The sequence below is a fragment of the Pelophylax lessonae genome, assembly GCF_965119305.1.
Source record: "Pelophylax lessonae genome assembly, chromosome: 1".
Lineage (NCBI taxonomy): Eukaryota > Metazoa > Chordata > Amphibia > Anura > Ranidae > Pelophylax > Pelophylax lessonae.
The window spans coordinates 15,352,293-15,413,240 of record NC_138768.1 but is presented as its reverse complement, the minus strand read 5'-3'; the positions used below and the strand labels follow the sequence as shown (position 1 = coordinate 15,413,240).

At 43.1% G+C, this 60,948-nt stretch overlaps 1 protein-coding gene across 1 annotated transcript; it reads right to left on the bottom strand.

Annotated features, from left to right (window-relative positions):
• Positions 1-734: 734 nt before the first annotated feature.
• Positions 735-55,298, bottom strand: LOC309568105 (vomeronasal type-2 receptor 26-like; the record flags this gene model as incomplete). Its single annotated transcript, XM_082273701.1, has 3 exons — positions 55,188-55,298; positions 1,979-2,102; positions 735-1,636 (listed from the first exon to the last, which is right to left on the bottom strand). Exons 1-3 carry the CDS (start codon positions 55,221-55,223, stop codon positions 735-737), a joined length of 1,062 nt encoding a protein of 353 aa, XP_082129827.1. The 5' UTR covers positions 55,224-55,298.
• Positions 55,299-60,948: the final 5,650 nt, after the last annotated feature.

The following is a 60,948-nucleotide window of genomic DNA, read 5'->3' as shown; positions in this document are numbered from 1 at the left end:
ATTACCACTTAAAAGTTTATTAAAATCAAAGAAGGGTAGCGTACAATATACTCACAAACGTAGCATATGAACAAGCATATAAGAAAAGGGCACCGCTCTCTTCCAGGACACTTCTCCACTGCTGGATAGCGTGATGGCGTCCTCAAAACCTGATGTGGCTTACGCGTTTCGAGGTAGGACCCTCTTCCTCAGAGCCAAAATCGCCACTCTGGCTCTGAGGAAGAGGGTCCTCCCTCGAAACGCGTAAGCCACATCAGGTTTTGAGGACGCCATCACGCTATCCAGCAGTAGAGAAGTGTCCTGGAAGTGAGCGGTGCCCATTTCCTATATGCTTGTTCATATGCTACGCTTGTGAGTATATTGTACGCTACCCTTCTTTGATTTTAATAAACTTTTAAGTGGTAATGCACAAGGTCGGTGCGCCCTTCACTTGTTGTTTTCCTGTTTCCTTACTACAGTGTGTTTGAGGATGTGGTGTACCTGGCTGTGCAGAGTGGAGGATCCCTATTCATCTGTGGCTCCTATGGGGGATGCACTACATACATTTTAGTAAATTATTTTACCATTATCGAATGATCTATATAATGATGCAAGGTCACTGCTTTAAAATGCTTTAATGATAATTAGTACAACTAATTGATTATTATTTATACTTTCTATATATCAATTAATAAAATTCATTAATGTTTAGTGTTTTCCTGACAGTTATTTAGGATTTCTCTATTGAGTATTAATTATTTCCTGCAGCATGTTTTTTTCCTGGAGTTCAGCTCAGGCTTGAAAATTATAATATAACATTTTGGGAAAAATATACATCCTAATATTGCAGCACTGGAGGTCAGTAAAGCAAATATCTCCACAACCACCATGTATTTCCCTCTGGTGCTCAGATAGGCCGGGATCATGGCAATCCAGACACTGCAGAACACCAGCATGCTGAAGGTGATGTACTTGGCTTCATTAAAACTGTCCGGTAATGTCCTCACCATGAAAGCCAGAACAAAACTCACAGCTGCCAGAAACCCCATATAACCCAACATAGAGTAGAACCCGATAACTGACCCTTCATTACACTGAATGACGATCTTCCCAGGATAGGAGAGCATGTCATACTCTTGGTAGGGAGGAGACACTGACAGCCAAATAACACAGATCAGAACTTGGATGGAGGAACAGGTCAGGACCAAAAAATTAGACACGTTGACATTGACCCATTTTTTCCATACACTGCCAGGTTTGGTGGCTTTAAATGCAATATAGACAATAGTGGTCTTGGCAAGAACAGAAGAGACAGCGATGGAGAAGAAAATCCCAAATGATATTTGTCTCAGCATGCAGGTTATATCCACAGGACGTCCGAGGAACAAGAAGACACAGAGGAAGCTCAGCAAGATGGAGGTCAGGAGGATGAAGCTCACAGTCCGGTTATTGGCTTTCACAATTGGAGTGTCCCGGTAATAAATAAAGATTCCTAATATAAATAAAGTCATCGCTGAGAATGTTAAGGATATCAATGAAAATATCAGAGCCATCGCATCATTTTCATAGGACAAAAATTCATATGTTCTGGATACACATTTCGCTTTTTTGTCATCAGGCCATTTGTCATCAGGACATTGAAAACAGCTGTCACTATCTGCAATGAGAAAGGAGGAAATACCAAATTATTTACCTAATATAAAGAAAAGTGGAGGAAACATAAATTCAAAGTGTATTTAAAAAAAATATTCAGTACATCTTATATCCCGAACTTCAGCTCTAAGCTAAATCTCCATCACTGGATGCAGCCAAGGTTGTATGAAGACATCATGCTTTCCAAGACACCAACATGTTCAATGATGGAACACTTGTACTTGATTTGCCACTTTTGTCATTTTTTAGTTAAGACACTCAACAGAAAGTTTAGTTGCTATTTTAATGTACCCATTCTTGCCTACTGCATACGTGACAACTACAGTTGTATTTTGGTCATTCCTACCTGTTACATTGGAAACTGCCCCCTCAGAACATGGGACGCACCCATAGCAGCAGACATGGATACTCCCCTTGGGAGCTTTTCTGTATCCAGGAGGACATCTGTCATTACATCGGGATATCGGCATCTGGTACATACAATCACAATCAGGTGTTCAGTCACATATTTAAGAGACCCTATCAGATATACCCAGGCTATCACTAAAATGCTCACCATTTGTACCCGCTTGGTGTTTAATGTTTTTAGATTCATATCTTATATACAGATTGAAAAGTCTGAGTTTTCTTACAGGACATAAAAACAGAGATAATCTCTGGCCTGTGGGTGTCATATGAGTCCAGCTAGCTGCCCGCTAGAGATAGGCTGAACAGCCCGCCCCCCCCCCCCCCCGGTTCGGTTCGTGCCAGAACTCTCGAACATCGCAAAAGTTCGGACCCGAACAGCGAACATCATTGAAATCTGTGGGACACGAACTTGAAAAATAAAAAGTTCCCATTTTGAAGGCTTATATGCAAGTTACTGACCATAAAAAGTGTATGGGGGCTGGCTACTGCCCTGGGGGACATGTATCAATGCAAAAGTTTTTTTTAAAAAGATCATTTTTCAAAGGACCAGTGATTTAATGATGCTTAGAGTGAAACAATAAAAATGAAAAATTCCTTTAAACTTAGTGCATGGGGTTTTCCCTTAGTCTGCGAGTAAAGTGGCACATTTGTACGATATATAGAACCTGCTTCAGCAAAACTGACATTTATAAAGAAAAAAAATGACATGTAAATTGATTTTCCCTGCAAGCTTTCTTTTTTTTTTTAAACAATGGCTTGGTGAGTCAGTCTGAATGATGAGGCTACAACTTTGTGCACATGGAAAAAGATTAGAGATTTTTTGGATAAATTCTGGTGTCTCTTTGGCAGATTTTGGATGGAAATAACAAAGTTTTGCACCAAATTATAGTACCCTCAGGACAAGAATAACATTTTGTTAGATAAAGCCTGGTGTCGGTTTCACAGACTTAGAAGTAACAGGTGCGTATAAATTGGGCTTTGGGTGTTGGTGCTGCCTTTACACCATAACCCTATAGAAGTACTCTTTATGAAAGCAAGAATTGGCCTTGCTGTAAAAAATGTAAATTTGATGCCCCTATAACTCAGTTGCATAAAAATGAGTGAAGCTTTCACCCCGTAACCTTCTAGAGCCAGGGTCGGCAACCTGTCGATCACAATCCACCTGTTGATCGCAGGAAGCCGACATATAGATCATGATTAGGGCTGTGTAGATGCTTCCCCAATGCTCTGCAGATGTTGCTCTCCCTTCACTAGCAGAGAGGAGTGAGAGGCAGCACTGTGCTGGATGAGGGGGCGGGACCAGGAGATGCTTTAGTTAACTTTGCAGGTTAACTAGCAGGTGATTGGCTGCTATTGTGTTTGGGGGGGGGGGCTAGGGGGCTGCAGATGACACTGCTATGGGGGGCCCTACAGAGGGGGGCAGAGGACACTACTTTTTTGGGGGTGGGAGGGCAGAGGACACTTCTATGGGGGGCAGAGGGCACTATAGAGGAGGGAGATGGCAGAGGACACTGCTATGGGGGGCACAAGACACTACCGTTGGGGGGTCAGAAGGAACTACTGTGTGTGTGGGAGGGTCAGAGGTCACTACTGTGCGTGTGGGAGGGTCAGAGGTCACTACTGAGTGTGGGGGGGGGTCAGAGGTCACTACAATTGTGTGTGTGTGGGGAGGGAAGAGCACACTACAGTGGAGGGCATAGTATATTATGGGGGTGATAATGTGAAAGGAGGCAGAGGACACTGCTGTGGGGAGGGGGGGGGGTGGCAGAGGATACTACTGTGGTGGGGGGAGTGATTTTAAGCAGGACAGAAGACACTGCTGTGACACACTATGTGTTTTTATTGGATACTTTATTTATTTATCTTTTTTAAAGGACTACAATGACACAACCCCCACCCCCAGTGGGATTTTTAAATTCCTACATATTGTCCAGGTAATTCTCAACCTCTTAAAGGTTTCCTACCCCTGTTCTAGAGGTACTCTTGATGAAAACAAGTTGGGGAAAAATAGTTTTTTGGGTCTTGGTGGTGCCTTCACCCCGTAACCTTCTAGAGGTACTCTTGATGAATGCAAGAATTGGCCTTACTGTAAAAAAAAATTAAATGTGATGCTCTGTCAAACTGTTTTGAAAAAATTTGTCTTTGGGTGTTGGTGGTGCTTTCACCCCATAACCTACTAGAAATACTCCTGATTAAAGCAAGAATTGGCCTTGCTTTAAAAAAATTAAATTTGATGCCCCTGTCACACAGCTGGGGAAAAATTGATCTTTGGATATTGGTGAAGCCTTCACCCCATAACCTTCAAGAGGTAGTCTTGATAAAAGCAAGAATTGTCCTTGCTGTAAAAAAATGACATTTGATGCACCTGTCTAACAAGTGTGGAAAAATTGGTCCTTGGGTGATAAAATTGTGCCCATGAAACCTATACCAAAAAATTACTTCTAGATAAAGTCAAACCCACAAAGTTAGGCAGCCTAGGCAGCCCCGCCAGAGATTTGAGATCCCAATAAAATGTAATCAGTAACATCGGCATCAGGGACTTGATAGCTGCTGCTAATCCAGGACTGATTCATTTTGACAAATGTCAGCCGGTCAACGAAATCTGTGGACAGACGCGCTCTTTTATCTGTCACAAAATTTCCGGCAGCACTGAATGCTCATTTGGAAAGCACGCTGGATGCAGGGTGCCCAGCAGATTAATTGCATGCTTGGCAAGTTCTGGCCAGTGGTCTATTCTCATGACCAAGAAACCCAGTGGATCGTCTACTGGAAAGCTCTCCATGTTTTTTTTCGCCCTAGATAATCTTTCAATATATGATGCAGACGCTGTTGATGGGATCTTGAAGCTGAAAGACGAAAAAAATGTGAAATGCTTCAATAAGGCAGCCCCCTTCTCACTGCACCTCCTTTGACCAACAGAAGCCTCAAAACTAGCTTTTCCATGAGACTGTAACCTACCAGAGTCTGGAAAGGCGATACAGAAACTCATCTTTAAGCTATCCTCAATATTTGTTATCGAATGATTTCCGAGACTTTCCCATTGTAATGGTGATCAAGGAGGGTTGCCAACCAATAATGATCCTTCTCCTTGATGCCGCAAATTCTCTGGTCCTTTTGCAGGCTTTGAAGAAAAAAGGAGCCCATGCACCGCAAGTTTGCAGAGGCATGAGAAGCAGAGTCTTTAGGGTCACTAAGGATTACAGTATCTGGAACTGCCTCCCAGTCATGTACTACTTCCAAGGTTTCTGGGAACTGAAAACCATCTCTTAAGGTTTGACATCTGTGTTCCTTTGCTTCAATGCCTCCAAAACTGCCAGAATCATCCTCCTCCTCCTCCCTCTCCTCTTGTGTGTTCTGTGCTGTCACAAGAATGGTGTCTGCATAAAGTGGGCCTTATCTCCCTCCTGCTGCTCTGCCTCGAGTGCCCTGTCCATAATGATATGCAGAGTATACTTCAGCAGAAACACAAAAGGGATTGTGTCACTGATGCATGCCTGTCACCATGCTTGTCACCTTCTCAAATGGTGACAGTACAGTGCATGCATATTTTATCAGCAGCCATTGGTGTGGGGGAAAAAAGTGGAGCTGCCCTGAGCCTGTCCTTGTGCCATACTCACACAGGTACTCATTGGCAGCTCTCTGCTGCATGTGCTGAATTTTAGCCAACCGAAATTTGGCTGTGTATGACCGCCTGAAATGGCTACAGACTCTTCTGGCCTGCCTTAGAAGATCTTGCAATCCTGGGTACCTGTTTAAGAAATGCTGTACCACCAAACTGAGGACATGTGCCAGGCATGGCACATGTGTGAACTTTCCCTGTCGAAGGGCGGACAGTAGGTTAGTGCCATTTTCACACACCGCAATTCCTGGCTCAAGCTGCCATGGCGTGAACCGCCTCTGGGATTGCCTCTGCAGAGCTGAAAGAATCTCTGCTCGGGTGTGGCTATTCTGCTCTAGACAGACCAGCTGAAGCACTGCATGGCATATTTTAGCCTGACTCGTTGAATAGTCCCTTGAATGCTTAGGGGGTACTAGTGGTTCATAGGACGATTCAGCAGAAGAGGGCATTGAGGAGGAGGGGGTGGGCTAAGAGATCTTGCATCATCACCACCAGCTGTTTAGAGACGTGACAGCAAAACAAGCTCCAGCACAGAGCCCTATCCTGCATCCTTCCTAATTGCAAGCAGAGTTACCCAGTGTGCTGTGAATTAAATATATCATCCCTGACCATGCTTTCTGGACCATGTGTCAGCAGTATTGTGGACCTTGCTGCTAAGTGCCTTGCCCAACGATGCCAAAACATTGCCTTCCAATTGATTGTACAAAGCTGGAATGGCCTTACATGCAAAGAAATAGTGACTGGAAACCTGCCATTGTGGTCCAGAACAATCTGCAAATTCACAGAAGGGGGCAGATTCTACCAAATGGAAAGGCATGAGTTGTAAAGCCAGCATATTGGACAAGCTGGAATTTGGCTGGGCATGTTGGTGGCAGGGAGTGTATTTTTTTTTTCAATGCAGCAACTGGGGCAGAGAAAATTGCTTGCTATACTCTACAGCTGGTGGTGTGCTACTGGCAAACGTGTTGCAAAGACCTGTGACACTCTTTGCTATACCATCATCCCTGTCAGTGGAAGCTGCTGAAAGGTCATGAGATATAGTAGGGGTAGGTTAAATGCCTCGTCAAGCATGTGGTACCCAAATGGCTGGTGGTTTTGCCACGCTTGATCTGCTTGCAGCAGAGATTGCAAATTGCAACAGTGCGATTGACTGCACATGTGCAAAAAAGTCCCACACAGCTGAGCTGTGGGAAGTCGGCCAGGAGATAACAGCTCCACATTCTGATGGAATAGGGTGGCTGCTCTAAACTCTTTCATGATATCTGCCTCTGGAGGACATCCTGCCTCATTCAGGTTGTGCCTCACCCTCACTTTCCTCCTCTGCTCTATCCGGCACCCAAGTCACATCAGTGACCTCATCATCATCATCTCCTCCATCCTCATCATCACTGGAGCCAAGTTGGGAATACGCTGTGGCTGGGAGAACATGACTGCCAATTTGTTGTTTATCAGTGTTCTTTCCTCTCTGTAGGATCATGTTACTCCCTTTCTGTACCTCAGAACCAACATCAGAATCAAGAAACTTCTGTGCATCGTCAAGAAGCAAGTGGCTGACGCTATGTTCAAATAATTCAGCTGACTCCTCCATGCATGATGTTGGGGCTATGGCAGGAGTAGCTGTGGACAAGGAGGCAGAATAAGCCACTCTAGCTGCAGTGGACTGCACACTACTGTCAGCTTGGGTCATAGATGATGAGGAGGATGAGGATGGTTTAGTAAGCAAGTCCACCACCTCTGTATGCTGTGGCTGGATAGCACAGGCAACAACACTAAACAGAGACAAATGTTCCCTGCCTGAGGACTGACCACGTCCACCTTTGTCTGTGGACACATACGCTGCTAGCCCCCTCATAGTGGCATGGGAACATCTGCCTCTGCTTGTTGGCCTCCCAGACATGATGAGGAGGGGGGGCTTATTTCCAAAATTGAATAGAAACCGGGAAACGTGTGATTGGATGCACTTTCTTGAATGAAAAGTGGCAATTGGTGCACTTATTTGAGGACTGCCACTGACAGAAATGTAAAAACTTAAAACAAATAAATGAAAAAGGTGGAACACCAGCATTGCAGTCAAAAAAACTGCAGCTGACAATTTAAAAGGGGGCAGGCAGGGGACAAAAAACAAAGCACGCAGCAACCAAAATAAAAAAGGGGGGCCCCCCCCTTTTTTTTTTCTCTCTCCTCCCTCTCTCTTCCCCATTACCTCTCTTCCCCCTCCTCCTTCCCAGTCCCTCCCATATTTTCCTTCTCTCTATTGCCTTCTCTTTCCCCCCAGTCTGTTGTCCCTCTCTCTATACCAGCTATACAATCCGCTAGTCACTGATTAGTGGGATCCCTCCCATCCATCGGCCGCTCTTACCCCCTACTCTCCATACAACCTGGCTAACTGCATTTTATACATGGTGCCGCTGTGGCACATGAGCCTTCCTTTGTACAATTTCCGTTGGCTCAGGTTTCTGCCCCATGCCTCCCCCTTATACCATTTGTGGCCCGATTGGTGTGATATGCTACTTAATCTGTATGGATCCCACCAAACCCAAGTTAATGTATAGCCTACTATGTGTTGTTTTTTGTGCTGATCTCCTTTGTGTATATTGTTCTGATTTCTGTATGGCTCATTGTATACCCTGTATGTTCTTTTTGACTTCTTCAATAAAATGTTTATGGATAAAAAAAAGGGGGGTATACAACACAAAGTTTTATATAACAGTGTGTTAAACACTGCACTACACTAACACACTACACTGACACTACACTACACTGACACTAACACACTACACTGACACTAAATTATACTCACACTACACTAACACACTACACTGACACTACACTATACTCACACTATACTCACACTACACTGACACTACACTGTACTCACACTATACTCACACTACACTGACACTACACTATACTCACACTATACTCACACTACACTAACACACTACACTGACACTACACTATACTCACACTACACTGACACTACACTAACACTCTACACTCACAATAAGTCACAATAAGTGAACACACTAACTGGCTAGTAGCAAACAGAGCCCTGCTCTATCTATCTTCACTCCAACGCAATGCAAAAGCTTCCTGTGAGAAGGAAGTTTTTATAGTGTGAAGTGGGACTATGAGCACTGAGCTGTGATTGGATAAAGTCATAATCACTCACACCCTATACTCTGATAGTGCTTTGTGCCCTAACTGGCAAAGAGCTTTCTTTTGATGATATTTATTCACCACTGGGTTTTTTTATTTTTTGCAAAACATTTTGAAAGAAAAAACTTTTTCCTCTTTCTGTTATAAAATTTCCAAATAAAAAAATGTATCTTCTTCACTGATGTGTGCTGATGTGGCTGCACTGATGAGGCGGTACTGATGGGCACTGATGAAGAGGCACTAATGAGGCAGCACTGATGGGCACGCATGAAGAGCCACTGATGAGGCTGCACTGATGAGAGGGCACTGATGAGGAGGAACTGATGGGCACTGATGAAGAGGCACTGATGAGGTGGCACTGATGGGCACTGATATGCTGCACTGATGGGCAATAATAGGCTGCATTGATAGGCACTAATTAGGCTGCACTGATGGGCACTGATAGGCACTGATGAGGCTGCACTGATGAGGCGGCACTGATGAGCACTGATGAGGTGGCACTGATGAGCACTGTTGAAGAGGCACTGGTGAGGATGCAATGATGATGCAGCACTAATGGGCACTGACGAAGAGGCACTGATGTGGCTGCACTGATGAGGTGGCACTGATGAGCACTGATGAGGTGGCACTGATGAGCACTGTGGAAGAGGCACTTATGAGGCTGCAATGATAATGGTGGCACTGATGGGCACTGACGAAGAGGCACTGATGAGGCTGCACTGATGAGCACTGATGAGGTGGCACTGATGGGCACTGATGAAGAGGCACTGATGATGCGGCACTGATAGGCACTGAGGGAGAGGCACTGATGAGGCAGCACTGATGCTGCAGTACTGATCGGCACTGATGAGGCTGCACTGATGCGATGGCACTGATAGGCACTGATAAAGTGGCACTGATGGGCACTGATAAAGAGGCACTGAAGAGGTGGCACTGATGGGCACTGATAGGCGGCATAGATATGCTTAACTGATTGGCACTAATAGGCTACATTGATGGGCACTGATGAGACTGCACTAATGAGGCAGCACTGATGATCACTGATGAGGCGGCACTGATGAATAGGCACTGATGAGGCGGCACTGATGGGCACTGATGAGGTGGCACTGATAAAGAGGCACTGATGAGGCAGCACTGATGGGCACTGATAGATGGCACTGATATGCTGCACTGATGGGTACTAATAGGCTGCATTGATAAGCACTAATTAGGTGGACACTGATGGGCACTAATGAGGCTGCACTGATGGGCATCGATGAAGAGGCACTGATGAGGCGGCACTGATATACTGCACTGACGGGCATTGATATGCTGCACTGATGATTTATCAGTATCAACATGCGTTGGTAATGTGAAAAAAATTCCATGACAAATTTGTTTGCCTAAATAATTTTTATATTGTTTATAAAATACATTAAAGGTGCCTATTTTTTTTATTTTTTTTATAAGCAGACAAATGTACAAAATTGTGAAAAATTATTTTACAACATTTTTTACACTGACCCATATTTTTTAAACTGTACTTGTTTCTCTGTGCACACAAAGCACAAATATTTAAATGTCTCACCGTGCCTCTCTTCCAGACGATGTCTTCTGGGTTAATGTTGAATATTTTATTTATGGTTTTTCCATCATGAAAGCTGGCCAATGGTTGGAAAGCGGATTCATAACGTTCTCCGGTTTTATGAATGATCCAATTGGCTAGAATCAGCCCGGATTGGACTTCCCCGCCATTGTTAAAGAAGATTTCTTCTCCGGTTTGGTCAGTGTAATGGACCTTTCTCACAAAGTGATGCAGCTTTCCGAAGGAGGATGGAAACAAATATAATCAGTTACAAGAGTTCTTAGGGCCAGTTCACACCACATGCAGTCCAATGCGTTTTTTTTTCTGCATCGAAAACGCATGGAAAATAGGTTACAGTATATGGTTTTCAATGGCATAGTTCACACCAGTGTGGTCAGTTCAGGTGCGTTCCAGTTCCATAAAAAAAAGTAGAACATGCTGCATTTTATCTGCACTGGACTGTACTGGAATGCAGTAAAACTCATAAAAAACGCACCTAAACGCACTAAAAAGGCAACAAAAATGCACTGGAACTCAAATGTTCTTATTTAAGGGTAAGTAAAAAGAGGGGGGAAAATGCACTGGACCACTTTAAAAATGCAGCAAAATTGCATCAAAAACGTACTGAAATGCTTGAAAAACGCATACAGAAAAGCAACCGGAACGCATCTGGACTGCGTTTCTATGGTGTGAACTGACCCTAAAGCGGTATTAAACCCAAAACCAAACATGTAATATATGGCAGCTTAACCACTCCTGGACCGGAAGATTTTCCCCCTCAATGAACGGTCAGCTGTGTTTACAACACCTGACTAGGGATGATCGAACTTTTCAAAAGTTCGGTTTGGCCAGAACATCCGAACTTCCCGAAAGTTCGGCCTGGATTTCAGAACCCCATTGAAATCAATGAGACCCGAACTTCGGTAATCAAAAAACACCATTTTGAAGCCCTAAAACCCAATAAATGCCCCTAAAAAGTGCCTAGGATTCTGGGTCATACCCCAGGGACTATTAATCACACAAAAAAAAGTTCTTAAAAATTGTCATTTTTGATAGAGAGCCAATTATTGGAAAAATTAAAAAAAAAAAAATTAAAAAAAAAAAATTTCTTTGGATTTAGTATCTGGGGGGTCTAAAAAGTGTACCTGTGAAGATTCAGCTCTGTAGCATGTCCAGAACCAGAAAAAAAGATCATTTTTCAGTAGAGCAGGGATGGTGGGACCCTCCTTTTACACCTATATGATCTTTTTTTGGGGGTTCTGGACATGCTACAGAGCTGAAACTTCACAGGTACACCTTTTAGACCCCCCAAACACAAAATCACACAAACAAAAGTTCTTTTCACACATTGCCGGTTTAGTAGCAAGCGTTTTTTTGGGCATTTTTTGGGTTCTTTGGAGGCAGGAAAAACATCTGAACTTGTGTATAGTGGTATATATACTACTATACACAAGTTCAGATGTTTTGCCTGCCTCCAAAGAACCTCAAAAAATGCCAAAAAAAACGCTAGCGTCAAAAAAAAAAAAAAACGCCCAGGTGTGTTGTTGCAGGCATTTTTTGGGGGTTTTTGGAGGCAGGCAAAACATCTAAACTTGTGTACACACACATACTTATATGTATTTTACACTTAGACATATATAGGTGTTATGGGAGCGTAACTATATTAGTGTAAATGATTTCATTAGCGCAAGCATATATTTCTGCTACTATCACACCTATATATGTCTAGGTGTGTATATACATATAAGTATGTGTGTATATATACTCATATACACAAGTTCAGATGTTTTGCCTGCCTCCAAAAACCCCCAAAAAATGCTTGCAACAACACACCTGGGCGTTTTTTTTTTTTTTTTTACGCTAGCGTTTTTTTGGGCATTTTTTTGGGTTCTTTGGAGGCAGGCAAAACATCTGAACTTGTGTATAGTGGTATATATACACACATACTTATATGTATATTACACTTAGACATATATAGGTGTGATAGGAGCAGAACTATATTGGTGTTAATTATTTCATTAGCGCAAGTAGTTTTTTCTGCTCATTTCACACCTATATATGTCTAGGTGTTTATATACATACATGGGTGTGTATATATACCCCCTATACACATGTTCAGATGTCATGTCTGACTCCAAACATGTCCTCAAAAAATCCCTATAGATGCCTGCAGCCAAAAAGAATGCTGACGGCGGCGAAGCCATATTACTGCAGCGAAAGTGACTTGAGAGAAACTAGCTTTTCTCTATTGCGGTCACCCTGATATGGAAGGGTTTGGTCACCCTGCCATAGCAGTCAGTGTCAGTTAACCCTACACTACACTATGGTCACCCTGACACTTCACACTTTCCCTACAGAAACTAAATTTTTGCATCTAACTAAAGTGTAAAGGAGCACTCTAACTACACTAGATATCCCTTTCCTCACACTAATAATTGCTAAATGACACTTTTGAAGTAAAATTAACAGAACTGCTTCCATTCTCTTCCATGTCCCTGTATAACAATGCTAGGAATTTGGCGGGGGCTATCTTATATACTGGGGGGCGTATTCACTAATGATTGGCCTAGGGACCCCCTAGTCACTCCAATCACATTCCTAGCATTCTCCTGCCCCCTCAATTGGCTTTTGCTAATGGTTCTGGTCCAATCACGGGCTTTTAAAGCCCATTTCCTGTCCCATTGCATTTTGGTCGGTTCTGGTTGCCGAATTCTGAACTTTTTGGGCAAAAAGTTCTAAATTCGGCCGAACCTCGAACAGCCAATGTTCGGGCCGAACCGATGGTCGACCCGAACCGTTCGATCATCCCTACACCTGACTGTTCTTCTCTCTCAGCGGAGAACGATTGCAGGTGCCCGGTGGCAATTGCGGCTTCCGGTCCCATGGATCGACATCCCCGCTGCCTAGTGGGGGAGGGGCTTATGGAATCAACACAGAGACCTGTGCTCATAAATAGGAGGAGCTCTGTACTGATTTCAGAGAGAACAACGGTCTGCTGTGTTTACAACAGCAGACCGCCATTCTCTCTTCATTGGGAGCGATCACGGCTGCCGGCCCGGTGCATCGACTTCCCCCTGATCACTCCGGTGAACCACCGTACAGTTACGGCAATTCACAGGAACCTGCCACCGTATAACTGTTGTACGGCGGATGGTCTGCAAGTGGTTAAAAATCATTAGATGCAGTTCCTTTTTTTTTTTTTGGATGAAGGAGTACAGGGGGGCACCTTCGGAGAGCAGCATTGAGGAAGGGGGGTGTTAGATGGACTAGCAGATTTAGATACAGTGCATTGCGAAAGTATTCGGCCCCCTTGAACTTGTCGACCTTTTGCCACATTTCAGGCTTCAAACATAAAGATATAAAACTGTAATTTTTTGTGAAGAATCAACAACAAGTGGGCGTGCAAAATTATTCAGCCCCCTTAAGTTAATACATTGTAGCACCACCTTTTGCTGCGATTACAGCTGTAAGTCACTTGGGGTATGTCTCTATCAGTTTTGCACATAGAGAGACTGAAATTTTTGCCCATTCCTCCTTGCAAAACAGCTCGAGCTCAGTGAGGTTGGATGGGGAGCGTTTGTGAACAGCAGTTTTCAGTTCTTTCCACAGATTCTCGATTGGATTCAGGTCTGGACTTTGACTTGGCCATTCTAACACCTGGATATGTTTATTTGTGACCCATTCCATTGTAGATTTTGCTTTATGTTTTGGATCATTGTCTTGTTGGAAGACAAATCTCCGTCCCAGTCTCAGGTCTTTTGCAGACTCCATCAGGTTTTCTTCCAGAATGGTCCTGTATTTGGCTCCATCCATCTTCCCATCAATTTTAACCATCTTCCCTGTCCCTGCTGAAGAAAAGCAGGCCCAAACCATGATGCTGCCACCTCCATGTATGACAGTGGGGATGGTGTGTTCAGGGTGATGAGCTGTGTTGCTTTTACGCCAAACATAAAGTTTTGCATTGTTGCCAAAAAGTTTGATTTTGGTTTCATCTGACCAGAGCACCTTCTTCCACATGTTTGGTGTCTCCCAGGTGGCTTGTGGCAAACTTTAAACAACACTTTTTATGGATATCTTTAAGAAATGGCTTTCTTCTTGTCACTCTTCCATAAAGGCCAGATTTGTGCAGTATACGACTGATTGTTGTCCTATGGACAGAGTCTCCCACCTCAGCTGTAGATCTCTTTAGTTCATCCAGAGTGATCATGGGCCTCTTGGCTGCATCTCTGATCAGTCTTCTCCTTGTATGAGCTGAAAGTTTAGAGGGATGGCCAGGTCTTCGTAGATTTGCAGTGGTCTGATACTCCTTCCATTTCAATATTATCCCTTGCACAGTGCTCCTTGGTATGTTTAAAGCTTGGGAAATCTTTTTGTATCCAAATCCGGCTTTAAACTTCTCCACAACAGTATCTCGGACCTGCCTGGTGTGTTCCTTGTTCTTCATGATGCTCTCTGCGCTTTAAACGGACCTCTGAGACTATCACAGTGCAGGTGCATTTATATGGAGACTTGATTACACACAGGTGGATTCTATTTATCATCATTAGTCATTTAGGTCAACATTGGATCATTCAGAGATCCTCACTGAACTTCTGGAGAGAGTTTGCTGCACTGAAAGTAAAGGAGCTGAATAATTTTGCACGCCCAATTTTTCAGTTTTTTATTTGTTAACAAAGTTTGAAATATCCAATAAATTTCGTTCCACTTCATGATTGTGTCCCACTTGTTGTTGATTCTTCACAAAAAATTACAGTTTTATATCTTTATGTTTGAAGCCTGAAATGTGGCAAAAGGTCAAAAAGTTCAAGGGGGGCGAATACTTTCGCAATGCACTGTAGACTAATAAATTGCAGCCAATCTCCAGCTCAGGCTGCAGTTACACAAGCAGTAACAGCAACACATTTTTTTTTTTCTTTTGGGATAAGGGTTTTACATAAATAAATAAAAGCTGATCATCGTAAGTACCCCCAGTGAGTGGTAAATGGTTTGTCTCATCCCTGTAATTCCTACTTTTGCAGGAGAGCTTGTTCTGTTGAAAAAACAACAGACTTACTGGCTGGATCTCCAGATAAAAATAAAGGAAAAAATAAAAAAGGAAAACGAATGCAGCCATCCCATCCAAGAATTAATAAGCTGTAATATAATTGCTTTTGTGTTTGATACTGCATTATGAGTATCTGCTAAAGTCCAGCAAATACTGCAGCTCTGTATTCATCAATATCATTTTAAATGTAGTTTGATCAGTGTTCCTTCATTTTTTTTTGTTCCTTAATTTTACTTCATTTCTTTTTCTTCTCCCCCCCCCCCTTTTTTTTTATTTTATTCCCCTATTGGCTGGGATATTTCCATCTAATATTATGTATTGATGAAAAATGTTAAAAGTTTAAAATGCATTATCTGTTTGTACTGTTATACATTTTCTGCTTCTTATCGATGATAATGTGTAATAGTTTGCGTTTACTCATTAGGACGCTGCACCTGCCAGGGGCTCCATATTCTCACTCATGTTTGGTATAATGATACTCTTTAAAGTCCTAACTACTAGGACCACAGCATGATTAGGTCTGAGGACCATATCATTAGGTTGTGTGCCCTCCTTTTTCTTTTAAAATTTTACTTGGTATCGACCTCTTGTATTTCCCTGTACAGCAGAGCTCTAATTGGGGAAGAAAGAAGGGGCCAATCATTCCTGCTGCAGTGTGCATGTGCTAACAAAGAGCATGCTGATAGGAGGAGAGAGAAGAGTCTTATCAGTCTGCTGTGTCTCCTTTCCCTGTCTAGGCAAAGGCTTGGGTAGGGACACGACCTGTAAAAGTTACTGAACTGCAGCTGAGCGACAGAGCTTTTTTGTTATTTGACCAGTGTAAGTTGTAAAACAAAAAGTGTTAATTTTAGTGAAGTTGCAATTTTATTTTCAATTTTGAAATCTGTAAAATGTGTTACTAAAAAATTAAGAAACAAAGTGAATACAAAAAGTTTACATTGCATTTGTTACATGTTGTTTGTATGTTATATACAGCAGTTTTGTATCTCAATGTGCCTTGTTTTATCTAGGCATGTATCTACTATTTTCACTGCATATTGCTGTACCATGTTTATTTTGCCTTCAATAAAACCGTTTAACCACTTAAGCCCCGGAGGATTTGGCTGCTAAACGACCAGGGGGTATTTTGCGATTCGGCACTGCGTGACTGTAACAGACAATTGCGCGGTCGTGCGATGCTGTACCTAAACGAATTTGACGTCCTTTTTTTCCCACAAACAGAGCTTTCTTTTGGTGGTATTTGATCACCTGTGCGATTTTTTGATCATGCGCTATAAACAAAAAAAGAGCGTCAATTTTGCAAAAATAACAATATTTTTCACATTTTTTTATATGAAATTCCCCCCAAAAAAAATGTAAAAATCAACATTTTTTAACATTTTCGGCCAATTTGTTTTATGCTACCTATGTTTGGTGAAAAAAATAGCAAAAAGCGTATTTTTATTGGTTTACGCAAAAGTTATCGCGTTTACTAACAAAGGGAAAGATTTTTGTCATTTTTGTTGTTTTTTTTTTTTAACGCGTAATGGCGGCGATCTGCGATTTTTTTTGCGGTACTGCGGACATATCGGACCCTTGACTGACATTTTTGACACTTTTGGGGTTACCAGTGACATTTCTACAGTAATCAGTGCTATACATATGCACTGTTACTGCAAAAATACACTGGTAGTGAAGGGGTTAACTTTATTTGAGAGGGAGGGGCTGTGTGTGTCCCTAGGGGCGTGATTCTTACTGTGATTGGCTGTGGCTTGAGCTGTATCGACACTGATCAACGGTTCTACATAGTAGAACCGTGTGATCAGTGTCTTTACACCGAGGTAGAATGACAGGTGGCTTGTTTACACAAGCCGCCTGACTTTCTCCCTCTCCCCCGACGATCGCCGAGTGACCGGCGGACATCGGGTCCACCGGTCACACGCGCGGGGGGGTCCGTGACTGCGCGGGAGTGGGAGCGCGCCTCCGCGGGCGCGCGCTCGCTCCCCAGAGCCTCACAGGCTAGCAACGTAGACCTACGTCGCTCTGCCTGTGAGGGGCTGACTGCCGCAGTAAATATACTGTGAGCAGTCGGCAAGCGGTTAAAAGAAAAAAAAAAAAAAGTTTACATATTAATTATAAAAAAAAAAAAAAGGAATATGAAAAACTTGGCAGACAAAAAAAAAATATATATATACATATATATATATATATATATATATATATATATATAAAATTGAAAAGAAATAGGTGTTTCCAAGATAACAGACTCTATATTGGCCCCATGAGACCCGTATGTGGGCATAGGATACACCAGAGGTGGGACTTTTAAGGTGAGGTTCATTGGCATAAGTAGATAAATGATAATACAGAACAGTAGATAAAATACAATAATTTTATTAATACATAATTGACATAGAGATTAGTCAACAAATGATGCTAAGCATCAGTGCAAGTATACAAAATAGTGCAATAAAACATGGATTTAAGAACCATATCCTATAGTAGCAGGGTCACACAGGTTGGACTATATCCTGCTAGTTCCAACCGGAGTAGCAGGTGCTGTACAGTGGAAATCAAGTGTGTGCAGGAGGAAGGAAGAAGAGGACTTTTGTAAATAGGGAGGAAGCTGTCCCTGGTTCTGTGTTTTAACATTTTTAAGTTGGGCATCCCATAATTCCCTACCCCATCTAAGTTATTATCCCCTAATAAAAACAACAAAAACAAGCCAAGGACTGTTTTCTGAGTTGGAATGAATGAAGGAAATGTGCAGTGGTGGGGAACCGGGACATCAGCGACTCCTACGGGGGTAGTGCTACAATATAATAGACAAAAAGGACAGGAATTAATGAGGGTTGATTCGGTTGAACAAAGGGATAATAGAAGGTTTAAAAGAACACCGTTTATACAGCATTTGTATGGAATAATAAGTCATTTGCTTGCTCTGGCAGCAGACTCAAAAACTCAGATTCTTCGGGACACTACCAGTATCCCTTTTAGCTGGCACTCATCCTCTGACTTTACTAGCTTAAAGGGGTGGCCATTAAAGAACAGGCCCCCTGACTGAGGTCTGTACTTACAGTAGCCAGGAACAGATCCTTCTAGGTTTGTCTCCCACCCAGTCAGCTCTGCAGGATATCTGGATTGCAGCTTCTGAGACTCTGGCCCTCAGGTCGACTACCCGAGGCTGCATGGCAGCATTTACAGAGGAGGGGCAGGACCCCCCTTCCTCCGGGACCCTGCTCTCCAGTTAAAGAGACTGTGCAAACAAGCTCTCGTGGTATAAATACAGTCACCCAGCATGCCTTGGGGCACCTTCCTCTGCCAATGGCCAGGGCTTTTTTAACACTCATGCTCCCCTTTGTCAGATTTCCTCCCACTGTCCATTAGGCCCCTTCCTATTGGACCCGTGTGAAACAGGCAGACAACATGAGCAGCATCTGATCACACTGCGCAGATCCTATCAATAGATCACTGCTCCCTGTTAGGTACAGAGTACTTAAATTTGCCCGATAGTCCTCTGTTAGGCAGGGAAATCCAAAAACTATGCACTCTCTAGCACCTACCTAGGAGGGTGCAACACTTAAAAATATTAATATCCTTTTAAAAGTCCAAAGCCCAATTGGCAAGAATATTAGAAAAGTCCATCAGGCATTAGAATCTTCGTGCAAGGATAAAAATGTTCACAAACACCCAGGGTGACAACTCCCACCACCGACAGATAGAATGGCCGCTCACCTCATGAAATTGACCCCTGAACTAACAGAATGGTCATATACACTTGTCCCACCATGGGGTGTGTATATACAGAGGTGTCGGATCCCAGTATGGAAGATGAAATTCAGGTTATATATGAAAAAGTAAGGGAGACTAATAGTATACAGTATGTAAAACCACTCACATTTTTTTTTACTTGGCTGTAAACAAATAGTAGTATAACAATCTCCCATTAGCCAGGATAGCAGCAGGTGACATCGTGTTGTGTAGCTCCTCCTCCCATACTCGTTACGTCCAATGGGGCGGGATGAAACTACGCAGTCACCCAATCACATATATAAGTCCAGTACCATGGGAACCACTAACGCCATCCCTGAACAGAGTACACTTCCGGCCTCGCATAATCAACATAGATTCCACATCCAATCACACATCAGAAAGGGTGGAGAAATCCCGCAGTATTAAATACACCCGATGTAGTCACAAGGATGTCATAAACATTCACAGGGGAAGTGTGGCAACCCGGAAGTGTTAACCAATTCATCGAATAAACACAACTGTTATATAAGTGTTCGGCCGCAGGCCGGTATTTGTGGGAGGAGCTAGTAGGCTTTATAGCGCCGCCCCTCCGCTATACCGGCCTGCTGCTGCTCGGATCGTAACTCGGCCTGGTCATGTGTTCTAGGTGGTCACCTGACGTCGGCCGGATATCGCGGCCTCGAGGACCGGACTTCCGGTCGGGACCTGAGACAGGGAACGCTGCTGCGGGCGCCGAGCTCCTCTATCCCTACGGGGCATCCCAGCTTGTCCTCCGTCAGTGCCTAGCCTACCGCTGCCATCCATCCCAGCTCCTCTGCCTCCGGCCGCCGTCTGCACTGCTGCTTCTGACAAGCTCTACTTCGTTGCTTCTCCCCGCTGTTCAGCAGGGGATCAGGTACCTGCAGGGTATGGGGGGGGAGGGGGGGAGGCATCTTCCTGCACACACTGCCTGCCTCTCTGTGGGCCACGGCTACCTCCATTACACAGGCTCTATGCACACACGGCCTGCCTCTCTGCTAGGCCTCGGCTACCTTTTTGATTGTTCATGTTTCTCCTGCACTCACTGCCTGCCTCTGTAAGCCTTGGCTAACTCATCTCTCGTTCTCCCATATTACTGTCTCTGCTTCTTGTTACACGGCTGCCTTGTACTGGGGGGGGTCGCTCTGCCTTAGTCGGAGAGGGGGTTGGTGCCCAGGGGTTGGGGGGGGGTCTCATTAGCTTGCTGGGCTTATGTTCTGTTCCTGGTTCCTTGTTATGTATCACTAGTGGGGGGTCACGGGTTGACCCCCCTTTGACCATTTTGCCTTTTTCAGGTTCTCACCATGTCCTTCAATGCCGGCATCAGGTACTACTTCAGGTTAGGTTCCTCGTATCCACATGGCTCCGCATCATTTTAGTCTTCACAGACGCTACCCTGGCGTCGCCCATAGACACGGTTCCGCCATTGGCCTCCACACACTTAGTCACCTTGTCTGGCATGCGCCCGGTGGTTAGGCCCCTTCCGGTACCCCTTAGGCTCGTTCCACACCTTCTGTGATTCACCTGCGGTTGCCGTTCGGTTCTGTGCTCCGTCACGGCTTTATCACCTCTGTGCACTTACCACTCTTCATGTCGTTGTCCTTTTCGTAGGCACTGTTGTTCGCTGTTGCACTCCAACTGTGTTGTTCTTGTCATGTATTGTCCCCCCCCCTCCCCCGTAGGGCAAGTAAACTGGCTGTTATGGTTCAGGTGCTGGCCCTAGTTCCCTCCTTTCATAGCCGGTCCCGCGAGGCCAACCTCCCAATCTCGTCGGAGATTTTATCACCCCTCGGGCCAAACCAAAGCTAGCGCCTCGCTCCACCCTCCTCTTGGGTTTATAGTTAGGGCCTCACCTGTCACGGCCACACGTTTTTGATTCTGTACTGTCACCGAGAGGCCAACTTCCCGCCACCACGTCAGTGGCTCACGCCCCTCGCCCAAATCATAGGTAGAGCCTCTCACCGGCCGCTTGGCATCTAGCAGGGCCTCACCTGTCATGGGGTAGTTAAGTTTTTCGCCTCTGGGCTCTAGCTAGCCAGCCAGTGGTTCTCCAAACACGTTACGGTCGTTAATCGGACTTGGGCGTTTTATTTTTTTGTTTCCTTCAACAGCGGGCCTCAAGGAGCCATCCTGGAAGAAGGATCTTCTTCCCCCTCCACGCCAGCCAGGCCCAGCACCCCCGTCAGATCTGGTACCCCCAGGGGTCGTCGGGTTCCATCTCCGCTGGGTTCCTACGGGTCTTGGACCATTCCGAAGATCTCAGCGGTCCTACGCCAAAAGGGTATCCCGTTCCCAGCCACGGCAAGGAAAGCGGAACTTTTCAGATTGATGACAGAACATCCAGAAGATCCTGGACTGGGCACCAGCTCTCAGGGCTGTACGTCGGCTATGCAAGGGACCCTGGACTCCATCCTGTCTTCCCTGCAGTCCATCGGCGATAGGCTGACCAAGCTGGAGGACGCCAGTCCAGCTCAAGGGGGTCCTCCTCCTTCCTTGCCGGTGCTGACCCCAGCTCCCGTTAGTGATCAGGGTAGGCCCCCAGTTCCCCTCTTGCCCTCTTCTACGGTTTCTCCTATCATCACCCCGGCCCACATGGTCCCCCCAGCTCTCCGCAAGGATATCTTGGAAGGGAAGGATGTAAACCTGGTGGCTCTCCTCATTGCCTCCCAGGACATGGTCGAGAATAAAGTCTACAATTACGGGGATTTGTCCGTAGTTATGAAGGCCAGGGACCCCAGGCTCAATAAAAAGCTCACTATTCCGGAGTTTGTCCTGGCCTTCGGTATCTACAAGGACGTATTGTGTTCCGTCTACCCGCATCGTCGGGAGGAGTTAGATCTTTACCTGCATAAGGTTGTGGATCTAGGGCACAAATACGGGGGGGTTCACCTTTTATGACTTCCACAAGTCAGTCTCAGCCAAGGCGGCGGCGGCTTTGGCTCAATTCAACGTACGGGTTGATTGGAGTCTTTTGGACACCGAGCTGTTCTGCAGGCACTTTGCAGGCTTGGTTCCTCCCTCCTGTGCCACATGCTCCTCCACTTCGCACTCTGCCAGCCTTTGTCCCATGGAGGCTGAATCCTCCCCGGCCAGGGTCCTGGGGGGGGGAGCTGGCAGGTCAGAGCAGCGTGGTCTTAGGGGTAAGCTGGGTCGCCCCATCGTTTTCTTAGGCAAGGCCCAGGTTTGCAACAATTTTAACGGGGGGGCATGCAGCTTCAGTGCCTGCAGGCTGCTCCACGTTTGTTCCATCTGTTTCAGGGCCCATACTAAGTCTATGTGTCCGTCCAGGCTTAACCCTAAACAATGACTAACCGAGGTCAAGGTCGAGGTGCTGGAGTTTTATCTGCGGGCTCACCCGTCTCCGCACCTGGTCGAATATCTAGTACAGGGGTTCTCGGGAGGGTTCCACACGGGGCTGGTGTCTCTGCCCACTGGGTCATTGGAATGCCCCAACTTGCTGTCGGCCAGGGAGGACCCGCAGTCGGTGGACCTACTGCTCGGGAAGGAAGTGCAGGAGGGGTTCATGTTAGGCCCCTTCTCGCCCCCCCCCCTTCTCCTCTTGGCGTACCAACCCCATTGGTATCTCTACGAGTAAATACACCAATAAAAAACGGTTGATAATCGACATGTCGGCTCCTCATTCTTCCACCAACCCTAGCCTAAATTCCCTTATCCCTTCTGCCGAGTTCTCTCTCCACTATACCACCGTGGACAATGCCATCCAAGCCATTTTAGGGGCAGGTAGGGCTGCTTGGCTCAGCAAGACGGACATAGCCAACGCCTTCAAACTGCTGCCCATTCACCCCTCTTTATGGCACGTCCACGGTGTTAAGTGGAGGGAGGAATATTATTTTGCTATCAGACTGACTTTTGGGTCCAAAAGCAGCCCAAGGATCTTCGATACCTTTGCGGAGACGCTCTGCTGGCTCCTTCTGAACATCTCCAGGTGCCCCACGGTGTTGCACTACTTAGACGATTTTTTGTTGGTCGAGCAAGGCAACTGCACGCCGGTCAGTTTGAGGAGCACCATGGCCTTATTTTCCACCTTAGGGGTCCCTCTGTCGCCAGGTAAGACGGTCGGACCTGTCACCAGATTAGATTTCTTGGGGATTACCCTGGATTCCATCTCTATGCAGTCCAGCCTCCCTGAGGACAAACTTCGTCGCATTCGTGAGGTGGTAGGCAGGTTCTTGGTACTAGGGTCTTTTTCGAGGAAAGAGTTGCAGTCCTTGATCGGGTCATTGAACTTCGCTATGTGCATCATCCCCCAGGGCAGGTCCTTTATCTCTCGGTTGCTGCGGTTGTTGCCAGGCCTTCCGGAGGGCGTCATCTCCCACTTGGATCCCCCTGCCAGGGCAGACCTGGGTATGTGGGTTGAGTTCCTGGAAAGCTGGAACGGCGTCTCCATGTTCATCCCGCCCATCTCTTCCCAGTCCCCCGTGTTTTGGACGGATGCGGCCGCCAATACCGGGTTCGCAGCCATTTTTGGGGACTCATGGTTCAGGGATAGTTGGCCAGCGGAGTCACTTGCCTTACCTGCTTTCCAGGAGACCTCAGCTTTGTTTGAGTTATACCCTATAGTGGCGGCAGCTGTCACCTGGGGTAGGTGCTGGTCGGGGACGGCGGTCAAATGTTTTAGTGACAACAAGGCCGCCTGTGACATTATCAACAAAGGCCGGTCGTCGTCTCTAACCATCATGAGGCTGGTTCGCAGGCTGACCTTGGTTGCTGCCACCTACCAGTTTTTTCTTTACTGTGAGCATATCCCGGGTCATTCCAACTCAGCCGCTGACGCTCTTTCCCGGTCTAAATTGCAGGTATTCTTCAACCTCCACCCGACGGCTGACAGATGCCCCACGCGGACCCCGGAGTTCGAGGAACTAGTCATGGACTAGCCCGGATCATGGCACATGGACGGGAGTTGGCCCGGATGGCTCTGTCATCCAACACCAGGAAGGCCTATGACCGAGCCATGTCCATCTTCCAAAGGTTTTTAGTGGAATTTGGGTTGGACGATCACTCGGCTCAGACAATGGTCGCCTTTGCTGCCTTTTGCCACCTCCAGCTCAAATTATCCGCCAGTACAATTAAGCTGTATCTGTCTGGGGTTCAACACCATGTCCTGACGCACCAGCCAAACTCTTCGCCTTTCCTCAGGGCCTACCCTTTAAAGAACCTCCTGAAGGGTATTGGCAAGGTGGATCACCATACCTCGGTCAGGCGGTTGCCAATCGATGGGGAGAAATTCCGGGCTCTCTCTAACTTGCTGGACACGGTCCCTTTTGAGCCACGCACGAATGCAGTTGTTAAAACCGCTATGTATCTGGCCTTCTACGGTTTTCTCAGGCCCGGGGAGTTTACGGTAGCTTCCTTAGCGGGGGGGGCGCTCTTGTCTCCTCAAACGAGATCTGGTTAAATGGGGGGATCACTACGTTTTGTCACTCCAGTGCTCCAAGACCAGGCAGATGGGATTCCTTTTTACCCATCGGGGAATCATTTGTGTCCAGTCAAAGTGCTGGACGAATTTGTGGCTCAGTCCCTGAGCTCTCCCAGCCATGCTCCGCTTTTTACACTGCTGGATGTTCCCCTCACCACGTCCAGATTTATTTTCTACATCCGTACTCTTTGCATCAGACTAGGTTGGGACCCTGCTGCGCACTCTGGCCACTCCTTCCGGATAGGTGCGGCATCTGCTGCCTCCGGGAATAACACGCCAGGCCATAAAAGGCTTGGTCGGTGGGAGTCTGACGCTTTTCAGGTTTATATTCCTCACCCAGAGAAGGAGTTGAAACTAGCTTTTCGTAGGCTTGTGACTTGAAGTTGTATTGAATAAAGTGTGTTGTTTTGCTTCCTCTTTTGCCCTCTTTATTTACAGGCTACCCCCCTTACGTCGGTTCAGGAACACCACACCGACTTTCCATACCAGGGTGACATCTTTGAGTATTGGCCACAAGTGTTCGGCCGCAGGCCGGTATTTGTGGGAGGAGCTAGCGGGCTTTATAGCGCCGCCCCTCCGCTATACTGGCCTGCTGCTGCTCGGATCGTAACCCCACCCACCTTCACCCTTTTTTCTCAACCTCTTACCTTTGGGGTGCCCTCTTTATTTACAGGCTACCCCCCTTACGTCGGTTCAGGCACACCACACCGACTTTCCATACCAGGGTGATGTCTTTGAGTATTGACCACAATAATAAATCACCTATTCTTCGCATTAATCAAAACATATACAAAACATGCTCATGCAATTCGATTAATAAAAACAGATGTAAAAAGGATTATTTTATAAAAAAATCTTTATATATAATATACATTCAAGAAATAAAACCACAGCAAATCAACCCTTTATTTTTCACCAAAAGGGGGTTACCTGTGTTGGGTGCTATTGGTGGTGCCACATCCCAATGTAATCTCAAGAAAAGAAGTTTCCCCTATTGGTGGGATTTTTTAGGCACTCACATCTACACAAATTAATTGAAAATGTTTAATATTTTATTGAAAAAGCAAAATTTGACAAGGTAATATAAAAGGCAAGTAAGTTAAGATACATCACATATGCACTTGAATATTACACCAATTCAGGGTGAAGACTCCAGACCCGACTAGTTTCGGAGTTATACTCCTTCTTCAGGGGGGAAAAATAGGAGACCCTGGGTGATGGTCTGTAGATAATTGATCAAACAAAAATCAATCAAAAAATAATAATGCAGATATTCATACAGTACATGAGTTTGTATAGAGAAACTCAAAGATATGGTCATAACTTACATTCTGTGCGATGATGGATAAAACTATATACCTGCCGGTATATGTTAAAAACAGGTGCTGTATACGCTCTACTGAATCCACGGGTTGGCTGTATAGTTGGTATAATTCATATGATGAGACCCTCAGAAACGTGTGTTGTGGGGAAAAAGAGTTGTGCCCATATGTGTGGATAGTCCAGGGAGAACACCAAGTCAGGACAACTGGATCCCAAAAAGTGGCCGATCAGCCAGAGAGGAGAGATATAAAGTCATAGGAGCTTGTTGATCCAATGATGTAGGCTGGCCGCATTATTTGAGAAGGAGAGGATGACAGAGACTCAGAAGTAAAATGACAGGTTCCATCTTAATGTCAATGTAATATCATATGTTTCAAACGGATAGCTATCAATCCCACTCCTAAACATGGAGAGGAAAGAGAGCCATTTAGTTATAAGGGGTTGGTGAATTAACATAGCAATCCCATAAAATGATTATATCTTCGCTCCTCCCATTCATCAATAATGACCATAAGTATAAGCTAATAGCCTCCATCAACTAGGAGGAGATTTAGTGGAGTGTCACAAGAAAAGGAATATAAATTGTTACCTTTTACAAGATGTTAAATAGCCTGGATCAGGTCAGGTCCTCTCAGTGTTCTCAGCAAGCAAACAATGAGTTCACTGCTGAGATCGGAGGGTTTATATGTGGAGTCAATTGGGCTTCACAGCTGTGTGTACTTAACTGACTTATTTACATCCTCCTCTTGCGCTGATTGCCTGATGGGATCCCTGGTGCGGAGGGGCCGGGCGTTCCCCCGATCCATTGGCCCGATGAGCGGATGGCGGAAGTCCGGTCGGCTCCTGCGTTCCACCGGCACGTCACCTGACCCGTCAGCGTGGAACGCAGGAGGGGCATAGTGTGAGTCATCGTCTGTAGGTCTCGCGATGCGAGACCTTGACATGACAGAAGACTCAAGATGCGGCTCGCCACTAGGTGGCGGCCGCCTCCTGTGCCGGGTTGTCTGCTTGGTATGAGTTCACTGGCGACAGATACCACATTTTTCCGTCCTGTAGGGACAGGAAGTGAAAGGCACTATATATGAATTGAAAGTTCTCTTACTCTAAATAAGAAGAAGTATAATTTAAAAAGAAGTTTATATTGTAGCCCCATTGAGGCTACCATTGCCAGTCTCTAGCTTTCCTTGTTTGTATGCAAAGAAAGGACGAAAGGCACAAAAAAAGAAAAGAAAAAAGACAAAAAAGGGGGGTTTTTTGTCATTTTAATTACAGCCCTCAGAGATTTCAGATGAGCGCAGGAGCACCTGTTAGGAGATCAGAAACCAGAAATGGAATTATATGCATGTATCAAAAATACATATACATTTATTAATGATAGTATTGCCATCACTGACCCCTACTGGTAAAAGATTAAAGCGGCAGAATGGTTGTTATTCCAGAGATAATGTAAAAGTTATCAGCAATGAGGAAGGAGATCTCATTTCTCCATTCCTCCTGAGCTGAAACCCGCTAGAAACGGTTTAAAGGATACCATCTCATTTAATCCTGGGGGTTCAGTAGCTTTGAGGAGATAGATCCACCGTAGTTCCATTTGCAGGAGGACCTTATTCCAGTCTCCTCCTCTGGAACTAGGGTGGATCCTGTCTAAAATTAAAAATTTTTTAAAAAATTTTTTCACCTGTCAGAAATAAAAAATTAGGTCAAATTCTACATTCAACCCACTGGGAGCAAGCACTTTCATCTCGAAAATCCAATATGATTCTCTCTCTGACTAAGCTGTTTTATAAAATGTCCTCCTCTCCAATGCCTAATAACTCTTCCAATCCCTCAAAACCTTAACCCATTAGAATCTCTATCATGACAGTTCCTAAAATATTGGAATACACTATGGGCCATTAGTCTTTTTCTGATATTATTGACATGCTCCCCCACCCACACACTCAATATGCACACCCCACCCACACCCTACCAGGCTATTGGAGACGGCAATCACACTCCAACATATAGACTACCCTATGGGTACTACAAGTAATAAGGTCCTTTATTTTATAATTTTTATTAGTGACAGAAGAGGAAAATTCCTTACGCTTTTTATTGTTCATTCTTTACATGCTAAACAGCACCCACATGCATAAAAAACAGATAAAAATGAGAACAATCAGTTCTCTTTTAACACAGGGGGGTCCAAAACTCCAGAGGCAATAACATCCCTAAGTGTTGGGGCCCACCTATAGATAAATTGAGTCTGAGAAAGGAGAGCCAGACCAAGTACCCTATCCTTCAACAAAATCCCCCAGTGTTTGGTGACAATATTTTCAAAATGTTTATACTGTATATTATAGTCCAAAAACGAAATAAAATTTATGTTTACTGGCACTTTTTTCTTCTGTTACCCAGATACTAACGTTTCCCTTTCCATAACCCTAACTCTCTCAATTTTATCCTCTATAACCATCTTCTGGTAAACCTTTTGCTGGAACCTCTCTGCTAATATTTGAGACTGGGACATTTGGTCCTCCTCTGAGGAACAATTCATCCTCAGTCAGATAAACTGTCCCCTTGGAACGATGCAAAGCCATGTCTTATGGTGGCAACGATCCAAAGGAATGTAACCATTCCTATAGGTAGGATCTAGGGATTATTTCCCTTATATATCTCTAAATCCAAGAGCACCATACATTCACGGTCAGTGTTCAAAGTGAGGGCAATGTTTTTATTGTTACCATTTGTCACGGCACTGCCGCGTACTCACCTCCGTCTGGGCGCCTGCGGCGTTCTCACAACAGAGTCTTGGTGCATGCCGTCCTCAGAGACACCTCTACCGGGTCTGCGGTGGTTCATTCTCCTCCCCTCACCTCTGAGGACCACAGCGGGCACACTGTCGTGGCAAGATGGTGGCCGCCATGCGGTTCCTCTGTCTTACACAGAGGGAGAGAGGAGAGTTGCAGATCTGGTAAAGTCAGGGTCTATGAAGCAAATCAAGATGGCGCTGGGTCTCTGACCTCCCTTTATAGCTCCTGGTGGCCCCACCTACTGGTGGGAGGTGGTGGGTCATGTGATCCTGGCTCCCTATATAAACCAAGAACACCTTCCAGTCAGTGCTTGGTTATTTTCCTTGCTCCTGTGTGTCTGCTGTTGCTTTGCCTGTGTTCCTGGTTCCTGATCCTTTCTTCCTCAGGTGGATACCCCTTGATTGCCTGCCAGACCTGACTCCACAGTTGTCGACTTTACTTCCTCCTCTTCATTAAAGGCCTCCGTGCCACCACAGACCCTACGGGGCCCTGTTCCCACTTCCAGGGACTCCTGAGGGTCGTGATTGTAAGGGAGTGCTGTTCCACTGCAACTGGGTTCCCTCTCCACTGCAAGACCCCAGGTGGGTGTGACACCATTGAGTTTATGCAAAAAAGTTCAAGGCTAGATACATCACCCTCCTAAATCATAAATAAATCATCTATATATTGTCTGTAACATGCCAACTGGCTAGGACAATCCCTAAATACCATCTCCTCCTCCCAGTGTGCCATAAAAAGATTGGCAATACTGGGAGCGAACTGGGCCTGCATAGTTTCGCCTCTACCTTGAAGAAAAAAATTGCAGATCATACAAAAAATTGTTTTTATTTAAACCAAAACCTGAACAATTAAATAAATACTTTCTATGTGTTCTTGAGAGGTCAGAACCATTAAGGGCCCATTTCATAGATGTTAGGGCGCCTTGATGACTAATAGTGGGGAAGAAAGAGCTGATATCGGTTGTTATCAAAATGCTATTAGAACTACACGGGAGAGATTCAAGATTTCGAATAATATGTTTGGTATCCTTTAAGTAAGCTTTGGTCTCGGATACCAAGGTTTAAGAAAATAATCAATATACTTACCAAGGCAGGCAGTCACCATCTCTATACCATTAATTATAGGTCACCCTGGGGGGGGACTGAGCATTTTATGAGTTTTAGGTAGGAAATATATAATCATTGTCCTACATGCAATAGGGTCTAGATAGAGCGCTTCCTTTTTCTTTCCGTTACTAATAAGGTGATGTAACTCATCTTTAAATTCAAAAACTGGATCACAACTAAAAAGCTGATACGTACTTCCATCACCCAGTGGGTGGTTCATTTCATCCTTATAGAAGGTCTTACTCATAACACCTAAACCCCCCTCCCTCGTCTGGAGGACGAAGAACAACCTTCTTTTTGTTCTCCAAAGTAGTAATACCATTCTTGATATATAAGGGAGTCCCTAACCTTCCTAATGTTTAACCCATTCAGGTCACTGAGGACCATATTTTTATAAACCTCATTATGTTTGTTTTCAATATTGGGGGGTTAATTACTGACCTGTTACTCAGATTCAAGTGGACCCCTGAGGAGGGTGATGCTACTTTATTACCTGGTTTAGATAGAAAGTATTTTTAAAGTCAAGCTTCTTATATACTGTACTTTTGAATAATAATATACAGTATCTCACAAAAGTGAGTACACCCCTCACATTTTTGTAAGGCCTCTTTCACACGGCCGCTCCGTATGTCCGCAAATCATCCTATTTTTTTGCGGATGATTTACGGACATAATGTAAGTCAATGGCATTGCGGATGTCAGCGGAATACCATCCGCTGACATCCGATTTTCTTCCTTTCAGTTCTGTTCCGTTTTTTGGAATGGAACAGAACCCTATTTTTCCTCCGTTCAAAAAATGGAAAGGAAGCAAAATCGGATGTCAGCGGTGTCATCTGCTGACATCCACAATGCCCATAGACTTACATTATGTCCGTATATCATCCGCAAACGGATGGGATGATATGCGGACATACGGAGCGAATGACACAAGTGTCATCCGCTCCGTGAAAAAAAAAAAAAAAGTCCCGCAGCGGAGTAAAATACCGGAGCGGCCGTGTGAAAGAGGCCTTCATATTTTATTCTATCTTATAATGTGACAACACTGAAGAAATGAGACTTTGCTACAATGTAAAGTAGTGAGTGTACAGCTTGTATAACAGTGTAAATTTTCTGTCCCCTCAAAATAACTCAACACTCAGCCATTAATGTCTAAACCGCTGGCAACAAAAGTGAGTACACCCCTAAGTGACAATGTTCAAATTAAGCCCAATTAGCCATTTTCCCTCCCCGGTGTCATGTGACTCGTTAGTGTTACAAGGTCTCAGATGTGAATGGGGAGCAGGTGTGGTAAACTTGGTGTTATCGCTCTCACTCTCTCATACTGGTCACTGGAAATTCAACATGGCACCTCATGGCTAAGAACTCTCTGAGGATCTGAAAAAAAGAATTGTTGCTCTTCATAAAGATGGCCTAGGCTATTAGAGGATTGCCAAGACCCTGACACTGATTTGCAGCACGGTGGCAAAGACTATACAGCGGTCTAACAGGACAGGCTGGAATAAAAATACTAAGCTTGGTGCCCCACCACGCGGCCCTGCCACATGTTGCATCATAAAAATGACTGCCGCGTGATGGCCATCTTTAAACCTGGGGGCCCAATGATCTACTATAGCCCAGGGGGCCCCATGAGTTGTCAGTCTGCCCCTGGGTGTGTGCAGATGGGGAAGCGTAGGGTCCTTTAGTTATTCTTAACATTTTAGGAACTGTCATGATAGAGATCCTAGTGGTTTTGGGGGATTGAAAGAGTTAATGGGCATTGGAGAGGAAAAAATTTTATCAGACAGCTTAGTCGGAGAGAGAATCATATTGGATTTTTGAGGAGAAAGTGCTTGCTCCCAGTGGGTTGAATGTAGGATTTGACCTAAATTGTATTATTTCTGATAGGTTAAAAATAAGGGTTTAATTTGATGTGGTTTTATTTCCTATATGTATATTATATAGAGAGATTTTATTTATAAAACAATTATTTTTATATCCGTTTTTTTTTTTTTTTTAATTGAATTGCATGATCATGTTGTGTATTTGTTTTGATTATTGTGAAGGATAGGTGATTTATAAATATATAACAATTGTGTTTATTGGATGAATTGGTTAACACTTCCCCTGTAACTGGTTTTGACATCCTTGTGACTGCATCTGGCGGATTGAATACTGCACGATTTCTCCACCCTTTCTGATGTGTGATTGGATGTGGGACCTATGTTGACTATGTGAGGCCAGAAGCGTGCGCTGTTCAGGGACTGCTTCCGGGGTCCCCATAGTACCGGACTTCTATATATATGTGATTGGATGACTGTGAAGCTCCACCCTGCTGATGATGTCCTTTTGGATGTAATGAGTACGGGAGGAGGAGCTACACCATGTGACGTCACCTGCTGCTATCCTAGCTCATGTGGGAGCGAGATTGTTATAATAATTTTTGATTACAGTCAAGTTGAAAAATTGTGAGTAGTTTTACATGTTTTTATTAAACTACCATTTTACCAGAGAGCACTATTAGGCTCCATTACTTTTTCATATATGTGACGGTGTTCACCGTCACTGGGAGTGGGGGACAGATACTTGGGGACGCTGAGAGAATGGTTTGGGTGGCTTCAAATGGGACAGTAATATTTGTCAGCAATATCTCTCAGAAAAAGTATGAAGATGAATGGTTTGACTTTTCAGATTGCTAGAATATTGCAGGAGTGTCTCATAGACCCTTGCTAGATAGTGAGATGGGGTGGGGTTTGTTATTGGTAAGTGCCTGTATTCCATTGTTCTATTGTTTCTGTCTGCCTTAAGATAAACTTATTATGGGATTTATATGTGTATGTGGATTGGCTGCTAAGGGGGAGGGGGATTGTCCCACAGTGTATATCTCTTTGTGCATGTGTTTGAATAAACAGTTTGAGTTCTACTTCACCCTCAATCTAGAGTCCTGTCTCTTATTGGGGGAATCTGCTACAAGGGATTGCTATGCTCTTCATACTCCCTTGAATAGTCACTAAGCTCTTGTAAGAGCTTGTTCCTGTTCCTGTTCCTGCTGCACTCTCAGGGGAAAGAGAGGTTCACCCACTGGAACCTGGAGACTTGTCGTAGGTCCAGGGTGGGTAGGAGATGGCGGGATCCCAACCAAGCTGCAGTGGTTCGTGGAGTCAGAGGTGGTTATGGTGTCTGGTGGAGTGCTTGGAGCCCTTGGGAAGCACTAGGAGCATCCGTCAATGGAGGTACCCAGTCAGGGGATCCGACACCTCTGTATATGCAGACGCCCTGGTGGGACAAGCATATATGACCATCCTGTTAGTTCAGGGGTCAATTTCATGAGGTGAGCATTTATTCTATCTGTCGGTGGTGGGAGTTGTCAGTGTCACCCTAGGTGATTGCGAACATTTCTATCCTTGCACCACAGAGATTCTATTGCCTGATGGACTTTTCTATTATTCTTGGCAATTGGGCTTTGGACTTTTAAAATAATATTAATATTATAAGGTTGCACTGGACTGTCCTGATATTTATTATATTTAAAGGAATTGTGAAATATTCCTTTAGTGTTCAGTTTTCAATATTGTTCTTTTTTTATATAGGTTTTAAATTTGCGCTGATTGATTATATTTTGATTTGATTGTTAATTTATACAGAAAACATAAATATCTGCTCCAGCTATAGAGAACGAGTCCCAGAAGTCAAATGACAGCTATGACCAAAGAGATGTGGGACAGATGGAGGAGCAGGGCGTACTACACACACCTATTTAGATTATGTTTTTCTTCGACGTGTGTTGTACGTATATGGCTTACAACAAGTTAAAGAGTGGAGTAAAAATGGAGAAAAGAACATGACCAGAATATTGGAACCGCTGTGCATGACAACCATTCAGAACTCCTATTTCATGATTGCAAAAAATAAAATGTGAAATCTGATTGGTTGCCACACAACACCAATCTTGTGCTAATTTTTTGCTCTTTGGTTTTCAGGCATCTGCCTTTTGTGTTTTTGTGTACTAGATGGCCTTTCTCTAAGTGGGAATTTTCTATATTGTGTGTTCAGGGGAGCACTAAGCCAGGGGGCAGGGAGGCAATTGTCCCCTGAGCTGCTTTGATGCCCCGTAAAAAGGCTGCACCACTTCTGCCACAGATATGCCTAAAGGATTCCTGGTGAAGAGAAGTAAAAAGTCCCTGCCGCTGACCTACTGAGTGTGGGATAAAGATAAGGACAGAGCGCAGCCCTCCCCCCAGCATGGATGGTGTAAACTGTGTCTGAGCAGAGGTCGGTTCCAAGTCCCACTGGAGACTCTTCGGCCCAGCCAGCCCCAACCAAGCTGTCCCAGCCCCACCCAACCTCCCCCTGCTGGCCAGGTCGGGAACCTGGATTCAGCTGGTAAAGAGAGAGTATCTGGAGCAGGGCTTCAGCTTGGAATGGGGGTCAGGAGGAGGATTGGGAGAGTGGGAGGGGGTGAGGGAAAGTAGGAGGGGGCAAAGTTGCTGCACCATGGGCCTCTGGTTTGTACTTGCCCTCTGGGCCGAAAGTTGCCAGTCTGCCCCTGTGTGTGTTCTATGTATTACTTGCTATACTCTTGTCATACTAAACAAAAGGAAGAATGAATCTCAGCATGGTTGCCAAGCCGTTTTAGCCTTAGGCTGTAAAATTCTGTAGCCTCATATCTCAATGTTGAACCTCATCCCCAGGATCTAACATCAGTAAGATGAAATCCTCCCCTTTCTAAAAATGTTCTCTTCTCATCGTCTGCATACCTGCCCCGGATGGCCCTCAACACTTGGCAGATCAATTCCTTTATCTTTAATGATAACAATCCAGCTTATTACCTGACTTACTCCAAATCTTTCAGACTTAACTTCCATCAAGCTATGCAGGGCGTTAACCAGAACATACACCGCTGTGTATGCAAAAGCAGGTTTTCTGTCCTCTAGTTCAAAAAAGGATGACCAAATACTGAGTTCTCCTGTGCAGTTCGCTGTAGTAAAATTTGAGATTCCTTGAAAATTCCCATTTTTGTAGGGGTTCCTCACTAGACAGTTAAATATGTACAACAAGAGCTCTTCTTGTATCGGGTCGGTTGGACGAGTAAATGAAGTGACTCCATTAATGAAAGAATTCAGCCCGGAAATTAATTTCTGGGGCAATAGAAAAATTAAGCTGCAGTTTATTGCTGAAACGTAAAACTCAAATCCATATCTTATATTATCCCAGGGCTCATGGAGAACAAAAGTAATGTTTTCCTTAATAATTTGCAGGTTATGAAATAAAAAAATAAAATTTGATAAAAGGCCAAATATAATTACAACCTTAGCTGTTGAATTTTCAATATCTTTCATTTTCGCTGTCATATTATAGTGGTAAATAGCAAATTTTATTATATACTCAATGCAGATCCCATGCCGGCTCATCATCGTACTCAGTTCTTCTACCTCCTGGTCACCACTGCCATCAGCTGGTGCCACCAACCCAACCCAGTTCCATTCGAAATGTTGCAAACATTTTATGACGGCAGCATAAAAAATCTGATTATTTGGTGTCATCCTGTACAAAGTTGGATACAATTTTCTGTCACTCAGGAGAGGGTCATTGACTTGATAATTAATCTGTAAAATAAAATGAGTTGCCAACTCATCCAATATGATTACAAATCATACACAGCACCGTCTTAGCATCTCAACATGCACTAAATTTCAGGAACTACATTTCCGTATTTAAAATCCTGACAAGATGGAATTGAACTCCCCCTAAGCTCCACTAATGGTTTCCATTGATCTCAGAGGTGTATACAATGTGTAGCGCTAAACATAAAATTTGTGATAAAATCCTCAAAAATGTAATAAGTGAATACAAATGTGCAAAAAAATCAAAAATCTCCAACCAATGACTGTGAAGAAAGGGACAGTGATAATAATGTCCATAAATCTCCAGAAAATGACAATGAATAATAATAGATAAAAAGAAAAAATAATGAATACGTAGGTCGCACAATGAGAACTATGCAGATACGTTTAGGGGAGCATGTAGGTAATATTAAGAGAGGGTTCCCGGGTCATAGTGTTTCTAAGCACTATGACCTTTGTCATCATAGGAAGCCCCACAATACATTTTTTGTAGCTATAGATTGTTTTGTTCCCCCACTGGAGGGGATCCGATACAAAAAGGGAGATTTCCCATATTGAAACGTGGTGGATATATTTCTTAAAATCTTATGTCCCCCATGGCTTGAACGTGGAGTGTGACATTAACTGTTTTATTAATAACAGTTAATTTGCCCTTCTTCTATTTTTTGGAAAAACTTTTTTCCCTTTGTTCCTTCATGTAGTGTGATGTGACAATTTTACAGTTCATGCTATGACATTGTAAGAATATTTAATAATAAATATCTTGCGCTCGTACTTATGTCAGAATATTTATACTGCTCTGAATATAGCAGTGTATTTATGGTTAATAAGCAAAGATCTGTGAAAAAGGAGAGTCTTCACCTATTGCCATAAATCAATGTCGTGAATTCTTTTTAATTGATTAATTTATTTTTTAAAGCATATACCAATCTTAGTGAGTACAGTCTACAGTGTGGAATATATATAAAATATTTATTCTCAAGACATGTAAATCACAATATATGATCAAACAAGAAGTGACACAAAAAGATAACTCTACAGAAAAATACTAACTTCAAACAATCAATGCAATGTGCTGTTTTAGCTCAATAATGAAAGTGAAACTGAAACAAAGTGAAAGTAAACCAAAGTGAAAGTAAAACGAAAGCAAGATTACCATTTCTTCCCAGGTATAGCATAAGCCATAAATACATGTTTTATATAAACAGACTACAATGGTCTGCGCAATGCATAACTGAAAGTCACTTCACTGCAGATGAGTGAGAATAAGCCATGCAAAACGGAAGACTTAAAATTGCAAATAATGCACTAAATCTGATATTAATAAAAATGTATAAAAACAAAAATCAGCTATTTAGAGAAAAATCTACCATGGTTTATACGGCTGGGATTGTAATCTCATTACCCTTAAATATGCAATATAAAACATATACGGAAGGAATAAACAATTGTTGAATAAAATCAAATAACATAGCAAGGCATAATTACCACACTTAAGATGGCCGCTAGCTTCAAATGGGCGTTACCAGAGTCCTAAGATGGATGCCAGTCTTAAGATGGTGAATTCCCTTCAAGTTTCAGATGAATGATGGACAAATAGATAGAGTATGTCTGGATGAGTCTATCGATTGACGTAGTAGCGTGTGTGATGTAAGTGTGAGGTGTGTTGTCAGTAGTGTAATGTGTGTTTTCTCTCATCTGGGTTGGTCTTTTATATGGTAAGAACAAAGAGCTATAAAAATTACCATAAGTTAAACCCAGAGGGATGAAACATTATTCCCATTGGCTGGGATATTCTATACCTAAACTGGTGAGGTCAGAGACACACCTTTTTTGATAATTAACCCAATACTTGGTATAATACAATTAAAGGATGATTTCTCTATATGTAAGATTAATCATATAACACATATAAAACTTTGTCCAGACTCCCAGTACATACATAAATGTCCATCTGTATCTCCATCATTCACCTTGGCAAGTAATGCCATTTCAATAATTATATTTTTAAGACAATATAATATTTTTATATGGGAATATCTCAAATTATCTCAAGACTGCACCTGGTATTTTGTCTGCAGGAGGCAGTATTGCACTGTTCATTAGATTTTGTATTTAACATACGTCACAACATACAATGGCCTACTATTTGCAAGTGACCTTATTGACCTCTGGCTAGTGAAGACCCATTAATTATTTGACCATGCCATAGGGCTGTCAGAAATCTAGTATAGGTTGGAAGATCTATTACTTCTGAACACTTAGACACAAACTTCTCTGAAATGAGGTAATTAGTGACGAGATACACATGTCTTCACACTTATTAGAAAAAGAATTCTAAGTAAAATTACTACTGCAAGAATATAAACCCAAAATGTGATACAATATTCCTAAATATATATATATATATATGCCTTACATAATATAATGACATAATTATGGCTAATATCTTCTCACATATAATAATGTACCTTTAACATTTATATTTTATATGTCTGATGAAAAACACTGAGCCATTGTCTATTGTTAAATACTTATAGACAGACTGGAACTACCATCCCCTTAACATCTGTTATCTGATAGAGATGTCAATGTATCACCTTATTTATGACAAAAGAAAATAGAAATGTCTGCTGAAATTATAAGACCCTATTGTTGAAATTCTATGCTCTCTTGTAAGTTTGTAAGAGACATTTTGAAAATGATATATATATGAACTCTATTTCACCCTGAACAAGATGGAAGTTAAACTGTTCAGAATCTTATATGCATAATATGAAATATACATGGCTTTTAAAATCATTTTTATGCTATTAGTTAATTACCCCCAATAATCCCGACAACATTACATAATAGATGCATTATTCAGTGGAGTTGCTGTATTATATATATATATTGACTGTTTTAATTTAATGGTTAATAGTTTTCCTTCCGGAAAAGTTTTTACAACTTTTTTTGTATATTGTTTTAGTGTATGTTTGTTTATAATTAGGGTTGAGCGAACACCGACTGTATTGTTCGGGATCATACCAGACTTTTGGGTTTTCGGTACCCGGACATGGACCCGAACATTTCACTGTATATTCGGGATACAGTCTGTTGCTCTATTATTTTTGGGTGGTTTTAATGGCGTGGTTTCAACAGCTGCAGGGCATCCAATCAACAAGCGTTTAACTAGTGTGCCCTTAGAAGCCATCACAGCCATGCCTACTAATGGCATGGCTGTGATTGGCCAGTGCAGCATATGACCCAGCCCCTATATAAGCTGGAGTCATGTAGCACCTCATGTCACTGTGCTCTAACTACTGTAGGGAGAGGTTCCTGATGCTGCTGCTGAGGGAGGGAGAGGAGATTATTGTAGGGACAGGCTTGAGATTGCTTTCAGGGAAAGAATAGGACACAGGACAGAAGAATCTTCTTTAATCAGATCTACAGCTATTTTATTGTGTGGGGGTGCCTTTCACAATCTTTTTGCCCTGACCTGAGCCCAGTGAGAAGGAGGGAGAAAATTTTTTTTTCATCAGTCTGTTAGGTGGGCGGCGTGCAGCGGACATTTAATGCAAGCTCAGTGCATATGTGTCTGCTTAATCTGGATTTTTAAAAAAAAAAAAAAAACGTTTTTCCCTTCATATTTTACTGTGACTTACAGCGTTTATACACTGCTGTTCTAATCTGCTATTCAAAAATCACCAATTTAAGGGAAAAATAATTATTTTTCAGTTTTTCATTCATACTTTACTGTGACATACAGCCTTTACACACAGTGCTGTTCTAATCTGCTATTCAAAAATCACCAATTTAAAGGGAAAACTTTTTTTTTTAGTTTTTCCTTTATATGTTACTGTGAGATAAAGCCTTTAGACACTGCTGTGTTCTAATCTTCTATTCAAAAATCACCAATTTAAGGGAAAAATAATTATTTTTCAGTTTTTCATTCCTACGTTACTGTGACATACAGCCTTTAGTCCTCCTAGATCAAGATGATTATTTTTTTTAATGTTTTTTATGTTATTTTAAGTTATTTCCCTATCCCCATTTGTTTGCAGAGCACTTGCCATGCTCTTAACAAGATTTTGCTGCCATTTGCAGCCCTCTAGCTCTTTCCATGTTTTTTTTTTTAGAGCCATTTTAGTGCTCAAAAGTTCGGGTCACCATTGACTTCAATGGGGTTCGGGATCGGGGTCAAGTTCGGGTTATGTCCGGGTCACGAACACGGACTTTTTTTTTCAAATTCGGACGGACCCGCCGAACCCAGACATCCAGTTGTTCGCTCAACTCTATTTATAATGCAATTCAGCACAATTATATTTATGCTGTGATGTCGCATATCATATGTGGATTTCAGTGGGATTGTTGCATTTTCCCTTCTGGAAAAGTTTTTATGCCCTTTTTTTGTGTACTTTTTAGTGTATGTTTGTTCACAATGCAATTCAGCATAATTATATCTATGCTGTGATGTCACATATCATATGTGGATCTCAGTGGGATTGCTGCATTATGTCCACAGGTTTATATATGTCATATATTTTAAATACTTATGAACATCATTTTCCACCGTTAAGTCTTTTTTCTTTTTATATTGCCCCATAATATTCATTTTATATGGGATTTCCCCCCTTCCCTTTTTGTTTTTATTTATGCCTGTTTTTCGGGGGAAATATTTGTTTTTTATGTGCTCATATTTATTATTAGATTTTTGTTGGTCGGGAGTTAGTCTGTCTCCGTAATACCTAGATGGGGATCCGGTGATATGATGCCATTCGGGCCCTTTTTCTGAGTCTCTGTTGGTTGGATAAGCCATCTGCCATTTGTCAATGGTGGATATATAGGCGTGGAGGTCACGTCTGGCAACCACACCCTGGACGACGTCAATCTATGACGAATTGCGTCGGGCGGTGCCAGACGTGACATCACCACGCCCCCCTGGATGCCGGCTTTTGATTGTGAACGCAGGACGCCGCGGTTTTTATTCGGCCACATCGTTGTGATATGCCTGCATTTCTCCATTGTATGTAAGTGGAATTTTTAAATAAAAGGGTTTATTTTAGTATACAGTATCACGCTATGTGCCTCTTTAATCTCCTCTCCGTATCTATGGTCCACCATTGCTGTTACCTGGTACATCATGAGGACTGACTACTGGTGATCTCTCCAAACAAAAAGGAATGACCGCACTTCCGATGAATTTTCAAAAAAAGGGAGTGTCTTTATTCCACATCAATCAAAATGGCAGATACAGGTACACACTGTGAGTGCAGGACAATCGGTGGACGCGTTTCACGACTGGATATGTCGCTTATTCATCACCAAGTTCACTCTGGATGTGCACCGGCCATATATACACCCCATACATACAGCTGGCAACAATTGGAGTCATCAAACTAGTTGTTCCTCCCATCGGTCAGCTGTTGGGAATCTACGGCCAGATTGCACAGACAGAGTGACCCCAACAAAATCCAAACTTGAACACCTATAAAGTTTTTCTTAGGATCTATGGCAATCAAAGAAATGACTCTGGACTCTATACACTCGTATAGGATATGTATGTATATGTGATACAACATTTGATATATTCGATTATGAGTCCTGAAGTCATCTGTATTGCCATAGATCCTCAGCAATATAATAATATAAAATATATAACTATAACATCATATTGGAGGTTCGTTCCTAAATTTTCTTTCCCCTGCCTCTGGGATCTGTGGGTGATGTCAATATTCACAGCAATGATACAATAACTATTTGGTTTTGATTGCCTAGACTGAATTGGATGAGACAAATTCCCACATTTACCCATAGACCGGCCGATTTTAATACATCGTGTTTCCTATAATAATGGTTGACCACCCTAATATAAATGGAGAGTGATGTTTAGCCAAATTTAGTCAACAGATATATAGGGATCTATACCCGATTTTTGTTTTTGTATTCCTTTTTCTTCCCAAACGATTCCTTTCTTTTTTGAAAGCCTTCCCCGAGGGTTTTTTCTAAAGAGAGGTCTTTTATAGTTTTAAAACACTATATAGGAAATTCAGTCCATGAGAAAGCATGTGCATACCGATATTTGTAATGTTTTTTTTTTCTTTAACACAACAAGGGGTTGCTACAATGTGTTTACATTGATTAAAACTCATTGCTGTTTATATAAGTATGGAAGAACATTGGCTATGTCACTATGCACTGCACATTTTTTCACATATGTAACATTTGATTATTGTGAACCAGGCATATTCATTTATATACGGAAATAACTACTCTTTGTTCCCCAAATATGCACGGATCACATATATGTGACTTTCTCTCATGTAATTTTATCTGTGTTTCATCACCTACAAGTGTTTTATGGAAAATGTATTTTTGAGATATTCATATGGTAATTTATATACTAATAATTTTCCATTTCCACATATATATCATCATATTGTTTCACATATGATTGTTGGGCAGAAAATACAGACTGGAGTTTTTCTATATAGCTCCTATTCTGAATACATCACATTGTTTTTTTGTAGCCGGTCAAAACGGTTTTTTAGAAATCAAGAATTTTTTTCGTGACACTTACATAATTTTTTAACAATATATTTTTCACTTTTATTATTTCCTCACATTTTTCTTCACTTTAAAGTCACTTTCATAAAGTTTCCCACACATATTCTCTTTATTTATACTTTATATATATGTATTTTTACTATATATATGATAAACGTACCACAAATATTGAATATGGTTTTTATTCTTGATTGTTTCTTTACTTTAACACTTATCACTAGGATATTTATCTGACTTATATTTATACACATGTAAAATGTTTTTTGCACAAGTGTGTTCAAGTTTGGATTTTGTTGGGGTCACTCTGTCTGTGCAATCTGGCCGTAGATTCCAGTGGCGGCTGGTGCTCAAAATTTTTGGGGGGGGGCGCAAAAAGAAAAATGGAATCTGTATTGCTTCGCGTCAAAAAACGCAGTAAAAAATTGCGTGACTTTGAAGTCATGGTACAGGCATGGCACAGGTGATGGTATAGGCATGGCACAGGTGATGGTACAGGCATGGCACAGGAGATGGTATAGGCATGGCACAGATATGGTATAGGCATGGCACAGATATGGTACAGGAGATGGTATATGCCCCCTTTCAATGCAGTGACCAGCGTACATGCCCCCTTTCAATGCAGAGACCAGCGTACATGCCCCCTTTCAATGCAGAGACCAGTGTACATGCCCCCTTCAATGCAGAGTTCAGCGTGCGTGCCCCCTTCAATGCAATGAACATTGTGCTATGCCCCCTTCAATGCAATAAACACTGTGCTATGCCCCCTTCAATGCAATAAACACTGTGCTGTGCCCCCACAATGCAGAGTTCAGCGTGCATGCCCCCTTCAATGCAACTGTGCTGTGCCCCCTTCAATGCAATGATCAATGTGCTGTGCCCCCTTCAATGCAATAAACACTGTGCTGTGCCCCCTTCAATGCAATGAACACTGTGCTGTGCCCCAACAATGCAGAGTTCAGCGTGCATGCCCCCTTCAATGCAACACTGTGCTGTGCCCCCTTCAATGCAATAAACACTGTGCTGTGCCCCCTTCAATGCAATGAACACTGTGCTGTGCCCCCACAATGCAATGAACACTGTGCTGTGCCCCCTTCAATGCAATAAACACTGTGCCCCCTTCAATGCAATGAACTCTGTGCTGTGCCCCAACAATGCAGAGTTCAGCGTGCATGCCCCCTTCAATGCAACTGTGCTGTGCCCCCTTCAATGCAATGAACACTGTGCTGTGCCCCCACAATGCAGAGTTCAGCGTGCATGCCCCCTTCAATGCAACTGTGCTGTGCCCCCCTTCAATGCAATAAACACTGTGCAGAGTTCAGCGTGCGTGCCCCCTTCAATGCAACTGTTCCGTGCCCCCATCAATGCAGAGTTCAGCGTGCGAGCCCCTTTCAATGCAGAGCGCCACAGCATTGTCCCCAATCACTGCAGAGCGCCACAGCATTGTCCCCAATGATTGCAGAGCGCCACAGCATTGTCCCCCAATGATTGCAGAGCGCCACAGCATTGTCCCCCAATGATTGAAGAGCGCCACAGCTTTGTCCCCCAATGATTGCAGAGCGCCACAGCATTGTCCCCCAATGATTGCAGAGCGCCACAGCATTGTACCCCAATGATTGCAGAGCGCCACAGCATTGTCCCCCAATGATTGCAGAGCACCACAGCATTGTCCCCCAATGATTGCAGAGCGCCACAGCATTGTCCACCAATGATTGCAGTGCGCCACAGCATTGTCCCCCAATGATTGCAGAGTGCCAGCATTGTCCCCCAATGATTGCAGAGTTCCAGCATTGTCCCCCAATGATTGCAGAGCGCCACAGCATTGTCCCCCAATGATTGCAGAGCGCCACAGCATTGTCCCCCAATGATTGCAGAGCGCCACAGCATTGTCCCCCAATGATTGCAGATTGCAGAGCGCCACAGCATTGTCCCCCAATGATTGCAGAGCGCCACAGCATTGTCCCCAATGATTGCAGAGCGCCACAGCTTTGTCCCCCAATGATTGCAGAGCGCCACAGCATTGTCCCCCAAAGATTGCAGAGTGCCAGCATTGTCCCCCAATGATTGCAGAGCGCCACAGCATTGTCCCCCAATGATTGCAGAGCGCCACAGCATTGTCCCCCAATGATTGCAGAGCGCCACAGCTTTGTCCCCCAATGATTGCAGAGCGCCACAGCATTTTCCCCCAATGATTGCAGAGTGCCCACAGCATTGTCCCCCAATGATTGCAGAGCGCCACAGCATTGTCCCCCAATGATTGCAGAGTGCCCACAGCATTGTCCCCCAATGATTGCAGAGCGCCAGCATTGTCCCCCAATGATTGCAGAGCACCAGCATTGTCCCCCAACGATTGCAGAGTGCCAGCGTGCGTGCTCCCTTCAAACTTACTTGGCGGCGGCGCGGCTCAGCTTCTTCCTCTTCTGCGGCGGGCCCTTCTCCCTCGTCGTCTCGGCGGTGGGAACTGGCGGGCGGGCGGCCTCTCCTCTTCTCTGAGCGGCGGTGACGGTGAGTGACTGACGCACGCACCGGCACCGCCCCCATTGTGACGTCAGCGATATCCTGGATGATGATTGGTCCAGGCTGTAGACTGGACCAATCACAGCCAGGATATCAGAAAGTGGGGGTGTCCAACCGCAAAGACTTGCGCCCAGGATACCCCCCTACCCCCCCAGAAGGCAGCCAATCGGCGCCTCTTCTGGGACGTAACCCCACCCCCCCCCCCCCCAGCCACCAGTTCCTTGGGTTCAGGCCAGCGAACCCAATTTTTTTTTTTGAACAACTTTATTTGTTCGTTTGGTTTTTTTTTCTTTTTTTTTCTTCTTTTTTTTCTTTCTTTTTCTTTAGGGGTAGGGGGGCGGCGCCCTGGCGCCCCCTATGCACGGGCCGCCACTGGTAGATTCCCAACAGCTGACCAATGGGAGGAACAACTAGTTTGATGACTCCAATTGTTGCCAGCTGTATGTATGGGGTGTATATATGGCCGGTGCACATCCAGAGTGAACTTGGTGATGAATAAGCGACATATCCAGTCATGAAACGCGTCCACCGATTGTCCTGCACTCACAGTGTGTACCTGTATCTGCCATTTTGATTGATGTGGAATAAAGACACTCACTTTTTTTGAAAATTCATCGGAAGTGCGGTCATTCCTTTTTGTTTGAAGTTATCCTGGATTGCGGATCCGACCAGCACCTGATCCCAGTCTCACCTGGAGCGGTCTCCCCTGCCTGGACTTTGCCCATTCATTACTGGTGATCTCCCATCAGCTGTGTTTCCTAAAGTGCGTATGGCCAACCCATTAGGTTGGGAGGCCCCTTTTGTCTGGTAAGCAGCCATCTATGTGCTCTTTAACTCACGGGTGACATTACTTCTACTCACGCTGGGAAGAGGTCTCCTGATTAAACACTGCTGGGACTTTTGGTTCCTTTTTATTAAGTGCTGTGGTGTTCAAGGTGCTTGAGGATTCTCCTTGGTTTCACAGACTTTATTTTTTATTTCTTTATTTTTATTCATTATTTTTTCTTTTTATTTATTATTATTCATTGTCATTTTCTGGAGATTTATGGACATTATTATCACCGTCCCTTTCTTCAGTCATTGGTTGGAGATTTGTGATTTTTTTTGCACATGAATTATTTGTATTCACTTATTATATTTTTTGAGGATTTATATCACAAATTTTATGTTTAGCTCTACACATTGTATACACATTTGTTATTTGATTTTTTTTTCTATAGATCAGTGTATTGCGGCTTTCTTTGTACACATCTCTTATATCATTTTTATTTTCATTTTTAGCGAAGAAAATTCCTTGTTTTTTTTTTATTGTTCTCAGATACGTGCTGGTCATGGAAGATCTGCTCATCTTCTGGAAACTCGATACACTGCAGACCTTTTGGCCATAGGTGAGATGTTTCTTGTTGGACCCTGCTTTCTTCCTATTTCATTGCTACAACATTTCACTGTCAGCTTATAAATGTTCCGGTCCCCTGATGATGTCAGTTATGATGAAAGGCATATAGAAGGAGCTAAAGGTCTGCAGAAGCCAACCGGGCTGCGTGATCTTATTTTTCTATTTCTATTTACTATTTTTCCTTGTTAGTATATATGGCTTAATGAATTAGTGGCTTGTAGTGGGATTATGCTAATTGGGGTTTTTCTGTTCTGGATCGATGCCATTCTTTATCGATATTGCAAACTCAACTGCTGAGATCTAATGAAGAGTTTACCATGTGTTTTACCCCAGTATCAATAGTAGTAACACCTACAGTCTCACACATTTGAGTAAATATGTTATGTAACTTCTTTTTTTTTTTTTTTTTGTGTTTTTTCTTTGCTTTTAAAGATTTGCATACATTCCATATATACATGAAGGAAATTTTGTCTGGAAAAAGACCCAAAGGCACCACATCCCAATTGGAGAAATAGGAAAACTCAACCACCCATAGAATTGGAAGGTGGGGAAGAGAAAAATGGGTTGGGGATTTTTTAGGTGCCAATAAACAGGTAAATCATTTAAAATGTACAGAATTTATTATTAAATTATATTAAAAATGAAAAAACAGAAACGGACAAAAAATGGAAAGATGTACAATATTAAATATTAAATTAAATTAATTAAATGTAATTAAATGTAATTAATATTGTACGTCTTTGCATTTTTTGTCCATTTCTGTTTTTTCCTTTTTAATAATAATTTAATAATAAACAGGTAAATCATTTAAAATGTATTATTAAATTATATTAAAAATGAAAAAACAGAAACGGACAAAAAAATGCAAAGACATACAATATTAAATATTAAATTAAATTAATTAAATTAAATTTAAATAATATTGTATGTCTTTGCATTTTTTGCCCGTTTCTGTTTTTTTAATTTTTAATATAATTTAATAATAAATTATGTACATTTTAAATGATTTACCTGTTTATTGGCACCTAAAAAATCCCCAACCCATTCTTCTCTCCTCCCCCCCCCCCCTCCCTTCCAATTCTGTGGGTGGTTGAGTTTTCCTACATTCTCTATATCTTATGGATAGCCAAATATAAAAGGATACAGCGTAATACATTATTATTGTTGCATTCCCATTGGGTGTCCTTTCTTTATGAGGCTCTGAAGCTTTGGCCATACACTTTTTCTTAAATTTGGATAGAGTGGGAAAGGGTTAGGACCTTCGGACCATAGGGTAGATTCAGCCCTTTTTTGCTGTCCCTGTGTCTATTCAGAAAGTAAGGTGAAATCTCCACAATGAAATCTGCTGTGCCTTCTGGTTGCAGAACTCTAAGCCAATTCAAATTTCACCTCCATACATTGGAGAACAGGAGGAAGATAATACATAGAAAAGTGATGGCGGAAAAAGGACCAAGTGTTCCATCCATCGAATCTGCCTGTCTTTTTGGTTTCTTTTATATGTTTTATATGTATTATATTTTTTGTTTGTTTTTTTTTTTGTTTTACTTTGTTTTGTTTTTTGTCCCAAGCATGTTTGAAACCACTTAGTCCCGGTTCACACTGAGGCGACCTGTGAGGCGACCTGGTCGCCTCACAGGTCGCCGTAGGTCGCCTCCCATACAGAAGCTATGGACCCGTTCTAATAGGAGCGACACAAGTTGCTCCGACTTAGAAAAAGGGTCCGGAGCTTCTTTGGGGCGACCCGGAGGCGACCGTCATAGACTTCAATGTTATGAAGTCCGTGGCGGCCGCTCCGAGGTCGCGGCGCGCTGCTCGCACCGCGACCTCGGAGGTCGCCTCCCGAAGTCGGATCGCCCCTATGTGAACGGGGCCTTACTTACCTCTGCTGGAAGTTTACTCCAAGCATTAGCTACACTTTCAGTAATGCTTTCTAAGGTTAGTTTTGAACTTTCCTCCAGTTAGTTTGAGGTCATGTCCTCGTGTTCTTGATCTTGGTTTCATATTGAAAATACTGCCCTCCTGAACCTTATTCACCCACTTATTCACCCACTTCATGTATTTCAAAGGTTTCAATCATGTCTCCCCTTTCCCTTTTTTCCTCCAGACTGTACATATAAAGTTTCTGAAGTCACTTCTGATATGTTTTATCCCTCAAAACTTTCACCATTTTTGTTACCCGTCCTCTGACTCGTTCTGTCTTATCAATATCTTTTTGTAACTGAGATCTCCAGAACTGGACATAGTATTCGAAATTAGGTCTCACTGAAGATCAGGACCTCCTTCCTCCTGTTAGTAATCCCTCTTGTGTTCTGAAGATCTATATTGATGAATGGGGACCTCCTTCCTCCTGCTGATGATCCCTCTAGTGATATAAAGAGCTATGTAGAGGAATCATAACCTCCTGCTGGTGACCCCTCTAGTGATAGAAAGATCTATATAGAGGAATCAGGACCTCCTTCCTCCTACTGGTGATTGCGTAGTGATATAAAGATCTATGTAGAGGAATAAAGACCTCCTGCTGGTGATCCCTCTAGTGATATGAGGATCTATATAAAGGAATCAGGACCTCCTTGCTCCTTCTGGTGATCCCTCTAGTGATTTAAAGATCTATATAGAGGAATCAAGACCCTCTTCTTCCTGCTGATGATCCCTATAGTGATATAAAGATCTATACATATAGGTATTAGGACCTCTTTACTCCTGCTGGTGATCCCTCTAGTCATACAAAGATCTATATAGAGGAATCAGAACCTCCTTCCTCCTGTTGGTAATCACTCTAGTAATATAAAGATCTATATAGAGGAATGGGGGCCTCCTTCCTCCTACTGATGATTCCGTAGTGATATAAAGATCTATGTAGAGGAATCAAGACCTCCTGCTGGTGATCCCTCTAGTGATATGAGGATCTATATAAAGGAACCAGGACCTCCTTCCTCCTGCTGGTGACCCCTCTAGGGATATAAAGATCTATATAGAGGAATCAGGACCTCCTGCTTATGATCCCTCTAATGATATAAAAATCTATATAGAGGATTTAGGACCTCATTCCTCTTGCTGGCGGTTCCTCTAGCAATATCAAGATCTATATATAGGAATCAGGACCTCCTTCCTTCTGCTGAAGATCCCTCTAGTGATATAAAGATCTACATAGAGGTATCAAGACCCTCTTCTTCCTGCTGATGATCCCTATAGTGATATAAAGATCTATACATATAGGTATTAGGACCTCTTTACTCCTGCTGGTTATCCCTCTAGTAATAGAAAGATCTATATAGAGGAATCAGAACCTCCTTCCCCCTGCTGGTAATCACTCTAGTGATATAAAGATCTATATAGAGGAATTAGGACCTCCTTCTTCCTGTTGGCGATCCCTCTAGTGATACAAAAATCTATATAGAGGAATCTGGACCTCCTTCCTTCTGCTAGAGAGCCCTCTAGTGATATAAAAACCTATATAGAGGAATCAGGACCTCCTTCCTTGTGCTTGCCATTCCTCTAGCAATATAAAGATCTATAAAGAGGAATCAGGACCTCCTTCCTCCTGCTGGTGATCCCTCTAGCAATATAAAGATCTATATAGAGGACTAAGGACCTCCTTCCTCCTGCTGGTGATCCCTCTAGCAATATAAAGATCTATATAGAGGACTAAGGACCTCCTTCCTCCTGCTGGTGATCCCTCAAGTGATATACAGATCTGTATATAGAGGTATTAGGACCCCTCTAGGTATAGAAAGATTTATATAGCAGAATAAGGACCTCCTTCCTCCTGCTGGTGACCCCTCTAGTGATAGAAAGATCTATATGGAGGAATCAGGACCTTTTTCCTTCTGCTGCTGATCCCTCTAGCAATATAATGCTCTCTATAGAGGAATCAGGACCTCCTTCTTCCTGCTGGGGATCCCTCTAGAGATATAAAGATTGATATAACAGGAATTAGGACCCCCTTCCTCCTACTAGTGATCTGATATACAAATCTATATGGAGGAATCAGGACCTCCTTCCTACTACCGGTGATCCCTCTAGTGATACATCCTAGATACTGTTTGCTCATTTTGCAGTCATCTGAAATAAGTACTGTATTTTCTGGCGTATAAGACTACTTTTGAACCTCAAAAAAATCCCTCAAAAATGGGGGGTCGTCTTATACGCCAAGTATAATATCTCCAAGGTAACCTAAGTATAAGTATTACTGGTAGATGAAAATTAGGGGGGTCGTCTTATACGCCCAGTCGTCTTATACACCGGAAAATACGGTACTTCTAAATCTTTTTCCTTTTTCCTTGGTAATGCTGGCCAACACTGTACCCTCAATGTTGTACTCTATCAAGAGAATATTTTTCCCTAGGTAGGTGCATTATTTTACATTTAGAAACATTGAACTGAAGCTTCCACTTATTTAACCAATCTTCTAGCAATTCCAAATCATGTTCCATGATGGGGACAGAAGCAGCAAGAATGTCAGCAAAAAATGTCATATACAAACATACATACAAATTTCAAATTGCATGCACTTGTCATACGAGTACAGAAAAATTGGGCCTTGCCTGTTGGTGGTGCCTGAACACCGTAACCCCTCACAGTTATTCTTGCTGGGCACAGGAATGGACCGTGCTGCTAAAAAATGCATACAAATTTGAAATAGCATGTACTTGTCATACAGGTGCCAAAAATTGGGCCTTTGCTGTGGGTGGTGCCTGAACACCGTAACCAAGGCCTCGCAGTTACTCTTGCTGGGTGCAGGAACGGGACCTGCTGGTAAGAATTCCATGCAAATTTGAAATTGCATGTACCACACAGGTGCCAAAAATTGGGCCTTTGCTGTTGGTGGTGCCTGAACACCGTAACACCTCACAGTTAGCAGGGCACAGGGACAGGGCCTGCTGTTAAAAATGACATACAACATTTACATTTTATGCACCTGTCATACAAGTGCAGAAAAATTAGACCTTGGGGGTTGGTAGTGACCTAAACCAAAAACATTGTTGGAAGCTAGCAGAATAAAGATAGAGGAATAGGATAGGCAGCATATGCAGTCAATCAAGGGATGGCAGACCCCTAGCAAATTCAATCAGTTACATCAGCATCAGGGGCCTGATAGCTCTTGTTGATCCAGGACTTTTTCATTTTGATAAAAGTCAGTTGGCATAATAGGGTTAGAGATGAGGACAAAGGTGATGAATGCTTGTTTTGATCTGGTGCCTCTTTCAGGTGCTGTTGCCAATGGACTGCATGGCAGGTTGTCATATGCCTTGTCAAGCATGTGGTGCCTAAGCTGCTGGTGTTCTGGCCATGCTTGATCCGCTTTAGACAGATGTTGCAAACAGCAACGCTGCGGTCTACTGCACAGATGCTGAAAAAAGCCCACACTAATGAACTTTTTGGAGTCCGCGGGGATTTTGAAGCACCCTGCACCTGTGGAGCTCTGTGCTGTGACGCAATAGGTTGGCTACTGCTATGGCGGCCCCTGGAGCACATTCTGCCTTGTTGGAGTTGCACGTCATCCTCATCCTCCCCCCTCCTCCTCCTCTATCCTGTCAGGCACCCAAGTACAGTCAGTGACCTCATCATCCCATCCCTCCACATTACTGGAGCAAACTTGGCAATATGCTTCAGCTGTGGCAACATGACTGCTGGTTTCTTGTCCGTCGTTGTCACCCCCTCTCTCTAGGCTCACATTATTCCCTTCATCAACCTGGGAAACAAAATCACAGCTTTCAAATTGTTGTGCATCCTCCAGGAGCATGTCACTGACACTATGATCGAATAGTTCAGATGACTCCTCGGTGCATGATGGTGGGGCGACTGAAGGAGTAGCTGTGGAGAAGGAGCCTGTGGAACGGGCCGCTTTGGCAGCTGCGGTGGAAGGCAAACTTCTGGAAGCGTGGGTGTCAGAGGAAGAGGAGGATGAGGACAGCTTATTAATCCATTCCACTAACTTTTCCACATGTGGCTGAATAGCACGGGCAGCACTGGAAATAAAGGATGGGCATGCCCCGCCTGCAGAGGATGCACTATGTCGACTGTGACCACCACTTTTCACAATCGACACAGAGACTGCTTGCCCTCTTTTCATGGCCTGTGAGCGTCGGCCTCTCCTTGTCGGCCTTTTGAACATGATGTTGATACAGATCAATTTTAGGGTATACGCAACTGACCAATAGATACTCAATGACCTGATATGATGTAATTGATAGCCCTATAGATGAGCTGTGGTGGTTATAGATGTACGCAAGTGACCGATTATCAATACTCTCACTGATATCTGATGTAATCTATAATCCTATAGATGGATGATCTAATGCTTATAGAATGTTCCACAACTGACCAATGAATACTCTGGCTGATCTCTGAAGGGATCTCTATTCCTATAGGTCTGTGATGCCTATAGAATGTTCCACAACTGAGCAATGATTACTCTGAATGATATCTGAAGTGATTGAGAACCCTATAGGTCAGTGAATATTATAGAATGTTCCACAACTGATCAATGAATACACTGACTGATATCTGAAGTGATCTAGAACGCTATAGGTCTGTGATAATTATAGAATGTTCCACAACTGATCAATGAATACACATAACATAATGACATAATGCACTGCACGGGATGGGAAACTCGAATTTCCAGCGAAGAAGCACATTTGTTCATCATTCGATGAACGATCGAACAACCGATGTTCAAGTCGAACTTAGCCTCGACTCGAACTCGAAGCTCATCCCTAGTCCTCTGGTGCCTGCTCCCAGCCTGTAACTGTCTGCTGTCACCAGTGCCAGATTGCTCCTGTCTCCTGCTCCGATGTCCGCCGGCCACTCGCGATCTCCCGCTGGAGAGGGAGAAAGGCAGGCGGCTGATGTAAACAAAGCCGCCTGTCATTCTCCCTGATGTAACTGCAGAGATCATACGATCCTGCTATGTAGGATCGTATGTCTCTGTGGTTACATCAAAAGCCACGCCCCCCCCCCCACAGTTAGAAGCACGCCCCTAGGGACACACTTAACCCCTGGATCTCTAATAAAGTTAACCCCTTCCCTGCCAGTGTAATTTTTACAGTAACAGTGCATATTTATAGCACTGATTACTGTAGTAATGTCACTGGTACCCCCAAAAGTGTCAAAAATGTTAGTCAGGGGTCCGATCTGTCCGCCGCAATGTCGCAGTCCCGCAAGTCGCAGATCGCTGCTATTACTAGTTAAAAAAAAAACAATAAAAATGACAGAAATCTTTCCCCTAGTTAGTAAACGCAAGAACTTTTGCGCAAACCAATCAAAATATGCTTATTGCGATTTTTTTTACCAAAAATATGTAGCAGAAAACAAATTGGCCTAAAATGTTAAAAAAATTTAGATTTTTACATTTTTTTGGGGGGGGGGGATTTCATCTAAAAAAATGTGAAAAATATTGTTATTTTAAATTGACACTTTTCTTGTTTATAGCGCAAAAAAATAAAAATCGCACAGGTGATCAAATACCACCAAAAGAAAGCTCTGTTTGTGGGGAAAAAAAGGACGTCAATTTCATTTGGGTACAGCGTTGCACGACCGCGCAATTGTCCGTTAAAGTCACGCAGTGCCAAATCGCAAAATAGGCCCTGGTCTTTGAGCAGCCAAATCCTCCGGGGCTTAAGTGGTTAAGCTTTAACCAAGCCAGTTCCTCTGCTACCTCTGTCTCCAGAAATCCTGGAAATGAACTGTCCATACTAGAACCAATATGATTCCCCAGCTTCTCATTGTTAGTACAATGTTTTTTTGAGAAGACTGAAGAGAAGTAATTGTTTAAATGGTTTGCTACATTGACGTCTCCCTCAACATAAGTGTTGTACCCAGTTTTAATTTTAGTGATCCAATTGTACTTTTTCCTCCTTTCACTAATGTACCTAAGAAAAAAAGGTTTTATCTCCTTTCCTAAAGTGGTTCTAAAGCCTCAAGGTTTAATTTCCTTTAGAGTAAAAAAAAAAAAAACCTTCAGTGCTATAGGAGCCCCCCAGCCCCCCCCCCCCTTCTTTCTTACCTGAGCCTGATCCGATCAAGTGATGTGCACAACAGCAGCTGTCTCCCTCCTTATTGGGCAGATTGATAGCAGCGATAGCCATTGACTCCAGTTGTTCTCAATCAAATGCTGAGACATGGGAGTGGGGGGAACAAGCATGCACAGGTGCCCCCAGAGAAAGTGGCTTTCCCTGGGGGAATTCACCCAGGAGAAGGGGACTCGAGCGCCGTCGGGGACCTCGGGAAAGGAAGATCGGGGCTGCTCTGTGCAAAACCATTGCACAGAGCGAGCAGGTAAGTGACATGTTTGTTATTTTATTTATACATTTTATAATATTTTATTCTATTCAGCAATCTCCTCCTCTGTGCTTTGGCAGCACTGTTAATGTGTTTGGCCTCCTTTTGTCGATTTTAATACACTTCTCTATCAGCCACAACTCCTGTTATCTTGATTCTCCTATATGCTGATTTTTTCTTTTTTTTTATTATCCTACTTACCTCTTTAGTGTACCATATTATCTTTTTCTTCCCTTTATTCTTACTAAGTTGCCTGGCATATAGTCTAATTGTCTCCAGGATAGTAGACTATGGGGTAAAATCATATGATACTGTAGGTGGCTGTAACCCCACCTGTCAAAAAGCTGCTGTAGTTTTTGTAAAAAAACAAAATTAACAGTAAAGACTCTCTGACTTTAGCATATTCTTATGGCACTTTTCCACTGCAAGTACCGGCTCGGCTCTACTCGGCCTTGCTTGGCCCGGTTTGCTTTTCCACTGCTGGTACCGCATGGTACGGTGTTGGAACGGTTCGGTACGGTACGGTATGGTTTGCTTTTCCACTAAAGTAGTACTAAAGTTAAGTGGGTGGGATAACAACGATTCTCTGACCAATCAGTGGCTAGTAGTGACTGCATGCAAAGGATTGTGGGATATGGTACCGGGTATGGTACCTGTTGGAACCACAATCGAGTAGGTACTGTTTTTGAGAGCCGTACCATTCGGTTCCATGCAGTGGAAAAGCGCCGCCGAAATGTACCGTACCGTACCGTTCCTACACTATACCATGCGGTACCAGCAGTGGAAAAGCACAAAAGCGAGCCGAACCGTTCAGTTCCATTCAGTGGAAAAGCGCCATTAGTGTTTTCCAAATGACAAACGCACTTCACCTATATCTAGAACTTCTTAGACTGTAACCATAATTGTGATTCCAATACCACTTTTTTTGTGACTGGTTGAAGTGGATATTGTGGATAAATAATGAAGTACGGTCAACACCTACCTGCAAAATACAGTGACCAGACCACTTACCTGTGTGTACCGATACAGACTAAGTAACAGGGCCATGGCTTGAGTTGTATGCAAACTGGAGTCACCAATAAAACCAGCCACTTCCCCGTGTCTCCTACAGGAATAATTAGGAGCCTCCGTCGTTTTCCCAGACAATATCTGCAGGACATATCCCAAGGATCTCTCTGGATCTGCACAAGTATCAAATATATGATAACCCAGAGTAACGTTGGGTAGAAGATTGGGGTCCTTGTTAATTTCATCAACAGCAAAGATCATTGCCAGAATGCTTTTATACTCTCCAATGTCAGGGCTGTAGGAAATGAAGAACTATTACAAATAACAATCGAATGGTTTAAGCACCATGAAGAGCACTGATTGACCACTTTCAAGGAATTTTTATTGTTGTATCAATTGTATCAAAGTACATATTTACTGGAAGTTTAGCTGTCTGACCTGAAAATGTATGTGAAAATTGCAGGAGATACAAATGGTGGTAATGTGTGTGTCTCATAAATTTAACCTATGCAGATACACTAAATTACCAAAAGTATTGGGACACCCGCCTTTACACACACATGAACTTTGATGGCATCCCAGTCTTAGTCCTTATGGGTCAATTGAGTGGGTCAATATTCCTTATTAGTCCTTACTATATGACTATAGTCATATAGTCCTTATGGGTCAATATTGAGCTGGCCCACCCTTTGCAGCTATAACAGCTTCAACTCTTCTGGGAAGGCTGTCTACAAGGTTTAGGTGTGTGTCTATGGGAATGTTTGACCATTCTTCCAGAAGCACATTTGTGAGGGCAGGTGCTGATGTTGAACGATAAGGCAGTTGTTCTATCGGGTTGAGGTTAGGACTCTGTGCAGGCCAGTCAGGTTCCTCCATCCCAAACTCGCTCATCCATGTCTTTATGGACCTTGCTTTATGCACTGGTGCTCAGTCATGTTGGAACAGAAAGGGGTTGTCCCCAAACTGTTTCCACAAAGTTGGGAGCATGAAATTGTCCAAAATGTCTTGTATGCTGACGCCTTAAGAGTTCCCTTCACTGGAACTAAGGGGGCAAGCCCAACTCCTGATAAACAACCCCACACCATAATCCCCCCTCCACCAAATGATTTGGACCAGTGCACGAAGCAAGGTCCATAAAAACATGGATGAGCGAGTTTGGGGTGGAGGAACTTGACTGGCCTACACAGAGTAATGACCTCAACCCAATAGAACACCTTTGGGATGAACTGGAGTATAGACTGCAAGCCAGGCCTTCTCTTCAACATCAGTGTCTGACCTCACAAATGCGCTTCTGGAAGAATGGTCAAACATTCCCATAGACACACTCCTAAACCTTGTGGACAGCCTTCCCAGAAGAGTTGAAGCTGTTATAGCTGCAAAGGGAGGGCCAACCCAATATTGGACCTTACAGACTAAGACTGGGTTGCTATGAAAGTTCATGTGCGTGTAAAGGCAGGCGTCCCAATACTTTTGGTAATATAGTGTACATCAGTATCTGACCATAAGACGAAAAAAAACTAGGACATGATATATAGATATGTCTGTCCGACCGTATACATATGGTAAGCACTGCAGCTAAACACACTACACTGGCTGAAGGTAAAGAGCTTATCAGTGAAACCTCTGGTGAGTGTTGTGTTCAGCATGTAAAGAGCAACAGAATGTCAGGGTGATGGGTCTGAAATGAGAGAGATACTTGATTGTGTTGTTATGATACGCAGACTGGGGATTTGTGTCTCCTTTTCTGCTTAAACTTTTTAAAACATTATTTTCCATTGCTTTTTACTTACCTCCTCCATTCCTTCTTAGTGGATAGTTTCATTCCACTGGACTTGTTCTGTAAGGTTGAAGACATTTCTCAGCTTATCCAAGCCACTTCTATAGTTCAGGAACATACCCCATTTTTTATATCCATAGCAGGTAGCACCAAGATTGTCCAAGATTAGGAAAGGAGGCGTAAAATATGTGGAATCATCCTACTCTAGATACATAACCCCATCCTTGGTGTCAGGAAGCCTGTATAGGTGTTAATCTTTCAATTGATATGGCTAAAGGTGTGAATTGTCCAATTGCCAGGCTAGAGATTTTTGAATCTCGGATAGCCAATATCTGCCTTGACATATTCTACAGTGATTGGATTAAGGTGACTGAGTTACTCATGTGGGTTATACTGTAAATGTTGGGGTATATTCCTGGCACTCATTGGAACTGTGGCCTGGATAAGTTGTGAAATGTTTTCACCATTACATAATAAGTCCATTTGAATGTGAACAACTACTTCTAGATATTCCATGATTTGGACAAATGAGAACCTTCTGATATATATATACTTTTAAAAAAAATTGTGTTTAAATGATAAATAAAACCAGCAGTAAATTTACATTTACTTTCTGTAAGACCTGTATGTTCCTTGTAGCTAAAGCCCCGTACACACGATCAGATTATCGAAAGATCTGTCGTCCGTTTTTTTGTGGCATGCTAGTCTGATGTGGAAAGTGAAGAGGTTTTTTTAATACGAATTTTCCCGTACGACAGAATTCTACTTCAGAAGTGCTGTCATGTGTTTGATTGATTTCTACGTGTTCTTTCGTCTCTGAGCATGCCTAGTCTTGCTCTTTAAGATTTTTTTCCGTCGAAATCTGTACTAATGAGACGAAAATCGGACGTTGTATTACGACAAAAATTTTATAGCCTGCACATCAGGATTTTGTCAGCCGAAAAGTCGGAGTCGGCTGTCGAAAGCACCCTACAAACAATCCGAAAATCGGCAGATCGGTCATCGGACAAAATTTCCCTTCAGATTTTCTTATCGTGTGTACGGGCCTTTAGAGTTGGTTTGTAGAAGAGCATGACCACAGAGAAAGAAGTGCACCGTGGCTTAGACAGCTTTTATATCATTATTCATTTCCAAAACTTGATAAGTATTATTTGTTACCTCTAACCATATATGAAGATTATGCTTTGCTTGGACTTCTTTTAAAGAGTTAACCAGTGAGCCATCAAAACCGGTAGTGGTGGGCCTTTCATCCAGGGTTGCAGGTTCCTACAGCTTTGCCCGAAAAGCAGTGCTAGACTCTGGACAGAGATATCAGTAAGAGAAGCCACAGAATTGTGCTCTGCCCTAACACCGGCTCTGCTTCCAGGCAATTACAGCCTCCTGCCCTGGATGAACTCCTGAACTCCGTCCGGTATAAAGGACCCTTTAATTCAGAAACATATGTAGAGAGCAAAAACAAATAACGACGACTTACTCATGACAGAAAAAAGGTAATGAACTATTATCTAATCTGGCAGAGGTTGTGGAGGAATGAGCCGAGGTTAATCCTCCTATAATGACGTCTCCTTCTTGGTAATACTCATACTCAAAAAATAAATTTGAGGCGTTGAGTCTACAGTTAGAGGCAGAGCTCCAAGACATCATGACTCCATAATATGTGACAGAAAGGGGAAGAATCAGCAGGTAACAGGCGGAGTGGACAGGAGACCAGCACATGGCAGACACCAGATTGTTCCTTGACACAGTGTGGTACCAGCAGCTCTGCACATCCTCAGCACAGGAGAAGAGACGAAGTCACCAGCACTTTATATACATGAAGAGAGACTAATTTACATCTACAGACTCAGGTGCAGAACAAAGAACTGATTTCATAATGGTAATCTCAAAAATAAAATTTATAATAGGCAATGTGACGATGTTGATTTATTCTTATATTTCATGTTTGGTTCAGCTTAAGTTGATAATGCTTCTCATTTTCCAAATAAGGCCACACAAAAAATAAAAGGCTGGGTAATTATGGGCAAATGCAATTTTTACATGGCAGTCTTGTAAGTGTATACTACACACAATGTGACTGATTTACTAAACAAGTGGTGTGAGGGACTCCTGACACTCCGACTGGGTATCTCCCCCAGAGAGCTTCTTTCTAGCCGCTGTAACACAGGAACAATGTATTATAGCTGGGAATTGCACCCCGGAACTAGATGACACAAGCTTAGGTGCAAATAGGAACGACTTTTTTTGAACAGAAATACAGGTTTGGAGACTGGGGCACTTCAAAAATAGGGGCAGTCATCACATGAACAATGCGAACGTCAAACAGCAATGCAATTAACAGCTAACTATGATTTAATTAAACAGTAATCTAATGAACAGCTAAATAAACACAAACCAGGATAGGAAAGATGGGGCTTTCTAGGCCAATTGGGAGGAGGAGGATCATGAACCACACCAATTTATATAAAATGCATTTTTATTGAATACATATTAAAAACATGTACATAAGGGACACAAGGGAGTCCCAAACAAAAAAACAAAAAGATTAAAAAACACATGTGCAGAAATACATTCCCTAAAGGGGAATGCCGATACTTATAACAGATGTTGAACGGGTCTCTGATGAAACACGGTCTAGGGGTACCAGCAAGCCAATGCGTTTCGCATAGGGCTTCGTCAGGGCCAGAGAGACCAGACAAGACCAGTATTTCCCACTGTGTGTAGAACCAGGATTGGCAGGGTGAACCAACGGATCAATAAGTCAAATTTGATTATTAGGGTATAACCTTCATTGTAGTAGTTTCTTATTCTGGCACTCCTCAGAAATATAGATACATCTTCAAGATAACTGATATTTAGAATACGTAGTCATCCTATTTGCACCATTCAGAGTAAGCGATCACTCACTTCGCTTTAAGCGTTATATAGTGGCCTTATATCACAATATTTCATTCAAGTTATCTATATACATCTGATGGTGACATGGACAGAGTCACAACTCCCACTCAGTAAGATCCAACACAGGAATGAGGCAGGGAACTTAAATGTGTTGTCCACATATCTCAGGATAGGGGTAAGGGGTAAATGGCTCCTGAACTGTCAGGCAGGATAAGCCTTTAGTGTCTGGTCCTGCTGGTGAGCCTGCCTGCTAAATAAACAGTAAGCTAATTAAAAACTAGGCACCTAGACAAGCCTTGATTAGTAAGGGAGTGCCCACCCCCCAGACTGTTCGCAACAGTTCTCCAGCATTCAAGAAGACCCAGGGCTATCCAAAATGTATTAACCAGCTTTCTTTTCACATCCATCTTCTCACTGAGTCTCAAGTTGGCAGAGACCATCATGGCTTCCTTGACTGTTAAATGTGGTAATGTCATCTTGCATTATATAACAGGAAATCTTCCTAAATGTTCATAGATCCCTCAAATGCCAGGGCCCATAGTCAGTAGGCAAGAGACTACCCTACAGTCCATTCCAAAAGCCACTGCCCTGGTTGGGTCTGTCAAAAGTGGACAGTAATTAAAGTGAATTTTAGTAAATCAGGTGAACCTGTGCTCATGTAGTTATCCAATCTTGTGCAATAGGAGCCTAATAAAGGTTCCAGCCTTTGGGGATATTTTCCCTCTCTTCTTGTCCCTGTGACCCTACATCATAATATGGGTGTGGTGTCACTTTTTTTGAAGAATAGACTTTGTTTTTAAAGCAGTGCGACAAAAATACACTTCCAAAAGACATGGAGAGGATAGGTGTGTAAAGAGGAGTATGCACCGCCATTGTTTACCAGATCAAACAATTCAATATCACTGTATGAAAGGAAATAAAGTTTAAGGCAACTTACAGACCTGAATGTTGCTTCAGGGCAAGCTACCCAGCTAAACAAACATATCAATATGGCCCAGGTTAATTTAGGGTAGGGTGGACCATCAAAAAATTAAGATAACTTGGGTGGTCGATGAGGCAGATAACTAATTCCCTCAGTATGATTGGTGGAAC